Here is a 72089-nt window from a genome sequence, read left to right as displayed (position 1 = left end):
AATATATTTTTACTCAGAAAGAACTAAACATGAGACAGGGGAGATGGTTAGAGTTGATTAAGGACTACGACCGTGAAATTTTGTATCACCCGGGTAAAGCCAATGTGGTGGCTGACGCCCTTAGTAGGAAGGAAAGACTCAAAATGATAATGACATCTTAGGAATTAATTAAAGAATTTGAGAAAATGGAAATTGCCGTAAGGATGACCGGTAAAGGAACAGAAGGACTATTTAAGATTAAGCTAGTGCCGAACTGACTGAAAAGATACGAGTATGTCAGGAAAAGAAGATGAGTGAAGAAAGAGGAACATTGACCGGTGAGGAAGTGAGATGCGAGAAGGACGAGAAAGGGATCATGAGGTATGCGTCCCGAATTTGGATTCCAAATGTGCAAGAGTTAAAGGACGAACTGTTGCACGAAGGGCACAACTCCAGATATTCAATCCACCCAGGAAGTACGAAGATGTACCATGACCTTAAGGAATATTATTGGTGGCCTAACATGAAGAGAGAAGTAGCAAAATGGGTCAGCAAGTGCTTGACATGCCAGAGAGTGAAGGCTGAACACCAGCGACCGAGTGGACTATTACGACCCCTGGAAATTTCGGAATGGAAATGGAAGCATATAGCCATGGATTTTGTGACAGACCTACCAAGGACAAAGACCAATCACGATACCATATGGGTTATCATAGATAGACTGACCAAGTCCGCGTACTTCCAACCAATCAACGAAAGGTACAGCGTAGACAAGCTGGTGGATATCTACTTGAAGGAAATTATAGTAAGACACGGCGTTCCTATTTCCATAGTGTCAGATCGAGACCCAAGTTTTAATTCCTGATTTTAGAGAAGCTTCCAAGAATGTTTAGGCACAAGACTAACATGAGTACCGCTTACCACCCTCAGACTGATGGGCAAAGCGAAAGGACTATTCAGACCCTAGAAGATATGCTACGAGTGTGTGCCATCGACTTTAAAGGAAATTGGAATGACCACTTACCCCTGATCGAATTTGCTTACAATAATAGCTATCACGATAGCTTATGAATGCCTCCGTATGAAGCTCTTTACGAAAGGAGACGTCGCTCTCCCCTATGTTGGGATGAAGTTGAGAACACAAGATAATAGGACCCGAGTTAGTCCAGTAAACCAGAGAAATGGTGGAACTCATCAGAAAGAGACTGGTAGCAGCTCAAAACAGACAAAAGAAGTACGCCGACTAGACCAGAAAAGATAGAGAGTATGAAGTAGGGGATTCAGTGTTGTTGAAGGTATCTCCGTGGAAAGGAGTGATGAGATTTGGAAAGAAAGGGAAGCTGAGTCCCAGATTCATAAGACCCTTTAAAATTTTGAGGAGAATAGGACCTCTAGCTTACGAGCTCGCCTTGCCTCCTAATCTACAACAAGTGCACAACTGTTCCACGTGTCCATGTTAAGGAAGTACCATGCAGATGCGCGACATGTAATAGAATACGAGCAGGTAGATTTACAACCAGACCTGACCTACATTGAGCAACCAGTAAGGATAATGGACCAAAAAGAACAAGTGCTGAGGAACAAGACTGTGAAGCTGGTTAGAATCTTGTGGAGGAATCAAAATGTCGAAGAGTCAACTTGGGAACTTGAAGACGCAATGAAGAATAAATATCCCCACTTATTTTCTAATTGATTCCGGGACGGAATCCTTGTTAGAGGGGAAGATTGTAATAACTCGAATTTTTGAGACCTTGTAAAAACGTTTAATGAATAGTAACCCTGACTGACGGGGAAAACTTTTTAGCCCACACTATGTTGTGCATGAGAAAATGAGTTTCGAAGTTGATATTATCATTATACGTACCAAATGAGTGTATGTAAACGCTATTAGTTTTTGAAGAAAACGAACTTTGAAAAACGACCATACTTACGAAGCATCGAGGATTACGGGAATCACAATATAATTATGAATTTAAAACCCTACGGATTTATATCCAAGTATGATAATTCAAAACATAAGGATTAAATACGAAAGGATTTACGTCGCGAACCGTTTATGAGAAATTATTACAAAAACGTTTAAGCGACCGAGCGAGCGCGTAAATGATTAAATAAACATAACGCACTAACTAACCATGGTAGAAAAGTAACCATGGTTACTTTATCAAATAGTGATCTAAGGTATATGATGATCAACCAAGGGCTAGCAAATAGTAAGCTAAAGAGCTAAGTTAAGTAGCTTAGCTTGTAAACTACAAAGGCCAGCTAGTTTTTATCTAAGATTTGCCAACATAAATTAAATCCTAGGATATAAACTAGAAAATAAAAATCAATACAAGATATCACTTGCATTATTCCAAGAAACTCCCAAGAAGCAACACAAAAACACTCCCCCTCTCTCCCAACCTTCTTCATTCGGCGCTAACACAAAAAAAAAAAAATCAAATTCAAAACTTCAAGCTCTAGCCATGGATAAATCCTCCCATTAATTCCCAAGTTTCATACCACCTAAACTAAGGTAATATAAATCTTTGAGCTCTTTTATTCAAGGTTTGATGGGTGAAATAAATTCAAGAAAGATGATAGTGAATAGTATGAATAGTAACTTTTATTTTGTTTCTTGATTTTAATGGTTGTTTTAGGTTTCAAAAATTATACTAAGCACTGCCAAGACTTCACCATCATCAAGAACACATCCCAAGATCTCAAGAGAGGTATAAATCTTTGACCCAACCTTATGTAAGATTTAAGTTCAAGATTATTTTAGAACATAGTTGTAAACTTAGTTTTGGTGGAAGTATTGTTGTAATCTTGATATTTAGCTAAGTAGATTTAAGGTTGATGGTTGTTGCCTCAAGAACGTGATATTCTTGAGAGGAGTTAGTGTGATGATGATGATATGTTGATTGTTGGTGGTAGTATAAAGATTTAAGGCATAAACGAAACTCCGATCGTAACCGTAATCTCGCTAAAACGAACAAAACATAACTTTAAGTTTCTGCAGAAAGCCCCGAAGAGGTAAACTGTAGTTTCTTGAAAAATAACCCTTGATAATGATAGAAAATTTTATAAGGATCGTTTAGGCACTTGAATCGCGTGATTCTGATTTACGGATCAAAAGTTATGGTCGTTTTACTAAAAGTGATTTACGCGACAAAAACTGCTACGAATTATGAACTTTGAAAATAAAAAGGATCGACTTAATAATATTCATAAATCATGAAATTTTTACAGAGAGTATTAATTTGAGTTTCTTAACTGCCATAAAAATTTCAAGTGAAAGTAATTATTTTTCAATTTTATAAAAATACCGGAACCGAGACCGCGCGATTAGAAAACCGTAGAATCTATAAGCGGAGCTGACGATGAAAATGAAAACGGACTTAAGGTACTTCTGGAAAGAAAGCGACCGTAACATAAATAAGTATGTAAGGTAATAATAAGGATAAAATATGTTGAGAGGATGCATAATAAGTAGCACATGAGTGCGAGTCGCCGTAAATTAGAACATGACCTAACAAAACGAATTTTTGTTTATGATTATAGATTTCTGAGCGGAACCTAGAGCATCCTTCACCTCGAGATACCCATGCAAGTTTACGAAACCAACTCCATTTACTGTTGTGTTATGAAAGAACTGTTTTATTATCATTGCATAAATATCATGCTTGTCATGATACTTAGTAATTGAGTTTTCGCATAGTGTAGCGATGTTGTACGATAAGCATATATCGTAAAATGTGTAACTCCGCTATAAGCGTGACGTATAATTATAAGACCGAGAGTCGGTCGAGATTTCAAAATAAAAACCCAGGAATCATGCCAGTGATATTATAGGACAATTAAAAGTCCATAGTAGTACGTTTTAAGAGATTCAACGTCCACTTACAAAATATTAAACACCTTGAACTTTTATTAAAACGATTTCCAAAGATCGTATTCCCTCAACTATACTTTATCATTCGAATAATAGATATTTATTTACTATTCATTTATTATAGGAGAAGTATTCTCTGGTGAATATTTATTTCAGACTCGATTAAAGATTATTAGATTACTTAAACATAAATTAGTTGAGTTATATTATTTTAAATATTCTTTTAAAGTATAATTATTCGAGATTTAATTATTTAACGATTAATATTTAATTATTATTTATTTATTAAATGATTTATTTATGATTTAAAAATCATAAACCTGATTTAAAATACTTTCTGATTTTCGGAAAATCATTCGAATAATTTCAGAACGTCAAAGAATATTATCTTGACTTATTTTAATTATTTTGATTATAGTTTCAAAAGAAACTCCCCCTTATATAACAAATACGTTGACAACGGTCAACTCACATTCTTAGTACTTCCTCCGAAAATTCTCGGAAGTACATATATATACGTACAATTCAAAGTGTACCTATCAACAAGCAATATGCTTGGGGAACAATATAAGTTCCAGATATATGATGGGATTCTTACAAGGAGGGGTAGACTCCAGTACTTCGTGGACTGGGGAGACTACCAATTTACTACCACATGAGAAGGTATCTTATATACTGATAAACATGTAGAGTATGCGTACCTGGGAGGGATGGACACAAAACCGTGTCTTGAGAGGGATAGACGCGAAGTGTGTACCTGAGAGGGATGGACACAGAAAAGGCCCGAATGTGGCCAGGGTGATAACCAATAATAAAAAGGCAATCGTCCATCTATATATAGAATAGGTTACTATTTCCGTAGTATGACTGATCATCGTATGTGGTGGCTCCAGTGAATGTCCTATTCTTTCAATTGGAATTGTGATGTAATACCGTACCCAAGCCTAGGTGCTGGGTTTACCATTAAGGTATTCGCATGATAATAATCCATTAAAGAATTGTTTTCATAAGAAGGTGTGTATCACCAAGGAAAACTATTTTTGAATAAAACATAATTATCATATATGATGTTTTACTTGAGTTTATTATTCAGTCATTTCATACTGTACATTATTATGCTGGGCATTATAGCTCACACTTGTTTTCTTAAATTGACACAACACAACAGTGAATCAAGTTGCCTACCATGAGACACACAGCCCGTAAACGGGTAGGAAACGGCCAGCTGTTCTGTAGGTTGTTTGGTGTTGTACCATGAAAGCCTTCGTATTCGCTTCTGGTTCTCCCATTGTAATAAGAGCTTCTTCTTCAACTTTCTCCTCGACAAGAACTTCTTCAAAAACTTCCTTAGCTACCACAACTTCTTCCTCAGCTTGATCCAGTTTTCTCTTACGAGACCGAGAACGCGTATGCATAAAAGCTCGCTAGAGTACCTGAAACATGACAATGAAATAAGTAAGTAACAATGTCCGAGTCAATGAACTTTAACGACTACTGATGACAAACACATAAACTAAAAATTAACACCGAGTCCCCGGCAAAGGCCCCAAAAACTTGTTAGGATAAAAATACGCGATAATATTCACACAAGTATACGCTATCTCAAGTAATATAGAATTATTTCTAGTTCTTTCCCACAGAGACTGGTTTAGGTTAATTTCAATTAATATACTTATGCAACAATGGTATGGTTATTATTCAATGTTAGACGATTAATAAATGGAGATGGTTTATAACTACGATTAACTAAGAGATTATACTAAAGAACATTAACTAAGAGATTAAAAGGAATTGATTACTATATGACACAAATATTGGATTCCAACTTCATTACTACATCATTCAATAGCCTTTTTGTTCTTAACCTTAACATGCAATGGTGATGATACTAATCAGATAACACGAAACTAGTAAACTCCAACTTTCGTTGTACGAATACCCTACTACCAGACATCCAAAAAAGAGATAGAAGCTGAATAAACACCAATTATATTGAGACCCTATATGTCTATAGAATTTGACAACATAACGGTTTAATGCACAAGTTATCTAGCATGATTATATAGGGCAAGTAAGATGGTTAAAATTACCTACAAATCATGCATATCAAATACATGAACCTATGCTAGCATGACAAGTTCTAAACCCCTAAATTCACTTTCGCTTCAATAGAGATTAACACGCTATCTTATAAGTTCACGACGCTTATAAGACGAATAAGCACAACCATACTAGGATATCATACAATCACCACACACTAAGGTATCGAAACAAATTAACTAAAGAAATCCATAAGTAAATTCGCTAGAACCCCACGATAATGATTAGCCCATAATCGGACTCATCATCAACGTGGGTTCCGATGAAAACATGGTATAATAAACGTAGTCTTTATACTGGATAACTAATTAAAATATAACAAGAGTATAGGTTCACAAATAAGAAAACTAGCATCCAAGATTATAACTTAAAATAAAGAATCACAAGAATAAACTAGATCCTCTTCGTCTTGGTTGAATTGTGCTATACGGTCTTCTTACGCCTTCTCCTTAAGCTCTGGTACGTCTCGTTATCAAAAATGATCTTAAGTTATCATTATATAGCAGCCCTTGCAGATTAGAAGTCCACAAAATCAGAATTGTAGTAGAAACATGATTCCTGGAAATCGACCCGGCGCGGGCGCACGCTTCACCAGCGTGGGCGCGCTGTCTTCCTGTACTCTGGCGCGGGCGCGCGCTATCACAGCACGGGTGCGCTGACCTTCTGGAAAATCTTTATTTTCTTGTTCTCTTGGCTGGTTTGAGTTGGCAATCCACGAGCAAACTTCCTAAACACCATCCTAACACTAATTTGGCACCAAAATAATGCTAAATCTCCTGATTCCTTTATTTATGCCTCAAATGCAAAAACACATCAAATACACAAATAACTTGAGTATAAAACATCAATTCATGCCTTTAAAGAGAATTCTAAGCAGACATACATGCCAATTAATAGACACCGACTTATATCTAGTTTAGACCCGGACTTCCAATACCCGGAATCGGCTTGTATCCGAATAAAACTATACCGGACCCAAATCTGGACCCTACGAAAATAAAATAATCCGAGACTTGAGTAAAGAGGTACCCGGTATCACCCGTATAATTTTACACCCCTAATTGTAGATGAAAGGTTTGCTTATAACTGGTGAAGTCATTTTGATATGTGTGAGAAAAACTCAAAAACTGATTAGGGTATCAAAGTTTAAACGAGAGAGAAGAAGTAAGAGAGTGAAAAGATTTTGATTAGAGATAAAGTGATAATCAAAAATTGATTTTGTTTAACTTTGTACTCTATTACACACAAACGGTTCACATTAGTGGGACACGTGGCAAGATGTTATTGCACATAAAAATAATCATGGAACTGATAATAAGGAGCAGTAAATACGTGCATAGTTACACAAGGTAATGTGCTGTAATTACTCAAATGTTTTCCTGAACACACGCCACCAACTATGCACTTTTAATCATTTACATAAAATCATCCACTAAAATACATCTTAGTAATTTAATTAAAATACTAATTTTAATATTTTCTGAATAAATTCAAAAATCATCAGTGTTTAATAGTCAATTAGAGTTTGACCATTATCAGTATTTAATCAACTACGACCACAGTTTATCAGTAAACACATATGTTTGACTCATATCAGTACTTAACTACACCATCAAAGTTTATCATGCAACTACTGTCAGAGTTTAAATATCAGGATTTAAGACTCTAGTTACTTTTTCAAGTAATAATTACCATAAATACATGGCATCTGTATTTAACACAGTTACCAGATTTTAATAAATAATGTTACATATAAAGAGATACCAAACTCTGAACCCATTTGCCTGTTACAGAACACAACTTATTCATCAGTAGTCCTGAGATCATTCCCAATTCATTCACCAATCTTGTAAATATGGCTTCACAAAATGGTTTGGTAAGATATCTGCTAATTATTGTTCTGTAGGCACAAAGTACAATTCCACTGTACATTCCATTACACTTTCCCTTATGAAATGGTACCTTATGCTGATGAGTTTTATCATAGAATGCTATACTGGATTTCAGGTCATTGTAATAGCACTTTGATTATCACGATATATAGGAATTTTAGAATATTCTAATCTATAATGTTAAAACTGATTCTTCATCCAAAAATTTGAGCACAATATCTTCCTGCATCACATACTCAGCTTCTTCAATTGAAGTGGAAATTGACTTTTATTTCTTTCTAAATCAAGAAACCAATCTATCACCAAGAAATTGGCAGCTTCCTGAAGTGTTTTTTCTAGTCTATTTTACATCCTGCAAAATCAACGTCTGAATATCCAATTAGCTTAAAATCTGAATAACTAGGATATCATAATCCAAGATTTTTGGTGCCTTTGAGATATTTAAAAACATCCTTTTTCACATCTAATATATGTGGTTCCCTTGGATCAATTTGGAATCTTGCACACAGACAGGTATTATACATGATATCAGGTCTACTAGCAATCAAATATAGGAGTGAGCCAATCATACCTCTGTAGTTAGTTATATCTACTGATGAACCAATATTTAAATCTAACTTGGTTGCAGTGGCCATGGGGGTTGTTACAGTTGAACTGTCTTGCATTCCAAATCTTTTAAGTAAATTCGTGGTATATTTTGCTTGATTCATGAAGATCCCTTTTTCAGTGTTCGTGATATGTAATCCCATAAAATAACTTATTTCTCCCATTATGCTCATTTGATATCTAGACTGCATTAGCTTGACAAACCTCTCACATAGTTTATCATTAGTAGAACCAAAAATAATATCATCAATATTTATCTGAACTAACAATAATTCCTTATCATGGTACTTATAAAATAGAGTTTTATCAATTGTACCTATTTTGAAACCATTTTTCAGTAAGAATTGTGCAAATATTTCATACCAGGCTCTTGAAGCTTGCTTTAGTCTATAGAGTGCCTTATCTAACTTGTAGACATGGTTTGAATATTTTGGATCAATGAAACCTGGAGGCTGTTCAACATAAACTTCCTCATCAAGTTCACAATTTAGAAATACACTCTTCACATCCATTTAGAACACCTTGAATTTCATGTGAGCAACAAAGGACATAAAAAGTATGATGGCCTCAAGCCTTGCAACTTGAGCAAAAGTTTTATCATCAGCAATGCCTTCTTGCTGTAAATAGCCCTTTGCAACCAGCCTTGATTTATTCTTTGTGATAATGCCCTCGCTTTCAGTCTTGTTTCTGAACACCCACTTTGTACCACTTACTGATCTATTCTTTGGTCTTGGTACCAATGCACAGACTTTGTTCCTTTCAAATTCATTGATCTCTTCTTGCATTGCTCTGATCCAATCAGCATCTTGAAGAGCTTCTTCCACTTTCTTAGGTTCAGTTTAAGATATAAAAGAATGGTAGAGACATTCATTTTGAGTGACTTTCTATCAGGATTTCCAATGATTAAGTTAGGTGTGTGTGACTTGGTCCATTTTCTTGTAGAAGGAAGTTGAATTCTTAAAATAGCCCCTTCCCCTTGATCCATAAAGTCTCTAATATCACTTTGGTTTGTACCATCATTATTTCCAGCATCTCCCCCTGAATCAGTGCTTCCAGTATTATTAGTCTTTGTTTCATTAGTATTTGAGGAATCGGAGTCTGATGAATTATCTACTGATGTTTCTTGATTTGAATCACTTGAACTTGACTCTTGATGTGAATCATGTTGCTCCTCCTCAACATGTGCTTCAGTATTTGTAAAGTTTCCACTCACATGTGGCTCATCAAAGTTTAAAATGATATTAGGATTTGCAGTTTCAGAGTTTGTCAGATCATCAGGATTTAACTGTTCAGCATATGGTACTTCATTTTCAAATCTCAATTTTTCATGATCATCTACATCTTCTAGACCTGTAATCTTCTTGTCATCAAAAGATACATGGATAGATTCCTTGACTACTCGCATTCTCATATTATAAACTCTGAAAGTTTTTGTTGACAGTGGATATCCAAAAAAATGCCTCTATCATCTTTTAGATCAAATTTCATAAGCTGTTTAGGATGAGTTTTGAGAACAAAACATTTGTAGCCAAAGATGTGAAAGTACTTCAAATTTGGCTTCTTTCCCTTCACCAATTAAAATGGTATTTTTCCATGCTTGTTTATCAGTATTGTATTTTCTGTGAAGAATGCAGTTTGTACAGCCTAAGCCCAGAAGTAAGTTGACAATTTTACTTCTTCAAGCATGGTCCTTGCAGCTTTTATAAGAGTTCTGTTCTTTCTTTCAACAACTCCATTTTATTGTGGTGTTCCAAAAGGATCAATATTAAGTAAGTGATATGGTTCAAGAATTAAGGATTCAGTCTTACTCTTGAAAGATGATTTCCTTAATTTGGCATTCTGGCATGAGTCACATAAGCCATCAGGAGTAAACACTACATTTGTAACGCCCCCAAATCCGGGGTCAGAGGATTTGGTCGTCACGAAGAAACCTCAATCCAAAATAACCTATTTAATACATAAATAAATGCCAGCGGAAGATATTTGACATAAATGACCCCAATTAATACAAGATCTTTTAAGGTTACAGTTCTAGAAACAAGAATTCCAAATTCCATCAATAATTTTTTTCATTTTCTTTTAAAACTCTTTTCAATAAATTCCAACTCAAAACTAAACCCACTAGTATAACTTCGAAATGAAGTATACTAGGCCCAAATAAAATACACAACTATAATATAATATAATATAAACAACTTTATATAAAAGATCTTACACTAATTCGCAAACCCTGGACCAACCACCTTCCAAGAGCTTCTTCTTGCTTCCTCGAATTACGCGGCTAAACAACAAGCTAATCCTCACTGGAGGTTAAATTTAAAAACAGGCAAGTATTAGCGAAAGAAATGCTCAGCAAGATCATTATGACATATATAGGGTCATTTTGATATAAAACCGACATCTGCATTAGAGCAGAACATTTAAAATCATAGTTGCTGAATCATAAAATTTTAGTTGAGGAATCCCAGATTTAATTCCTTAATTGTATTCAAAACCAATTTGATATTTTTGAGCGAGATGCTTCAGCAATACTTTGAATCTTGACGAGAATAAAACTCGTAAAACAGTGTTTACGGAAATATCGTAAACCACAATAACATGAAACAATGATTATGGATTGAATCATAAACTTTATTCAAAACCGAACTCTTCAAATTAATACTTATTTTGCTGTCATATCAAATTAGATATCAATACGAACTTTGATGCTCACAACATTCTATACTGAAGTCAACATCATTCATCTATACTAATACCACCTTGATATTTAACAACAACGTAAGTATCAGCATAAATCAAAATTTGAATCCAAACTGCACTTTACCATTATTCCAAAACAGAAACAGTTGATAAATCATTTATTCTATGAATAAAAAAAATGATATGATAATTTAGATTAGGATCATCCTCCGACGGACGTACTATCACATGTTGATCAGCCCGTGTGATAGCACAAGGTCATGATTCATAGAAACGTGACCCCAAAAATATGAGTACTCAAACAAAAAGGCAATATACCTGCCTGTGGCAAAAGTTGTGTCATAATATTTCATATGGCACTTAGAAATAGCCCTCCGCTGGACCGTCCGTCCCGGTCACTTACGCAATTATGATACAATCTTAAAACCTTTTATTGAAATGGGGTCATGATACTTGACACCCGAAATAATTTTATTCCCCCAATTCTTGGGTAGGAATATTCGCAACCAAATCATTTTTCTCAAAATCCAAAACATTTAAAAATTCGATAATTGGATAAGTAAAATCACTTGACTATTCTAAACATAATAGCAAATGAGTATTTGCATAATAAGCATTTAACTCAGCGATATGTAGAATATTTAGCTATTCTGAACTTGAAAATAGGAAAAGCAATACTTGCATAAGAAGATTTAAAATAAATATCACTTGAACAATAAGTGATTATAGGGATACTTGCCTTTGGGTTTTAGCAGGTAGTCACACTCGCAAAGACGCATCTATTATGACATTCTGCCTCAAAACATCATCGTCTTTATTCAACTAATCATTTGGTCTGCTGCTCATGCAGTGCTGCAACCCAAGATTCCATACTATTCAACTCTACTCTTCACCCACTCCATCTGGTCCTGATCGACTTGAGAGATCCGCATCTATAATTAAAATATAGAACTTTAATCGTCTAAACGATAATCACTCGACGAACTGCGCGTCAAAAGCCTATCGTCTACCCATACGATAGCCAACACATAAATATAACAGACAATCACAGGACTCTTGATCCACATACACACATAATTCATATAACACGTAATCACATAACTCACGTATCACATAATTCATATAACACAGGATTCGGTACGTTTAAAACTGAAATTGGGTCAAAATACGATTTATCGATCAATAATCGACTTAAAATGACTTGTAAAACAAGTACCTTTTCGAAACAAAATGATTTAGGTCTCAAAAGTATTTTTAATGAAAGCGGAATATTTTTCTGAGTCTGTACGCTTTCGTTTCGTATTAAACAGACGAACGGTTGATTTATTATGAATTTTTGAACATTTTTTGGAATTAAAACGGGTCTCCGAATCATTTTATAACTAAATAATAGTGCTCGAACACCCGAAAATAATTTTATAAGAATTATTGAGCCTGGAAAATAATTTAAAATAATATTTTAAAGCTTCGAAACTATTTTTCGGAATTTTTAAATCATAAGAAATAATTAACTCGAATTCAATAATCAATTAAAATTCATTAACTAAATAATTTGGATTTATTTTCGAATAATAATAAAAATAATAATCTTCAGAACTAAAAATAATATTTTCTTGGAAATCGGACAGCACCTCCTCTATTTCTCGGACTGCCAGTCGATATCATATCGACACAACCAACAACAATCAACACAATACTTTATATTTACGCGTATAAACACTCCAGAAATGAATAACACGGCCACCTGAACCAAAACTCGGACCAAAAGTGACTTCTCCAACAATTTCTAAAAATTATGAAATAAATATATAAACACTAACATGCTATAATATACACAAGTATGAAGGCGGAATTTCAGAATCGTTACCCAAAATAAATTTTAATCACCCCGAAGAGAATATCTGATGTCCGGAAAATATCTCCAAAAAAATCCGAAATTAATAGCCATAGAAATATATACGCTGAGATGCCATGTGGAGTAATCACCACCATCATACTCCTTTTGTACGTCCCGAGAATAAATTAAAACGGAAATATAACGGAAATATGCCCCGCAAATTATCTCCTCAAAACCTCGCAATATATATACCTATGCGTAGGTATCGAAGCGCTGATCGTTTATATATATAATAATTAAAATTTGGATATACGGTTGAGAAGATATGAATTTTTGAAAGTTAAAAGTAAATAAATAATACGAGAGAAAGAGAGACAGAGAGAAGGGAGAAAGAAGCTGGGGAAGGAAAGGAAATAAGGGGACGGGGTAAAGGGGGGTTAGGTGGCAGGGGGTGGGGGCTGTTTGACACGTTTTGTTTTGTTTTTTTTTCTTTTATCCACTGTACTACTTGCAGTACTTATCAACATACAAGCCTAATTTTGTCCCGAAATTTAGAATTTAACGAGCAGATTTACGGGTACAATTAACTCGAAAATTACCAAATAAGTTTTAAAATTCTCGTAATAATTAAAAACTAATAAAATAAAATTTTCATAATTTTTAAAGCATTTTTGACTTGCGCGTTATACCCGCATTTTACAATTAATGAACCGAGCTACACTTGAAACAAATTCAGAAAATTACGAAAATAGTCTTAAAATGTTACAAATATCCCGAAGTTTATAAAAACATAAATTTTAAAATTTTAAAACAATTTTTGAAACATAATTTATACCCGCTTTTATCAATTAAACGAATCAACGCGCAGGTGAAATTAATCCCAAAAATTCCCAAAATAATTTTAAAATTCTCAGAATATTCCAAACTTAAATAAATATGAGTTTCATAATTTTTGAAGGATTCTAGAATTAAATACAGATTTTATAAATAAATGAAATCAGAAAATCATACAGGGCTAAATAATTGATGAAATATTGATTTCTAAATTTTATAAAATCCCAAAAATAATTATTGTAATTATAAAGTCATAAAAATAATTTTGAAGATAATTTAAATATTTATGAAATTAAATTTTCAATAAAATCACTTTTAAAGACAAAAGCAAAACGATCCTACTCAGTAATTAATAATACAAATAATCCTCAATCACAATTTAGTTCCACACACTTAATATTACTTACAATACATAGCAAATATAATATCCATTCAATCCCTAATATTACTAAACGAACTCAATTTACTGATATCAATAAAATGATCGGTTTTCAAATAAACTTTTGAAAATAATACATTTAAGTAAATATTTTTAGAAATTAACAAGGATCGATATAACACTCAACAATTAGCACATTACCATTTAATTAACACAAACTCGTCAAATAGGAATAAAATATCCATCATTTTATTCCTTCTAAATCAGAAAATCACATAAACATATTGAAATATTACTAATAATAATTCTAATAATACGGGATATCACAACATTGGGCAATCCTCTAACAAGATCTTTCTTCACAAGTTCATTGATGTTGTTGAAGTTGAGATGAGAAAGTCTTTTATGTCAATTCCATCTGTTTTCCACAGTTTATCTATTTAGTAGAAAAATTTCAGAACCATCTGTATTTGTGAAGACCCTGGCTTCATATAAATTACCGTGTCTATAACCAGTCATTGCAACATTGCCATCTGAATTACTGATAATTTCATAATGTTCTTCATAAAAGGTCACGTGGTAACCTCTATCACAGATTTGACTCACACTGATCAGATTATGCTTGAGTCCTGCAACTAGAGCTAAATCTTCAATGATGACATTTCAAAGTTTGATTTTTTCTAAGTTTCCATCTCCTTAAGAAACACTTGGGCCAACCTTATCTTTAAACTCTGATAGCAGGGATTATTTCCAGTCATGTGTCATAAACATCCACTGTCCAAAACTAGTGAATTTTTCCTATTACCCTGCAATCAGATAAATAATTAATTAGTATTTTTAGGGACCCAGACTTGTTTGGATCCTTTGGTCTTTTTTAAGTTTATTAACATTTGCAAAAGAAGACTTTACATCAGTGTTTATGATAACATTCTTAATACCCGAGTTTACACATGCAGAAAAAACTTTTGTGTTATTTAAAGAGGGTTTCAGTTCATAATAATCATAGTACAAACTGTGATACTCTTTACATGTGTAAATAGAATGTCAAACACTACCACAATGAAAACATGGATTTTATGGTTTATATCTAACTGTTCTATTCCTAAACTCTGATTTAGGAGGAACAATGTTTATTCCTTTATTCTTCCTGCAAGCAACAACAAGATGATTAGTACTACCACAGTTTAAACAAACCTTTCTAGGTGCATTAGGAATGGTTTATATTTGTTTTCCTTGTTAACACCTTCTTTTCCATCTATATTCTTTCCAGACTGTTTTTCCTTGTTTTTCATTTTGACTTCTTTCAGCTTTTGCTTAAGCTATTTCTGGTCATTAAACCAACATTTACTGATTTAGTATGAACTTGTTCACACTTATCAGTTCTTAAGTTTGACTTAGATGCTGATGTTGATCCTTATTCATTAACTGACTTAACAACATCAACACTTAAATTAAACTTAATTGGTCTTAACTAAGACTTGTTCAGCTTTACCTTTTATCAGTATTTATTGGTTTAATTTTCTTAGTTTCTTTTTCATTTAAATCATCAGAATTAGATTTATTAGCATAACCTAATCCAGATCCCCAACAACCATTTTCTATTAACCATGAGTTATTTTTCCTGAATTAGTCCAAAGCTTATAATTCTCTTTCTTTAGCTAATTATTTTTCAAGGCCTGTATGCTTTTTCAACAATTTTTCTTTAACATATAAAGCATCATCTCAGTATTTTTGAGTTTCTAACATAAAAATCAACTCAGCTTCTAGGTGATCATTTCTTTTCTTTAAGTCAGAGTATCATTTTTTATCCTAGCATTTTCTAGTGTTGATCCATATAACTAACACACGGTATTTTAAGAAATAACATTAATTCACAGATATCATTAGTATCAAAAGCAAGAGTAGTTTGAGGTACCTTCATCTCAGTAGTCTCAACCTCACTATCAGCATTTACCATGAGGGCATAGTTGACACCCTCATCAGATTCTGATATATCATCCCAATTTATCTTCTTTGTAATCAAGGCTTGTTTCTTCTCAGCTCTTGGCTTCTTGCAGTCATCCGCAAAGTGTCCAACTCCATCACAATTATAAAAATTTATTTTTGACTTGTCGATTTTCATAGTCTTTGAATCCTTCTCATCAGAATTTCTTCTATAGTTCCTCCTATCAGAGTTTGAGGAACTTAAGCCTTTCCTGTAAAATCTTTTTGCTTTCTTGAAGTCTTTGTAGGTCATCTTCCTGAAGCTTTTTACCAATAGAGAAGCCATGTATATAATTTCTTCATTATTACCATGATCACTTTCAATGTCTAAGATATTATCAGAGTTTGAGTCATCATCAGAGTTTGATGACTCAGTACCAGACTTTGCAATGTATAATCTTCTCGATAATGATAACACATCCAGTGTAAACCCTAAGTCTGTGTTTATATAGTACACAGTTACAAGATAACTTCTAATTGATATGGAATACAATTCTGTCTCCTAAAATATATCAATCAGATATCTTCTACAAGTCTTCCAGTCTTCTAACTCTTTCCATACATATCTTCTTTTGTTTCAGTCTCGATCTTCTACTGTAAATCAGCTTCCTTCCTTATATGAAAGTCTTCCCGCACTTAAGTTCTGATATGACCTTAAGTTCTGATATTAAGTTCTGACTTCCAGTAAGTCCTGATTTCAGTAAGTCCTGATATGTCCTGTTTGTTAAGATCTGAAAACTAAACATGAATCATATTAGACACGACATCTCAAATATATCTAACAAGGTCTTAGAAAAGAATGGAGCTATCTATGTGATGTGGTAACTAAGGTATTTTCTGGTAAAGTGAGTAATTTTGATTTTGTTAACATTTCCAAGCTTAACGTACTTTATATGCTAGTTACTGATAAGTACTTTAACTTCAGTGACATGATCATGTTTGAGTTAGGTTATAAGTTAGGGGAACTTAATAAGAGAGGTAAAAGTGTCTATTATGCTAGATTCTTTATGATGCTTGCTAACCACCTTATTGAGAATATTGTTGTTGAGAACCCAACCAACAAACTGAATTGTTGGGTTCAAGAAAGGAGAATCATTGCAGATCTCAACAGAGCAAGTCACCACAAAGAGATGCCCCTCTTCTACTTCCCAAGTATGGAGGGCCCTCAGGTAAGTGAAGTAAGCACCACTGTCTCTACTCTTCCAATCTCACAAACTTCTTTGCCTTCAAGTGTAGCTATGGAATCTGTGTCAATGACCCAACAGATGCCTACTCAAGCTACCAAAACAACAATTTCAAAATCCAAAGCTAAGAAAGCCCCCTCTGGTTTCTCTCAAAAGAAACCAGTTGTAAAATCTATCAAACACAAAGAGGGGAGTGTGAAGGAAGGTGAGTTAGGTGAGGGACAGGGTGAAAATTAAAGAAACCCTAAGGATAAGGTTGGTGAGATTAGTGTACCCAAGCCTAGCCACACCACAGTTTCCCAACAAACTGTGGTTGTTAATAAGAAAATGAGCTCAATTCTAGTTTTATCCTCCCAAAAGAATGTTACTATTGAAACAAGCTCCCAACCAGGAGCACAGGCCAAGAGGGTTAGGGACATAAGTTCACCACAGACTTATGCCAGAAAGAAAAGATCTAAAACCCTTGGGATGCACAGGGAACACACACAGTGCAAACTGGAGCTAAAGACTCAGTCACTGCACCATCTCAAAATCAGCTTGATGTGACTCCAATAAATGTGGAGTCACAACCAAAATCATTGATAATTGAAGCACCTAAAACATCAAATTCACCCCCACTCTCATTGGATGTAGACATGATTCATACATCACTTCCAAATTCTACATCTTTAACTTTATTGGAGAAGCCAAAAATCCAAGCAAGTGAGCATCATCTTTTAGATGATTTATTGGCTCACTTGCCAATTCTTTCTGAGTCTATTGAGACATTTATGCCCAAATTTTCATCAATCTGCACAGAGTCTACAATAGTCTCCACTCCAAACTCATTCATTTCTTCTATCCCGGTGGATATTATTCATCCGTCGAGTAGTGATTATATCCCGACAGATGTGCCTAACAGTAGTCATCCGTCGGCTAGCCTAACTACTATCCAAATGGATATTCCTCATCCGTCGGTACTCTCTGCAGAACTTCAAATCCCAACAATTGTCACAAGTGCAGATGATCTAGTAGTAGTGCAACCACTCTTAGGACTGAGGGCAGAGAGTGAATTGAGTGAGAGGCTGGGTTGCTCCCCGACAAAAGGAGAGGAAATGAGTGAACCAATACTGGCAATTTCTTCAGGTCTAGCAAAAGTGAGTGAGGGGAGTCCCACCTTAGATGGTGAAGGTGAGGGTGGGAAGCCAAGGGGAGCCCTTGATGCAAGAAAAGAGAGATCATGAGAGAAATGCAGGTACAAGAGTGATAAGGGTGGACATCATTGCTAGTGAGTCAATGATGCAGAAAGGGAGAGACTATTTCAGTAAGAATATCAAGTTGTTATAGATTCTATCTCCCTGGATGCTGAGACATTTACTCATCCTGTTACAGCTTATCAAACTCTAGCTGGACAGGGCAATGAGGAGGCTGAAAAGATGTTTAACCTAGTGCATACAAATGCTTCTCTACAAAGGGCAAATGATGCAATCACTGCTATTCCATCAACAACTAACAGTGATTTTGAACTGGCTGATGACTCTTTTGGGGATGCTGGTGGAGATGATAAGGAAGACAGCATGAGCATAGGGGGAGATGCAGACATTTCTTCCTGGATGTTAACCAAAGAATGTTCATATTCACATCTCCAATCCACATTGTTTAAGATCATTCATGACACCCAAATAGCCATTTAAGCATCCATAAATGCCAGCAAAAAAAGGTTACTAACAACATATCTTGAAGCTCTACAGCTACACAAGATTCAAGCTCTCCAACACAGTCAAAGTGTGGATGAAATAAAGCAAGAGGTTTCTGAGGTAAAACAGGATTTCATAGCAAGGTTGGATGCTAGACTTTCTGGAACCACCATGACTGAGATATCTCATAAATTGAGGAAAGAAGCTGATTTAAATAGAAAGTTTGAGGTTATGGACTCTACATTATCTGATGTGGAGAAGTCAATGACCAAAATACTTTCTAATCAGGAAGCTCAGACTGCTCTGCTACAATAGTTGATGGCTGCTCGACTCCCTTCCACTCAACAACTTGATGCTAACAAAAAAGGGGAGAAAGGTTAATCAAGTGAGGGGGAGAAATAGCTCAACATTCAAGTCAACAAAGTAATTGTGCCAGCAATTGCTTTCACTAAGCCACCAGCTTTGGATAGTATTGATCTCATCAATCTAGCAACAGCAAAACTAGAATCAAATGACAAACTGACAAAGATTGATGTAGTAGCAGCTGAGAAGGAACTAGATAAAAAATGGAAGAAAATTGATGTTGATATTCACAAGAAATTTGGTCATCTACAGAAGCCAGACAAGATTTTTCATCACCATTCTCAAGTCAAACATATCTCAGTACATGAAATGAGTCTAGGCAACTTGGAAACTTGGAAAAGGCCAAACTTCATACATCAAATCTCCAAAAGCTGATCTGATTCTGAAGCCTAAAAGAAAGTACTCTAAGTTCTCAGACAAAAATCATGTGGATCTTTTATTTGAGACACCTAGGCCAGATAAAAAGAAGTTGCTGACAAGGTCAATTACATTTTCCAAAGATTCATCTGATTCAGTTCAAAAGAAGAGAATTGCCAATATCTACAGGAATGGAAGAGAGATCTGTGTGGTGGCTGGACACCCTCTGTTTGTAGAAGCTAAAAAGGAAGAAAAACAAAGGATCAAACAAGAAAAGAAGTAGGTTGCTCTAAATGCTAAGAAGCTCAAACAAAAGAAGGAGCAAGCTGCTATCTTGGCCAAACTTCAAGCTGTCAAATCTACAACTAAGATTTCTGAAAAACCACATGTATTAACTGAAGCTCAGAATCAACAAATGCAAAATGAACCTCCACAGAAAAGAAGATTCAGATACAAGCTTCATTCTAAGAGAAAATTGGACTTTAGTGATGAGGAAATGGAAGACTACATTCTCAAACAGCCTACATCTACAACTCAACCATCCAAGCCACCAGTAGTACAGGAAGAATTCAAGGTAGATCCTACAAAGAACTTTCATGGTGAGCCCATAGTTCCAAAGGATTAACCAATAGACTGGGAAACTTTGCCAATTCCTGAACTCAACTTACCTATATTTAACAAGCCAAGGAAAACAAAGACTAGAGCAATCAAGAAAGTGAAGCTTGTGACTCTTAGATCCAAGACCCTAACCAAATCTCAACCTACATTCAACAAGGGAGATCTTTTATACATCTGTGACATTAAGGAGTTTTCTGAAATAAACCTTTACTTGGATGAATTGGAAGAAGTAAGAGGGATTGATGCTCACAGACATCTTCCTGAAAGGCTGGTGTTCAACTACAAGGGAGGGAGAGAAATCACATGGCCACTTCACAGGATTCTTCAAGAAAACCAATTTGTTCTGATAAAAGTCTTCCCATCCTTCAAAAAGAACTTTGGGTTCAATGTAACTGCAAGAAAACTGGTTTTAAAGAAGATAGAAGATCTAAGGAGTAATAAATCCAAGAATGCACTTCCAAGGACTCTTATAATCCCCTTCACCAGAAAGAAAGTGCCTTTGAGGCCTTACTGGCTGATGGAATTCATGGATAACAAGGGAGTTAGAAGATTCTTCAGACTGGATGACCAATTGAGTATCTCTAGCAATGAGACTCTTTTGGAAATGCAAGAAATGATGGATCTATCTGAAGCTGGTGAACTTGAATTCCACAGACAACTCCAGAATCAAATAGAAGAAAATAACAGGAAGCTTGGGAAGAAATCCAGACAATCAAGGAAATAGAATCATCTGCTCAGGCTAGAGGAGCACCTTGAAAATTATTGTGAGAACTCTTTTTACACTTTAATTTGTTCAATTTTCAATAAAATTGCAGCACTTATCAGTTTTATCTACTACTTTTAATCTGTATTTTTAGGGTGTTTTGTTATCATCGGGTTTCTCTTAATTTATGGCTACAATTCCCGTAGACATAAATTGGGGGAGATTGTTAGGAATATATTGTGAACTTGATGATAAGTTAAACAAAACACCTTAGTAGATTTAACTTTGAATTTTTTAGCACTCGACGGATGATCTAATATAGTCCTGACGGATGAAATTTATAGTCCCAACGGATGACAAATTGACATCCATCGAGTGAGTAGCTTATGTAACAAATAAGAACTATAGCACATTTCTGCAAACAACATGTATTAGTCAAGTAGATTGCTTAGGGTTCTGTAAGTCATGTTGACTACTAGATTGATATGCTGATTAATTGTAAATATGAGATGTCTTGTAATTATGTATAAGTGAAATAGAGTCAAGTGACAAATAGACTCCCTACGGATGATCTACAAGACTCCCGACGGATGATAAACAAAACTCCCGACGGATGATAAGCATAGTCCCGACGGATGATCAAATTCAAATAGCTGTTGACAGTGACAACACAGTCACATGCATTTGGTGTTTACAAAAGGAATGTGGCAGCCTGTTTAGTAGGAATTTGAGGACAAAGAAGCATTACAATTTCCATGCAATTGTGAAGATATTCAAAGATGCTGGAATAGAGTAATGAAGTAGCATGGAGTTAGACTAGATATGTTTTATTTTATTATCTTGTCTTATTATCATGTAAACTTGGTGACATATAAACCAAGTGTAGCAAATAGAACAATTAACAAAACAAACTTATTTTCAGAGAAACATATCAAGCTATATTCAGTAAGCATTTCTCTGTAGTTTAGTTGTTCAAACTTGTAAGCAGCTGTGAGTTATTCAAAGCTTCACAGGGTTCTCATTTGATATATATATATATATATCTGGTGGATACTTTCAAATCCACCAAAAAGTTTTAAAAGCTTGTATTTTTATTACTTAGTGTTTTGATTTCTTTTACTCTTTTATTCCGCAACATTGCTAATCAAACACTGTTATATTTATCAAAGTTAGAACAATTTCAAAATCTGAAAAAGTAGCTAGAATTACATTCAACCCCCCTTCTATAATTCTTGTTATATTGTTAGGGAATAACACTTAGTAATCGAGCTCGAGTTCGAACAAGAAAATATGTTCGTTAAGCTTATCGAGTTGATCCGAATTTTACAAGTGGTCGACTCAAACTCGACTCGAGATTGACTCGAGATCGACTCGACTCATTAAAATTGACTCGATAAGCAATATTCATTAAAAAAAATCTAAATATATACATGAGCATACTCTATTCTAAATCTTAAGTGGTAGTCTAATGGAGTTTCATCCTCGAGACTTCAAATATTTTCTTCTAATACAACATTATCCAGAACTTCTATATGCTCAAATGAAAAGACCAAAAAAATGTTAAAAAATTAATGACCAACTAGAACTCAACTCGAACACGACTCGACTCGAAAAGTTCATAAACAACTCGAACTCGACTCGGTTGTTAATGAACTCGAGCTCGAACACTGAAATCTGATCGTTAAACTTTTCGAACTCGACTCGGCTCGTTAAGAAAAAACTCGAACTCGAAATCGTTAAGGAAAAAATTGACTCGATTCTGTTCATTTACAGTCCTACCTGAAAATGTTAGGGAAGCTCTTCATATTCCAACCCATGACTCTTCATGTGGATGATGAGGAGATGAGACAGTTTCTTACTCAAATTGAGTATGACAAAAAGTCGAAGAATTTAGGCCAATTGAAAAGGCATGGGTTCAAAAAGGAGTGGAATTTCTACTTTGATTCTATCACAATGAAATTCAATAACAAATGTATAACTTTTGATGTTCTACCCATGATGTCACAACAAATTGAGTATTTTTGATCCATTCTAGAAATTATGATTTCGGTAGAATTTTGTTATGTTTCATAGGTGATAAATTAAGAGTTAATCCTAATAATGTATATTATGCTAGATTTTGTCACCTCATTTTTAATTAGTGTTTTCCAAATGTTTAATGAGATCATATCAGTTTTTAAATTAACAAAAAAAGCTTTCTCTGATCTCATTAACAAGGATAAGGAAAAAGATGATCTTCCTACCTTATGACTTCCAATTTCTGCTAGGAACTTGCTCATTGCAAGGCTTCTTGAGACCTATGATCTGTAAAATTTACAAAGAGCTAAACTACAAAAAATAAATGATGGGAACCCCCTTGTAGTTAACCTCAGTTCTGCCACACAACCACAACCACAAAGACAATCCACCTCAGGTATCTCCCAACAGGCACCTGTTATAAAAAGAAAGAGGTGAGCAAAGTCTGATGCTTCCCAAGCATCAGGACTTGGGGCTTCTCAAAAACCACCGGCCTAAAAAACTGATGTAGGACAGAGTACAAGTAAAACACAAGTCTTGCATTCTTCTAAAATTTCAGAAATTGCTAAGAGAAGACTTGTGATTGATAAGTCAGAATTAGATGATAAGGACAATGCTCCCTTATCTTCCAAATTCTAAAAATTAAATACTGATTCTACTCAATCATCAGTTGTACTACCAACTGCTGAGTGAAGGTTTTTAGCACCTAAACGAAGCGAAAACGTAAATTTAATCTTAAAAAAAAACCGAAACCCTCCGCATGATCCATGCAAAAAAATAATATTTAATTCGTAGTTCAGTATGTTTACCTTAAGAAGCTTTACGTTAATGGAAAGATGGAGGTCTTTAATAGCGATCCAAGAACGATGAACGGAGATCCTTAGCAGCTGCTCCTCAAGTGTGAAGCACTCCACCGGTATCCACCAAGAAAACGATGTAATGAAGGAGGAGGAGATGGAGAGAATTAGGGTTTTTTTAATCTTTTTGGTTGAGGCAAAAATAGGGTTTATAATAGTATATTTATAGGCAAAATTTTCAGCTGAAAATTTTCCCATAAAATATTATTATTATTAACCCTTTATTATTCTCACTAATAATTAAAATACATTTTAATTATTAATCCTTTTTCTAAACTCTTTAGAAATAATTCTCTCACTTGATTTAATTTCCAAAAATTAAATTCTTAATTAATAATATTAAGAACCTTTTCTTAATTAATTTATAATCAATTAAATCTCATGTAATCCATTATTAAATTTTCCAATTAATTATTTATTTCATAAATAAATAATTATCAGCCATTATTAATTAATTCCTCCACCATTAAATCATTCTCTTTTATGGTGTGACCATGTAGGTTCAATATTAAGCCGGTAGTAGAAATAAATAATAATAAAACTATTTATCATTATTTATATAAATTCTCTAATTCATTAAATATGATTAATTAATTAATCATATTTATTCTACATCGTGAGGGATACTTCTCAGCATATCGCGACTATCCGGATAATACGAATTCACTGCTGAGAATACCAATAACCTATTCAGTGAGTAGTTACCGTACAATTAATTCCTTCTACCCTGCAATGTCACGATTAAATACAAGGCATGGAACTTGTGTCAAGCCTATCTTATTAATCACTTGCTTTCCCATTCACTATGCTTAGTTCTATTTAATGTAAATTAGAAACTCCTTTCTAATTTCATTCACTCTGGCCAGAGATTCCTGAATTAACATAAGTGGATCAGCATTGAACATTCTCTTCCTACACTGGAAGGGGTAGATCCTTTATTGATCATACACTATCTTCGTGTACAAATTCCTATACCCAGTAGAGCCCTTATAATTATCCCTTGAGAGTAAGAACTAAACCAAAGCATAGTTCAGTGTACACAAGATGACTATGATGACCTCAAGTCTAAGGATACTTGTACAACTATCACTATGTGAACAACTGCTGACACGTGAGTGAACTCCATCAGTTGTTCAGCTGTGTGAGTCATGTTCAGTGAACTTATTCTATAATAAGCACCTACATACTAGCTATAGTGTCACCACACAAATGTCTATGAGAACAGACATCCTTCATAATGAAGCAAGCATAGTATGTACCGATCTTTGCGGATTATTAATTACCAGTTAGTAATCCTACGACCAGGAACTATTTAAGTTTAGAGTTATCATCTTTTAGGTCTCATTATTATGATCTCATCACAATCCATAAAAAGCTTTACTCTAAATTATGGTATATCTTATTTAAACATTTAAATAGATAGAGCCCGTAATAAAAACAAAACAAGCCTTTATTAGTATCAATGAAATCAAAACAAATTACATAAAAGTTATTCCTAAATCCTCATACATGATTGGACTTAGGACATATCTCTTTCAATCTCCCACTTGTACTAAAGCCAATCACTCTGGTATCTAATATCCATCTTGTCTTTATGACGATCAAAGTGACTCTGAGAAAGTGGCTTTGTGAGTGGGTCTGCTACGTTGTATGTGTGTCAACTCTCTCGACGTTGACATCTCCTCTTTCAACAATTTGAATTGCACCACCATTCAGAGTAAACACGTACCCGACATGGATTTGCTATCATTTTCTGATTGAAAACTAGAGTCAGTATAACCCTCTATTTTTAACTCAGATTCACCACCAAAAACAAGAAAAATGTCCTGAGTCCTTCGCAAGTACTTAAGGATGTTTTTCACTGCTTTCCAGTGGTCTTCACCTGGATTGGACTGATATCTGCTCGTCACACTAATTAAATAAGCAACATCAGGCCTTGTACACAACATCGCGTACATGATAGATCCTATTGCTGAAGCATAAGGAATCTTACTCATACGCTCTCTTTCCTCAGGTGTCTTAGGAGACATTTTTTTGGAAAGGGACACTCCATGGCTCATCGGTATGAGACCTCTTTTGGAGTTTTCCATGTTAAACCTTTTAAGCACTTATGGATGTATGTACCATGGGTAAGACCTATCATTCTTCTGGATCTATCTCTATAGATCTTCATACCGAGAATGTAGGATGCTTCTCCCAAGTCCTTCATGGTGAAGTTCTTTGATAGCCATACTTTGACTGATTGTAGCATCGGTATATCATTTCCTATAAGAAGTATGTCATCCACATACAATACAAAAAATGTTACCGCGCTCCCACTACCCTTCTTGTAGACACATGGTTCATCTATGTTTTTTATAAAACCAAACTCTTTAATTGTCTCATCAAAACGGATGTTCCATCTACGAGAAGCTTGCCTTAAACCATATATGGTTCGCAGCAGCTTACACAGTAGGTGTTCATTTCCCTTGGAAAGAAAACCCTCTGGCTGTGTCATATACACTTCCTCCTCAAGTTCCCCATTGAGGAAGGCCGTTTTCACTTCCATTTGCCATATCTCATAGTCGTAGTAAGCAGCAATCGCAAGCAAAATCCGAATTGATTTTAACAGGGCTACAGGCGAAAAAGTTTCATCAAAGTCAATCCCTTGCCTTTGTTTGAATCCTTTTGCCACGAGCCTGGCCTTATAGGTCTTCACCTGGCCATCTGCTCCAATCTTTCTTTTATATACCCACTTGCACCCAATAGGCTTAACACCTTCAGGCGCCTCAACCAGAGTCCATACTTGGTTGGTATACATAGATTCCATTTCGGATTTCATGGCACTATATCATTTCTCTGAGTCAACACTACTCATAGCCTCATTATAGGTCACAGGGTTGTCATCATCAATGATTGACAACTCATTGTCATTCTCAATGACAAGGCCATAATACCTCTCAGGTTGGCGAGACACTCTCCCTGTCCTACGAATGGGCTGTTCCACAGAAGGTTGTTCAGTCTGAACAGATGTTTCCACTTGATCCATAGTAGTTTGTGCTTCTTGAACTTCATCAAGTTCAATTTTGCTCCCACTGTTTCCTTCAAGGATAAACTCCTTTTCCAAGAAGGTAGCATGTCTGGAGACAAACACCCGATGATCGGTGTAAAAGTAATACCCCAAAGTCTCTTTAGGATATCCCATAAAATTACATTTTACGGATCGAGATTCCAGCTTATCTGGGTCAACTTTCTCGACATAAGCTGGACATCCCCAAATCTTAACGTGTTTAAGACTCGGTTTCCTTTTTTTTCATATCTCATATGGTGTTTGAGGAACAGATTTGGAAGGCACCTTATTCAGTAAATATGCTGAGGTTTCCAATGCATAACCCCATAGGAATACTGGAAGATTCGCATAGCTCATCATGGACCGAACCATGTCTAACAAAGTTCGATTTCTCCTTTCAGATACCCCATTTAACTGTGGAGTATATGGAGGAGTCCACTGGGAGACTATACCATTTTCTTTGAGATAATCTAGAAACTCTCCATTCAAGTATTCACCGCCTCGATCTGATCGAAGAGTTATAATACTGTGTTTGGTTTGTTTCTCCACTTCATGTTTATATTCTTTGAACTTTTCAAAGGCTTCAGACTTGTGTTTCATCAAATACACATATCCGAATCTAGATCTATTATCTATGAAAGTAATGAAGTACGAAAATCCACCCATGGCTTGCGTAGACATTGGTCCACATACATCTGTGTGTACCAATACTAGCAATCTGCAGCCCTCTCTCCATGTCCATTAAATGGAGATTTGGTCATTTTACCCAATAGACAAGACTCGCATGTAGGATATGATTCAAAATCAAAGGGGTCAAGTAACCCTTCCTTATGCAATGTCCGTAGTCTATTTTCACTAATATGACCTAGCCTATAGTGCCATAAATAGGTCAGATTTTCATCATCTCGTTTTCTTTTATTAGTTTGTTCAATCTGAAGTAAATCATGCTCTACGTCACATACATACAGACCATTATTTAAAATGCCACGTCCAAAAATAACATTATCTCTAAGGATAAAACATTCATTATTCTTAATAATAAATGAAAAACCATCCACATCCAACATAGGAATAGAAACAATATTCCTCACAATAGAGGGAACGTAATAACAATTATTCAAAATAATAGTCTTGCCCGTAGGCATATGTAAACTAAATGATCCTACAGATATGGTCGCAACCCTTGCTCCATTGCCCATACGTAGAATCACCTCATCTTTTTCAAGAGTCCTACCTCCCTTTAGTCCTTGCAACGAATTGCAAATATTAGAACCACAGGCGGTGTCTAATACCTAAGTAGAAATTTGACCTAGTGACATATTAACTTCGATCATGAACATGCCTGAATCAGAAGCGGTAGTCTTACTACCCTTCTTCTTCTTCAATTCTGCAAGGTAAACCTTACAGTTCCTCTTCCAGTGCCCCAACTTGTTACAGTGAAAACAAACAGCTAAATTAGGACCAGTCAACTTGTGAGCATCTAGTATGCTCCGGAGTGATAGTGTAGAAGACATGACGAATACAGTAAATCTGTAAATGATAAACACATAACAACACTTAGCATATATTCAATTTCATTTCAAAACACTATATGAATCGGGTCTTTATTCATAAGTGTCTCGCACTAGTTTATCTAATTTTTTTCAACCCCCTAAGTGAAAATTAAGCATTCATAATGCTAGTGGGAATAGGGATCCTACATTCCATCACACAACCTCGGCTGTGGCACGAAACGTCATGTGATGTTCAATAGGCAAACAACTCTTGTCAATTACATCTTATGTTATTCCCTAATATAAGTTTAGCCTCTTGAATAATTGAGTCACGGCTGTGGCACGACAAACTCAATATTCTAAGTCAAATCTAACCCAACATTTCATACAATTAAATCAATCTCCAACGGCCCACGGCTGTAGCACGTACCGACCTTTAAATTCTAATTCAATGTACACATCTCTATGTAATAGACAAGTATTTCTTATTTCGAAATCAAAGCCCTCGGCTGTAGCACGAAACGATAATGATTTAAAAATAAGAACCACTTTCTACCATGTTGGAAGGCTATGACCGACACAAGCCCGTTGTGTCATTGGCCAATTACTACTTGATATTATTTAATTTTAGAGGGATTATATTATGTTACAATCATAATCATATTATAAATAGATTCTTCATTTTAAATTAAATATTTCAAATCAATAATCGATAATCAGATGATTCCCGATCGGGTGGAGCATTGTCAAGAGGCGTCACTTAATAACCCTTTCTTACAGATAAAAATCTGTTGTTGACAGAATCATCCTTTCTCTCAATATTGAAAATTCATATTCAATTACGTGTTTCATAAACACAAGAATCTCATGATCGTATTCATAATATTTATTGTTAAGGCAAGAAACAATACATATTCTAGATTTTCTAGAGCACGCCTTATATTGATTTAAGTTCACCTAAATCTATCATCGCATGGTAAACATAGGCATATATCTCATATATAAAATTAAACAAACAAGTAAATGTAAAGTACAATAAAGTAAATGTGTTTGGTTATGGCCCCATCCTATGTGATCTTTATCAAGCTCATGATAAAGATCAAGGTCAATCTAATATGGTGATGAAAATAAATACAACTACTTATTACATAAGTCTTCTTCTTTGTTTAGACTTCTTGTATGCCTCGTCTTCTTCTTTGTATCACCTCCATTGGATAGCCTTCTTGAGTCTTCAATTACATTACATGATTGAAAGTAAAACTAATCTAATGAACTTTCAAGAATTACTCGAGTTACATTCGAGATTTATGATTACAAAGATTGACGACATGCAAGTCGTATTTAAAACCAAAACCAAAACCATTACACTAAGGTCGAAAGCCCATAACCATCCACCATGCTCATACAACACATAAAAGCATGTTAAAACACATAATATGATCTTAACATATCATATTGTCCATGATCTAATCATAAAAAGAATATGACAAAATTCAGAAAAATCAGAATCAAATCAGAAAAACAAGAATCACTGTTTACGGGCAGTAAACGACATCAAACGCCTTACAGACGAGTCGTTGATATCTTTAGCTATCAGTTTTGTTCAGACGCTCGTTTACCTATGGAATAGGGTATTCGTTTGCGTAAATCGGACACCAGACCCTGATTTCACCAAATCTGCAGCAGCCAATTCAGAATCCGTATCTAATATGATTCTCATAATTAGAACAAACATAAATCATGTATATATCAGTATATATACAGATACATAATCATTTTATGATTATACAACTCACATGAATATCATATATTCAAAACCATACATATATAAGTATATTATATCAACATCAAATCATGGCGAATCACGTACATGCTCATATATCGAAAACAGTTAAACACATAAATGAATTAAAAACTTTTCGCAAGTAGCTCTGATGCCATTGAAGGGTTTTTAGAACATAAACGCAGCGAAAACGTAAATTTAATCTTAAAAAAAACTGAAACCCTCCGCAGGATCCATGCGAAAAAATAATATTTAATTCGTAGTTCAGTATGTTTACCTTAAGAAGCTTTACATTAATGGAAAGATGGAGGTCTTTAATAGCGATCCAAGAACGATGAACGGATATCCTTAGCAGCTGCTCCTCAAGTGTGAAGCACTCCACCGGTATCCACCAAGAAAACGATGTAATGAAGGAGGAGGAGATTGAGAGTATTAGGGTTTTTATAATCTTTTTGGTTGAGGCAAAAATAGGGTTTATAATAGTATATTTATAGGCAAAATTTTCAGCTAAAAATTTTCCCATAAAATATTATTATTATTAACCCTTTATTATTGTCACTAATAATTAAAACACATTTTAATTATTAATCCTTTTTCTAAACTCTTTAGAAATAATTCTCTCACTTGATTTAATTTCCAAAAATTAAATTCTTAATTAATAATATTAAGAACCTTTTCTTAATTAATTTATAATCAATTAAATCTCATGTAATCAATTATTAAATTTTCCAATTAATTATTTATTTCATAAATAAATAATTATCAGCCATTATTAATTAATTCCTCCACCATTAAATCATTCTCTTTTATGGTGTGACCCTGTAGGTTCAATATTAAGCCGGTAGTAGAAATAAATAATAATAAAACTATTTATCATTATTTATATAAATTCTCTAATTCATTAAATATGATTAATTAATTAATCATATTTATTCTACATCATGAGGGATACTTCTCAGCATATCGCGACTATCCGGATAATACGAATTCACTGCTGAGAATACCAATAACCTATTCAGTGAGTAGTTACCGTACAATTAATTTCTTCTACCCTGCAATGTCACGATTAAATACAAGGCATGGAACTTGTGTCAAGCCTATCTTATTTAATCACTTGCTTTCCCATTCACTATGCTTAGTTCTATTTAATGTAAATTAGAAACTCCTTTCTAATTTCATTCACTCTGGCCAGAGATTCCTGAACTAACATAAGTTGATCAGCATTGAACATATTCTTCCTACACTGGAAGGGGTAGATCCTTTATTGATCATACACTATCTTCGTGTACAAATTCTGATACCCAGTAGAGCCCTTATAATTGTTCCTTGAGACTAAGAACTAAATCAAAGCATAGTTCAGTGTACACAAGATGACTATGATGACCTCAAGTCTAAGGATACTTGTACAACTATCACTATGTGAACAACTGCTGACCGTGAGTGAACTCCATCAGTTGTTTAGCTGTGTGAGTCATGTTCAGTGAACTTATTCTATAATAAGCACCTACATACTAGCTATAGTGTCACCACACAAATGTCTATGAGAACAGACATCCTTCATAATGAAGCAAACATAGTATGTATCGATCTTCGCGGATTATTAATTACCAGTTAGTATTCCTACGACCAGGAACTATTTAAGTTTAGAGTTATCATCTTTTAGGTCTCATTATTATGATCTCATCACAATCCATAAAAAGCTTTACTTTAAACTGTGGTATATCTTATTGAAACATTTAAATAGATAGAACCTGAAATAAAAATAAAACAAGCCTTTATTAATATCAATGAAATCAAAACAGATTACATAAAAGTTATTCCTAAACCCTCATACATGATTGGACTTAGGACATATCTCTTTCACTGAGGGCATATCAAATGCTGATGAAGTAAATGTTGATTCTTCAAGCTCCGGACCAAAGAAAAGAAAGCTGGTCAAATCTTATTTTGACAAGCATGCATTAAAGATTAAAAAGGAGATATCAGAAGAAAGCGAAACTGTAGCCACACAAACTAGCTCAAGGAGTAATAAAGATGGTCATACTAGAGCCACTCCTGTCTCAATTTCTGACTCACCATTAAAAGTTGATTCTAGGGTGAGATTTTTTTTGCTATTTCTGAATACGTGCAGAGGATCATGGTTGATATTACTCAAAGAGCTGCTCAAGAAATAGATAATGAAATAGATCTGTTAGCTAGATTTTTTATTGAGCATGAGCCATTTTATCATCACTTTATCATCACTTTCATCTTTTAATTGATATGCTGTATTTTTAGGGTTACCAAAAGCTGTAATCAATGATTGACTTTGTTTTTTCGAGAATCCGGGTGATATGCATTCTGCACTTTGATTTGTATATGCGGAAGCAAATGTTACTTGACATGGCTCTGATGTGATGATAAAATCGATAAAGATGCTCTTTATTATTCAGTCATATAACCTGATAATAATATGTATTTGAGGGTATGCATATATAGCTTAACAATATATAAATTTATAATAAATATCCAATATATAATATATATTTACTATATTTTTCTAATATGTTAAGTTAAAAGCTCTACTAAAACCTCATGGTATTAGAAACTGGTCTTACCATAATCATATCTCATATTATTAACATCCCCCTTACTCGAAAACCCATTTACTCGGGTTTGATGAGTGGATCACTAGGTTTTTCGTCCCATTTTGGGTCTAGAGTCCGATCAATTATTAGGTGGGGATCTCGTCCCTTTTTGGGTCTATTATAGTACACAGTTTTCAATTACCCGGTGGGGATATCGTCCAATTTTTGGGCCCCCTAAGTGAAAATTAAGCATTCATAATGCTAGTGGGAATAGGGATCCTACATTCCATCACACAACCTCGGCTGTGGCACGAAACATCATGTGATGTTCAATAGGCAAACAACTCTTGTCAATTACATCTTATGTTATTCCCTAATATAAGTTTAGCCTCTTGAATAATTGAGTCACGGTTGTGGCACGACAAACTCAATATTTTAAGTCAAGTCTAACCCAACATTTCGTACAATTAAATCAATCCCAACGGCCCACGGCTGTAGCACGTACCGACCTTTAAATTCTAATTCAATGTACACATCTCTATGTAATAGACAAGTATTTCTTATTTCGAAATCAAAGCCCTCGGCTGTAGCACGAAACGACAATGATTTAAAAATAAGAACCACTTTCTACCATGTTGGAAGGCTATGACCGACACAAGCCCGTTGTGTCATTAGCCAATTACTACTTGATATTATTTAATTTTAGAGGGATTATATTACGTTACAATCATAATCATATTATAAATAGATTCTTCATTTTAAATTAAATATTTCAAATCAATAATCGATAATCAGATGATTCCCAGATCGGGTGGAGCATTGTCAAGAGGCGTCACTTAATAACCCTTTCTTACAGATAGAAATCTATTGTTGACAGAATCATCCTTTCTCTCAATACTGAAAATTCATATTCAATTACGTGTTTCATAAACACAAGAATCTCATGATCGTATTCATAATATTTATTGTTAAGGCAAGAAACGATACATATTCTAGATTTTCTAGAGCACGCCTTATATTGATTTAAGTTCACCTTATCTATCATCGCATGGTAAACATAGGCATATATCTCATATATAAAATTAAATAAACATGTAAATGTAAAGTGCAATAAAGTAAATGTGTTTGGTTATGGCCCCATCCTATGTGATCTTTATCAAGCTCATGATAAAGATCAAGGTCAATCTAATACGGTGATGAAAATAAATACAACTACTTATTACATAAGTCTTCTTCTTTGTTTAGACTTCTTGTATGCCTCGTCTTCTTCTTTGTATCACCTCCATTGGATAGCCTTCTTGAGTCTTCAATTACATTACATGATTGAAAGTAAAACTAATCTAATGAACTTCCAAGAATTACTCGAGTTACATTCGAGATTTATGATTACAAAGATTGACGACATGCAAGTCGTATTTAAAACCAAAACCATTACACTAAGGTCGAAAGCCCATAACCATACACCATGCTCATACAACACATAAAAGCATGTTAAAACACATAATATGATCTTAACATATCATATTATCCATGATTTAATCATAAAAAGAATATGACAAAAATCAGAAAAATCAGAATCAAATCAGAAAAACAAGAATCACTGTTTACGGGCAGTAAACGACGTCAAACGCCTTACAGACGAGTCGTTGATATCTTTAGCTATCAGTTTTGTTCAGACGCTCGTTTACCTATGGAATAGGGTATTCGTTTGCGTAAATCGGACACCAGACCCTGATTTCACCAAATCTGCAGCAGCCAATTCAGAATCCGTATCTAATATGATTCTCATAATTAGAACAAACATAAATCATGTATATATCAGTATATATACAGATACATAATCATCTTATGATTATACAACTCACATGAATATCATATATTCAAAACCATACATATATAAGCATATTATATCAACATCAAATCATGGCGAATCACGTACATGCTCATATATCGAAAACAGTTAAACACATAAACGAATTAAAAACTTTTCGCAAGTAGCTCTGATGCCATTGAAGGGTTTTTAGCACATAAACGCAGCGAAAACGTAAGTTTAATCTTAAAAAAAAACCGAAACCCTCCGCAGGATCCATGCGAAAAAATAATATTTAATTCGTAGTTCAGTATGTTTACCTTAAGAAGCTTTACATTAATGGAAAGATGGAGGTCTTTAATAGCGATCCAAGAACGATGAACGGAGATCCTTAGCAGCTGCTTCTCAAGTGTGAAGCACTCCACCGGTATCCACCAAGAAAACGATGTAATGAAGGAGGAGGAGATGGAGAGAATTAGGGTTTTTTTAATCTTTTTGGTTGAGGCAAAAATAGGGTTTATAATAGTATATTTATAGGCAAAATTTTCAGCTGAAAATTTTTCCATAAAATATTATTATTATTAACCCTTTATTATTGTCACTAATAATTAAAACACATTTTAATTATTAATCATTTTTCTAAACTCTTTAGAAATAATTCTCTCACTTGATTTAATTTCCAAAAATTAAATTTTTAATTAATAATATTAAGAACCTTTTCTTAATTAATTTATAATCAATTAAATCTCATGTAATCAATTATTAAATTTACCAATTAATTATTTATTTCATAAATAAATAATTATCAGCCATTATTAATTAATTCCTCCACCATTAAATCATTCTCTTTTATGGTGTGACCCTGTAGGTTCAATATTAAGCCGGTAGTAGAAATAAATAATAATAAAACTATTTATCATTATTTATATAAATTCTCTAATTCATTAAATATGATTAATTAATTACTCATATTTATTCTACATCGTGAGGGATACTTCTCAGCATATCGTGACTATCCGGATAATACGAATTCACTGCTGAGAATACCAATAACCTATTCAGTGAGTAGTTACCGTACAATTAATTCCTTCTACCCTGCAATGTCACGATTAAATACAAGGCATGGAACTTGTGTCAAGTCTATCATATTTAATCACTTGCTTTTCCATTCACTATGCTTAGTTCTATTTAATGTAAATTAGAAACTCCTTTCTAATTTCATTCACTCTGGCCAGAGATTCCTGAACTAACATAAGTGGATCAGCACTGAACATTCTCTTCCTACACTGGAAGGGGTAAATCCTTTATTGATCATACACTATCTTCGTGTACAAATTCCAATACCCAGTAGAGCCCTTATAATTGTCCCTTGAGACTAAGAACTAAACCAAAGCATAGTTCAGTACACAAGATGACTATGATGACCTCAAGTCTAAGGATACTTGTACAACTATCACTATGTGAACAACTGCTGACACGTGAGTGAACTCCATCAGTTGTTCAGCTGTGTGAGTCATGTTCAGTGAACTTATTCTATAATAAGCACCTATATACTAGCTATAGTGTCACCACACAAATGTCTATGAGAACAGACATCCTTCATAATGAAGCAAACATAGTATGTACCGATCTTTGCGGATTATTAATTACCAGTTAGTAATCCTACGACCAGGAACTATTTAAGTTTAGAGTTATCATCTTTTAGGTCTCATTATTATGATCTCATCACAATCCATAAAAAGCTTTACACTAAACTGTGGTATATCTTATTTAAACATTTAAATAGATAGAACCCGAAATAAAAATAAAACAAGCATTTATTAATATCAATGAAATCAAAACAGATTACATAAAAGTTATTCCTAAACCCTCATACATGATTGGACTTAGGACATATCTCTTTCACTGAGGGCATATCAAATGTTGATGAAGTAAATGTTGATTCTTCAAGCTCTGGACCAAAGAAAAGAAAGCTGGTCAAATCTTATTTTGACAAGCATGCATTAAAGATTAAAAAGGAGATATCAGAAGAAAGCGAAGCTGTAGCCACACAAACTAGCTCAAGGAGTAATAAAGATGGTCATACTACAGCCACTCCTGTCTCAATTTCTAACTCACCATTAAAAGTTGATTCTAGGGTGAGATTTTTTTTTCTATTTCTGAATACGTGCAGAGGATCATGGTTGATATTACTCAAAGAGCTGCTCAAGAAATAGATAATGAAATAGATCTGTTAGCTAGATTTTTTATTGAGCATGAGCCATTTTATCATCACTTTCATCTTTTAATTGATATGCTGTATTTTTAGGGTTACCAAAAGCTGTAATCAATGATTGACTTTGTTTTTTCGAGAATCCGGGTGATATGCATTCTGCACTTTGATTTGTATATGCGGAAGCAAATGTTACTTGACATGGCTCTGATGTGATGATAAAATCGATAAAGATGCTCTTTATTATTCAGTCATATAACCTGATAATAATATGTATTTGAGGGTATGCATATATAGCTTAACAATATATAAATTTATAATAAATATCCAATATATAATATATATTTACTATATTTTTCTAATATGTTAAGTTAAAAGCTCTACTAAAACCTCATGGTATTAGAAACTGGTCTTACCATAATCATATCTCATATTATTAACATCCCCCTTACTCGAAAATCCATTTACTCGGGTTTGATGAGTGGATCACTAGGTTTTTCGTCCCTTTTTGGGTCTAGAGTCCGATCAATTATTAGGTGGGGATCTCGTCCCTTTTTGGGTCTATCATAGTACACAGTTTTCAATTACCCGGTGGGGATCTCGTCCAATTTTTGGGCCCACCAAGGTATAATAATAATATTTTCAATAATTATTGAGAATATTAGGATAACAGGGAGTAGAACCCGAGTTCTTTTTCCGCCATCCTGAGCTCTGATACCATGTTAAGTTAGTGGTACTCCTAAAACCATTCTCCTAAAAATCTCATGGTGTTAGGAATTGGGTTTACGAGAATCATATGTCATATTATTAACAGATTTGGAGAGGGAATGAAAAAGGAGAGAGAAAAAGAGAATGAAGATAAGGATTAAGATAAACAGAGAGAATGGAAAGGAGGACTGATGAGTGGGAGGGTGAGAAAAAAAATCCTAAAAAGGTCGGTGATTGTGGCGTGGAGCAAAGAGAATTAGCTTTGAAGAAGTTAGTCGATGCAAACAAGACATGGGCGATAATGACTTTCGTTATCTTTTATCTCTTATACAGAGTTTTGTGCTTTGTATTAAACCTCACACAGAGGTTGGTGTAACATTTCTCTCTCTATATTGCTCACGAGATAACATATCTTGTGGGTATATTGGACTCTAATATATGTTTGGGATATTTTGGACTAAGTTTATTTTTATTTGGATTATATAGGACCATCACCATACATTATCTTATGTATATCACGTATCTATGAAAAGTATCGATCACATTAATCATTTTTTGAAATTTAACTATCAAAGAGTATATGAAATCTTATTTATATTCCATTATTTTAAACTTTCTCACAACACAAATTATTATCTTTCTAAAATATTTTTTAACTAAAATAAATTTTTTAAAATAAATGATATTCATATTTATTGTCAAGAAAAATTTGAATTTATACTAAAGAAACATAATTAAATATAACCTATTAAATATAACATATTTAAAAGAAATTCAAAGTCAATAATACTCCCTCCGGCCCTTATTTATTGTCAAATTTGACTTTTCAATGGTGAACTTGGCCAACTTGTGACCAAACGTTTACTATTTTATAAAACACAATTTTTTATACGTGATTTTAAAAAACCCATTTTTAAGCTCTGTTTCTATCAATTTTTGAATTTCTTCTCAAAAAGTAAAAAAATAATTATAATTAGGGAAACACCGTCTTAAAAATGCGTGTATAGTATAAACGCAATTAAATATTGCGGGGCTCCTGATGGCAACGCATGAGATGAATGCGTTTGTCCAATGTGCTCACCCGCCCATCTCCTCGCCCAAACAGAAAGCAAGTTAGTTTTAATCGTTAACAAACACATATTTTTTACATTTTCTTGTCTGAGAGCAAATCCAACAGTGTTTTAATTAATTTCTTATAAAAATTATAAAATATTAACTCTTAGTAACTTAAAATATGATTTTGAATTTAAACTCTAACAATGATTCTTATTTTTCTGCCTTATTATTATATTAATAAATTTAAAAGTATATGGACAAAAAGTGGAATAGAGATTGAGAAATAAAAAAAAAAGAGAAATGAAATTTTTATTGCTAAAAATGTTATAAGGGAGTACTAAAAGTTTCTTAAAAATAAAAAATGATGAGCCTCATGTCTTAGTGATTTAAGGAAGTATTAAGATACCGTTGTAGTGCCATTTTTTTGTCAAAATCCTTATAATTGAATTTAAGAGAGATTATGTAAGAGAGCGGTTGGACTTTGTAAGGGCCATTTTTATGAATAGTGATATTTTAGATCATTTTCTTTAAAAATGTAAGATTAAGGCCCTTTTTAAAAAAAAATGGGAGACATGATAATTAAAAAGGGAAGGAGTTAAATTTCCCCGTGCTGCAGTTCTGGAGATGTTGGTATATTGAGACAGGTTTTGACTGTTCGAATGTACCGGTGGGGTGACTTCAGCTAGGGAGGCAGATCGAGGTTTATGCTTTTTGAAGGTAAATACAGGTTTAAGTACTCGATCACTGGATGAACAAATATATTAAAAGATAGAACACAAATTTCCAAATATTAGGGTTGTGTATGTCAAACTTGATTGGTATTTAGAAGCTGATAAGCTCACAATTCATTGTTGACAGTAAAAGTTCTTTACTTTTTTGCCTGCATATCGCCGTGTTCTATGTTGTGTGTCATGCAATTTTGTGTTGTGTTGTTTAATTGAGGTGATTAATTGAATTTTGAATACCTTTTTCAAAAACCTATATCGTTATGGAAATATTTTATTCCACATACGGCTCAAGTCCATTTAAGAGGTTCCTAAAATTTACTAAAATGTTTAGTGTACTAGAGAGTAGAGAACTCACTGTCTAGGTTTATGTGCATAATGTGCCAAAAATCACTTAACTGTAATATAAAAATTCTAGTATCACACGATTGTATACGTTTGTAATTTTTTATAAGATACCTGCACAAGAAATCTTGTGAATTGAAATTCGGTTTCTTATTATATGCAGGACCTTGTAGACAGAGTAACAAATTTGCTTATTTCTGAACAAGGTAAACTGCTGATAGTACTTAACATTCTATACCTATTTTTGTTATTTAACTTCCGTCATTCACAAGCACGGGTAGAAATACCTTTACATTCCACTCACACTAGTTATTATATGCGTAAATGTGGGGTTGCAGTATCAGGTGATCTTCTCTAAAAGCAAAGTTTACTACAGAGTTATGAAGTCAAGCTGCTATGATCCTCTCAACAGTATCTCCCACCTCTGTTAGTAGCTTTATATTAAAACATCATAACTTTATGGTTTTTCTCATTTATATATTAATATTTATTATTTTGTCTTTTGGCTGTATAACTTAAGTTGAATTTTTGATTGTGCACTTGTTCGTTCTAAATTTAAAAATAGCATTTCTTACCTTTTGTTCTGCGTCAGCGGGTGCTTTAAGGAGTGCCTTATCAGACATTGTTAGAACGGAAGAAGTTTCAAAGTTTGTTCATGAAGTGCACGGGTGATATTATGGTAGTTATTTGGAATAAGTAGATACTATTTTCAATGATTTACCTGAGTCCAAAGATACACTGCAGCTTTCTATAATAATTACTGGTGGTTCTTTTTTTTAATTATTATATTTCTTATGTCTTTCTCTTTAAAAGATCCGTTCATTTGTTCTATTTTTTGATTCAGAAATATGGTGGCAGAAATGTATGAGTCAGCACTAGCACGACAGACTAGAGGTCTATGTGGTTCTCCATCACCAGCTGTTCATATGACTGATATGATTGAGGTTACAATTATACTTTTCTCACAGGTTGTATTCAGACTTTGTGCGTGTGCATGTATTCTTGGTTGTTACTTTCTTTTTTTAAGGCTAGTTGTTGATTGGCTATCCATTTGGTAGTTCCCTCTAATTATTTTATCTTTTGATGATGATGTATGTCTTAGCTCTTACATAATTGCTAGCTATTACTGCAAGTATTATTTACTGCAACTCCTGTAAATGGAGGTTATGGAGAACTTACTCACTGCCATTGGACAAGCTTTCTATATCAAGTCTTTTTGGTATGGAGACATGGACAGAATGTTGAATCACCTTTTGAGATTGTATCAATCTTTAAAACCGAATGAACAATAAAAGGAGATTCATTTATAATCCACCATTGGTCGAAGTTATTAGTTCTTTAGAACTGATGTACAAATCATTCTTTGAGGTTGTAGTGTTTCTGGGGTCATGCAGCCATTTTTCTTTCGCTGGATAGATGATTTTTTAGTACTTCCAAATAATTATATACAATTCAAGTGAATACTTCCAAGTAACAAATGTGCTGCATAAGCAGAAAGCAGGGAAGGCAGAACATTTAATGCCGTGTACATTGCTGAATTCTCTGATTTGTTTATTTTAATGTAACATAAGCTTAAACTTCCGTAATTGGTTTATTTAACCTGTTACGTGGATTTTTGTTTATCATAATTGCTTAAGTGTGTCGTCATTTGTGCTATTTAAAATTTATCTATCAACTTAATCTTTTTCATCTTGCACAACTATCACCTTTTTAATCTACTCTAATTTAATCATTAGTTTTTTCCAAATTTTCTCTTAATAGTGTAAAAACCCAAATTGCCGTGTGCTGCAACATAAGGTCTGTATGTGAGGCCTTTGTGCCGTTCCACCTTACTTTAACTGTGAAGTTTGTTGAATGATAAATCAGGCTGATCTGTATGTATGTCTCAATATACTCTTTTACCTGGAAATGGTTTTAACATGTTTACTGGGCTATATAAAATGTAAATTACTCCTACGGTTCTAATTTAATGTTCATGGCCATTGGTTTTGTATAGCATCTTATTTTGACCTCATTTTTCCACAGTGCTGCCATTGTTACCTGACATATTTTTTGTTCTGTGTTTCTTTTTCTGAAATCTATCAGAAAATATAACCCTTCCTAATTGACCTTTTATACCTTTATTGAAACTTGCTGATAATGGGGTGTTCTGTTTCACTTTTTAGACAACTTTGTATCTTCTCACCTTGACCTGCCAAAATAAATGTAGAAAAATATCAACAAATATGGGATAGTTAGCAATTTAGTTTATCTTTATGTATTTGTACTATTTGAATCAAGTTTCGGCAGCACCCAAATTTTCTTTTTCATTATTAGCACATATTTTTTTAGATAAGTGTTATTTCTTTTTTCTTTTAAGCTCTCTTTTTCAAAATCGAAAATTGCTATATGCAACACCAGCTGCATTTTTTAGTTGTGCTTTATTAATACAATTTTTTTGACACTTTATAGAAATCTGAATTGTAGTAATTTGTTTTTAGCGGTGGAGAAAGCTCATTCGAAAGTCTGCAATATGTATGGCTAAATAATTTTTTGTTGGTGTAACATACCTCACATGGTAGATTATTTAGATACTTAGCCTTATTTAATCTTTTTGCAACTTTTCATGCATACCCGGATTTTTCCTGGTGTTTCAATGTTTTTCGGAAGCAAGTTTTGGGTTGGTATGAAGAATTTATTACATCCCAACAAGGCTGGAGCTTTCTGAAATCCAAGTGGAGCAGTAAGTGACGATTATTATATAATTAAATATCTCGTTGTCGTGAAACCTGACTGCACTAGTTAAGCTGGATCTTTGACTAGATTCTCAAGCTCATTTCTCATCAATTCTAACTAATTTTAGTTGAGCTCCAAACAAACAAAGTCCTGTAAAACTGATTGTTACAAATCTTTATCTACAGAGCAAACAATGCTGTGAATTTAAATACAAAATTCCAAATACAAGGTAGAGATCTATATCCAATTGATTGTGAAGGTTATGAAGTTCAGGTAAGCTTTTAACAGATTGGTGTACACAAATTAAGACGAGGAATTTTAATTGGGCAAATTATCTTACAGTATTGTGAAGCAGTAAACTCAATGTTGCTGTACTAAAACTGTTTTTCTCTCTCAAGTTGCTTCATTGTGCATTCATTTAAAATTCTTAAAATTTACCTATTAATACATTCCTGTAGTCAATTAGATTTGCATGCATTAATTTTATATGTACTATATGCATACACGCTCATGGATGCTATCATAATTTTATCTCATCCTCCAGTTAAAGTTGGCGAAATTTTGAGTTAACTGAGTGATCTTCTTAGCCTGCTTGGTCTTGCAAAGCAGAGAAGATAGATGGTATGTTTTCAATTACTTTTGTTATATTTTTTATTACTGCATTGTTGACAGTTAATTTGTTTACTTTTTTGCATACCCTGCATGCAATTTGTGTTTTGTTGTTTTAATGAGGTGAATAATTGAGTAGGTTAGTTGAATACCCTATTTTTAAAACCTATATTTCTTTGAAAATTTTCTATTCTACAAACGTCTCAAGTCCATTTAAGAGGTTCCTAAAATTTAGTAAGTGTTGAGTGTACCAGAATCAACTTACTATCTAGGTTTATATGCATAATGTGCCAAAAATAACTTAACTTTAACATTAAAATTCTAGTATCACACAATTGTCTACATTTGTAATATTGTTGACGACTGAGTCATCTGGCCATGAAGTAACAAAAGTGCTGTATACACAGAATATTTAATGCCGTGGATATCGCTGAATTCTCTGATTTGTTTATTTTAACGTAACCTAAGCTAAAATTTCTGTAGTTGGTTTATTTAACTTGTTATGTTATGGATTTTTCTCTGTCATAATTGCTCAAGTGTTTTGTCATTTGTGCTAATTAAATTTTAATTATCAACATAACTTTTTTCCTCTTGCACATGGATTATCTTCTTAATCTACTCTATTTTAATCATTAACTTTTTTAAAATTTATTCTACAGTGCAAAAATCCTATGGCCGTGCGCTGCAACATAAAGATTTACTCTTGACAGTGCAAAAATCCAGATGGCCGTGTGCTGCAACATAAAGTCTGGGTGCGAGGCCTTCGTGCATTCCACCTCACTCTAACTGTGAAGTTTGTGGAGTAAATCACGCAGATCTGTATGTATTTGTCGATATATCCTTTTACATGGAAATGGTCTTAAAATGTTTAATAGGCTATATAAATGTGCATTACTTTATGTTTAATGGGCTATACAAGACATATTAACTACTTGTAGATACAGTCAAGCTCCAATAATTCTCTCAACAGTACCTACTACCTCTGTTAGTATCTGTATATTAAAAAAATTCATAACTTTATGGTTTTAATTTATATATTCTTATTCTTTTGTCTTTGGCTGTATATAATGAAATTGAATTTTTTCTTGTGCACTTGTTCGTTCTAAATTTAAAAATGGCATTTCTCACTTTTTGTTCAGCGTCATCTGGTGTCTCAACGAGTGCCTCATCAGAGACTGTTAGAACGGAAGAAGTTGTAAAAATTGTTCATGACGTGCATAGGTGATATTTTGGTTGTTAATTGGAATAAGTAGATACTACTATCAATGATTTAGCTGAGAATCAAAGATAAAGTATAGCTTTCCAAGAATTTACTTGTGGCCTTTTCTTTAATTATTATATTTCTTATTTCTTTCTCTTAGAATGATCTGTTCATTCACTTGTTCTATCTTTTTGTTCAGGAATATGGTAGCAGAAATGTATGAGACAGCACTAGCCGGACAGACTAGATGTCCATGTGGTTCCTTATCGCCTGCTGCTTATAGTACTGATATGGTCGAGGTTAAAATAAAAATTCATCTTTCACAGGCGTATTGTGACTTTGTCCGTTTGTATGTTTTCTTGTTTGTTAATTTCTTTTGTTGAGGCTAGTTGTTGATTGGATATCGATTTGGTAGTTCCCTCTGTCCCTCCAATTAATTAACATTTGGTAATTGGTATGATGATGTATGTCTTAGCACTTAATTTTGTAACTTACTCACTGCCACTGGAGTCTGGACAGGCTTTCTATATGAAGTCTGTTTTGTATGGAGATGTGGATAGAATGTTGAATCACCTTTGAGTTTGCATTCATCACATAAAAACCGAATGAACAGTCTCTTGCTAAAGGAGAATCTTTTATAATCCACCATTAATCGAAGTTATTAGAACATCAGTACGGATATACCAATCATTCTTTTGAGGTTGTACTGTTACTGGGGTCAATTTGCGATTTTTCTTTGGTTGGGTATTTGATTGTTTAGTACTTCCAATTGATTATATACAATTCAAGTGAATACTTCCAAGTAACAAAAGTATTGCATACGCAGAAAGCAGGGAAGCGGAGGACAGAACATTTAATGCCGTGTACATTGCTGAATTATCTGATTTGTTTATTTTTAATGTAACCTAAGCTTAAATTTCCTTAATTGGTTTATTTAACCTGTTACGTTGTGGATTTTTGTCTGTCTTATCTGCTTAAGTGTTTTGTCATTTGTTCTATATAAAATATATCCATATCAAAATAATTTTTTTTTTCCACTTCCCTCTAATTTAATCATTAACTTTGTCAAAATTTCTCTTGACAGTGCAAATATCCAGATTTCCGTGTGCTGCAACATGAAGTCTGCGTGCGAGGGCTTCGTGCGAATCCCCCTCACTTTAACTGTGAAGTTTGTCAAATAAATTGCACAGATCTGTATGTTTTTCTCGATATAGTCTTTTACCTGTAATAGTCTTAACATGTTTAATGGGCTATCCATGATTCTAATTTTAAGTTGCTGGCCATTGTATTTTGTGTAGCATCTTATTTACTCATATTTCACAGTGCTTCCATAGTTACCCTGGCTGCAACTTGCATGTTTCTTCCTTCTGAAATTTATCAGAAGATATCTTATAGAATCTTTAAAGCCTTCCTAATTGACTTCTCACTGACCTTGATTTTTAAAATTGTAAGCATTGCAACAGTTACAAACCATGAAGACGTAGCGCCAAACCATGTATATTAATTTATGCATATTTAGTGGTCATATTGTTTTTTGTAATGAGTTCTGCAATGCTGTCTTAATGTACACATAATGGGTCCAACAAATTTCTGCTGCTTACAGTCACTTGGGTTTCGTTATATGAAAAGCAGGCCAACCGATATTAACTACTTGTAGATAAAATGTAAGAGGTTTATATAACACTGCTTAGGTATCAAAAGAACAATTTATATACATGAACAATTATGATTATATGTGTGTAACAATCTTTAATCAATTGAATACTGACCTTTGAACAAAAAATGAATTTGAAGCCAGCTAGCTTTGTTAGCTATCAAAAAGATCTTTCCTGCTCAGATAGCTACAAGTCTTTCAAAACATTTAAAATTCATATATGTTCAAAAATCATTTATTAATGTTAAGAACTTGGAGTTCCAATGGTCCATAATAAAATTATTGTGACCTAAACATGGTTTTGTGAAAGCTGTTTCTTGATTTTTGTGAAACATTCAGTTCGAGTTTGAAAGCTTGCGCTTGCGCTTACTATTTCATTCTTATTCTCAGGCAAGAAGGTGAAAATAGAAGAATATCAGCTGTTAGGCGCAAATAGTCAGGATAGTGGTGCACTTGTAAGTCCTCCTTCCTTATGGGACAGCAGACCAACTGTAATTTGCAACACCTATTTCTTACACTATAATACCCTTCAGAAATACTTCATTTTCACCTCCAATGCTGACCTAATTTGCGTTTTATATCTCCCTTATGTTATATTTTGCTAATTAGTACCGTGATATGCACCGTTATGATAATAGCTAGCAGTTACATAATTAAGAGGTAAGACATGCATCAGCATACCAAATGTAAATTTATTAGAGGGAGCTACCAAATCGATGGCAGAGAAAATGAAGGTGGATTCTGGTGTTGGTGGAGTTGAGGGTTCTTCGCTGGGTGAGGTAATAGATCATGGTACTAATGGAGTTGTACCTGATGTTGATTGCCCAAGTGATTCCAATGAGTATGGCCTTGATGGGGATTTGTGCGTTGAGGCTGAAGCCTGCACTTTTCCACCTCTGATATTGCCTCCTTCTACGGGAAATGTAGGTGATCCGGATGAGTGTGTTGCAGACCTTCTTTCTGTATACAGTTTCCTAAGTTCGTTTAGTGTTTCTTTCGGGATTGGATTATTGGATTATCACTCACCTTTTCTGTAAGGCATATGCGCCTAATTATTTCAAAAAATACCATTATTATTATTAAAATTTATTTTGATATCGTATAAAAATTAATGGATTTAACAATATTTCTAATATCCTAAAAAATTGATATACCTAATATAAAATATCATTGAGCTCGATTTTGAACAAGTATAAGAAGGTAAAGGCAGGGAAAATGAGGGTGGATTCTGGTGTTGGTGGAGTGGAGGGTTCTTCGTTGGGTGAGGTAGTGGATCATTGTACTAATGGAGTTGTACCTGATGTCGATTGCTAAGTGATTCCAATAAATATGGCCTTGATGGGGATTTGTGCGTTGAGACTGAAGACTATATTTTTCCACCTCCGGAATTGCATCCTTCTGCTAGGAAAATAGGTGTCTCCGATGAGTGTGTTGCGGACCTTCTTTCTGTATACAGTTTCTTAAGTTCGTTTTGTGTTTCTTTGTTTTTGAGTCCTTTTGGGGTCTGCGTGCGAGGCCTTCGTGCAATTTCACCTCACTTTAACTGTGAAGTTTGTCGAATAAATCGCGCAGATCTGTATGTATTTCTCGATATATTCTTTTACCTGTCTCAACATGTTTAATGGGCTATATAAAATGTGCATTACTGCTATGATTCTAATTTTAAGTTGCTGGCCATTGGATTTTGTGTAGCATCTTACTATGAACTTATTTTTCACAGTGCTGCTATAGTTATACCTGACAAATTCTTTGTTCTGTAACTTGTATGTTTCTTCTTTCTGAAATCCATCAGAAGATATCCTTCCAAATTGAAATCTCATTGACCTTGATTTCTAAAATTTTACAAGTTTGAACAGTGTGTATGTCTTCTGTTTTTTGGAATGAAAAAATTAATATTGCTTATAATGGGGTGATATGTTTCACATTTCTTTGTATCTTCGACCTGCCAAAATTATTGTAAAAAATATCAACAAAAATGAGAAAGTTAGTAATTTAGTTTATATTCGTGTTTCAGATTTTTTCAAAATCTAAAATTGCTATATGCATGCCTATCGTGGTATTCTATGTAGTGTCCTGCAACTCTGTGTTTTGTTGTTTTAATGAGGTGAATTAAGTAGGTTAGTTGAATACCCTATTTTGAAACCTATATTTTTTTTGAATTTTTTTTATTCCACAAACGTCTCAAGTCCATTTAAGAGGTTCCTAAACTGCTGATAGGGACTTCGAAGTTCTATCTGACTTGACGGTTGATCTCCGTTGCCTAGTAAGTTATGATTTTTTGATTATTTTCATAATATGTTATGTATACTGAAGCTGCATATATATAAATGTCCCCCGGGCAATATTTGACTAGAAACAGATTGGTAATGCGACTAAAAAAGCTCACTTTAAAGCTCTGCGGATCTGACAAAAGCTCTAATCTGAAAAAAGACATTTGAATTAACACAGATCTTAACTTAAGATTGTAAAAATTTATAATACCATTTTCTGGATGACTTTGTACCTGGTATACCAAATTTCAAGGTGTGTATTCATTTCAGATGTTAAAGGATTGATTGTCTGAGTAATTTTTCTTTTTTGAATTAGCAAAATGGCTTCAGTTGCTTTTTATATAGCATGATGATCTTTGGAGTAAATATAAGTTTCTTTGAACCCTCTTAACCGTAAAGGTAAAATTTTCTTATGATGAACACCATGATCTTTGGAGTAAATATAAGTTTTTTTGAACCCTCTTAACAGTAAAGGTAAAATTTTCTTATGATGAACACCTTTATATTGTAGGAGGGAATTAATGATGACTACATCCTCAATATTGGGGTAAATAGTATACAATGCTTATGATAACAAATCATTCTTGTTTTAGGTGTTTCTCTTCATGTTTTGGTTGGGTATAGTGCAGATTGTCTGGTCTGAACTGTGATTCTTAAGGAATCTGAACAGGATTTTGTGACTATATAAGTATATATAGATGGCTGGATGCTAGGGTTCTGATACAACACAAGACAGATCTAGGATCCAGCCAAATCATTTCTTTCTTTCGTAACTTGCATTACATTCATAGTAATAAACTTTAAACAATATGTCCCTACATAATCAAAATAGCAAATCATTTTGTTTTTGCAAACTCCACAATTTGAGAAGATTATTAATTATGAAGTTTTTATATATACTGGAAATATATACATATCATCAATGTGTTAATGGCAGATAAGCGGTGCTAGAATGAAGACAGCGAGCAAGCAAGCGATTCTGTGGTTAACAACTAAGTTTTTACTGTTTTGTTTCAGAATTGCAATACCCCATTTGTTTGAAAAAGTATTCATGGGAGGACATTATAACAGACTCCTATTTTAATCAAGTAATACGCATGGTATAGTACTATACTTTTCACAATGTGCAGATCATGGACCAGCACATCCCAGAGAGTACAGTGTGACTTAAGCTCCTCATCTAGGACTACTAATAACAGTGCTTCTTTAGAAGATTCAGTGATTATTAGTGATTCTGAATGAGAGAACAACCAAGCAATTCCTGCTAGGACAATATTTGAGCAATTGTGCCTCTTTGATATCGTATCATCAGCAGTGTTTACATTTGAAAGTAGTCTTCCGCAAACTTTAAGCTTTCACTACTTTTTTATGTTTAATAGTGTGTACTAACAAGTCTTAAGAGTATGCCAGCAAAATATATGAAAGTTGTATTAGGTCGTAAGGTTATCTAAATATGAACCAAATTTAGGCAATTTCCGGTCAGGTATAGAAAGAACTATATATAGACATATATTCAAGTGCAACAGAGTCTCAAATGGACTCAATTAAGTAAAGGCAAGATAGGTTGAAGATTCAGGAAGGTCATTTGAAAAATGGGATGACAGTCATATACGCATTCTCAGCAATTTGAAATTATCAGATTGTAAATAGGATAACAGGAATCTTAAAGCTTTCAACAATATTCTCAGGCTGGTCTGTGGGCCAAAGTTGCAGGTTTTGCATTTATTTGTAAGGAAATTATCAATAGTAACCTTTTAATTTTGATTTTTCTCTGTGGTACCACCGAATCTTTTTTTCTTACGGGTGGTATCACTATGTATTTGTCTGTTAATTAAAAATAGCATTTTGTGAAGTATATGTTAAGCAGGCGTTTAAAATAGTAAGAAATGACATATAACCCAACTGAAATTCAAATTTCCCGGACTTTTGGCGACATTAGCATCCACATGTGCAAACAAAAAGAAGTATAACAGTTGGTTAAGTCTTACAAAAAGCTCTGCACCAAGTAAATCTATAGTTGTTGCTGAGATTGAGATTTCGGGGCACTGTGAGCTGTTGGCCTGGGAACTTTGAGTTGATGTTGTTGCCTTTACTTGTTTTGTTGCATTAGATTGATTCATGACTCTTGGGTTTTTAATCACAGAAGTCTTCCCACTTATTTGCATCTCCTTCATTTGTTTCTTAGAGCAAGTCCAATGCAAAATACAAAATAGTTATAGTTATTGCTATAATTTGGCATTAAAAAGTGTCATTTTGTGCTAAAATAAAACTTCAACTGTAATGCTAGATTTATTTTGAAAACAAATATTTCCTTATTTACCTAAATTTTATCATTTTTCCCTAAATTTCATTTAAAGTGCAACAATATGCATCTCATTTGTAAAAGTATGATGATATGGCTAGATACATAAATACATCGTTGATTTCAAATTTATAAGCAATGATACATATATACATATTTTCATCCAAGTATATAACTCCTTTGGAGTTGAAATTTTTGATATTTGATTTCAAATTATAGAAATGGCATCATCTGTCATGCTCTTAATTAACCCCCTTGCAGGTCCTTGAATTTTGTCCAAAGCATTCACACTGCTTGCACTTCACAGTCTTGGACCTTTTCCACATCAGTTCCTCTCCCTCTTCTCTCCTTCTATTCCTACAAGGCACAATGCAAACAAGAACATAGTATTATAACACACATTTTGTTTATCTGAGATTATAGTCCAATCTTTTCTAACAGACTCCTTTACTATATTGTAAAGTTTCCATAAGAAAAATGACCAATTGCCCTCGTCTTCAACACTAACAATAACATATGCTATAGGAAATATCTCATTATTTGCATCTAAAGCCACAGTTGATAACAATATACCTCCATAATTTCCCTTCAAGTGAGTCCCATCAATACTTATTAAAGGTTTACACCCCTAGAAAACCATTCCACATGGCTCCAAAAGATACAAAAAATGTAGAAAATAATAGGTCCCTTGAAATGATTTCAGATTCAACAAAAGAACAAAAAGCCCTTGAGTCTGGATTAGTTTCAGCAACTACCATAGCATATGCTGGTAAATTAGTATAAGACTCATCATGACCTCCAAATAGGAAATAAGAGCTCATTTATAGCCTTTCCTGGAATGTCAGGATTGGCTCTAATATCCTCCATCAACTTGGCTCCGGCCTACTAAACATTGCAGATTGGGTTGTAAGTCTCCAGACCCCTACAAGTATGCTTGTTTAGTTCAATCTTCTTGATGGCATGGAGTCTCTAGTTACACACCTCTGCAGAACAAGTGCATCTATACCTCTTTTTATCAGCAGCAAGAACTCTGATAGCAAAGACTTCTTGTATGCAATAGTCCTTCAGCACACCCTTGAAATGATTTTTATCCATAAATATCATCCAAGGCCTTAACTCAATCTTACCAAACTCTTTACTGTCATATATCTCTCCATTTTATATAACCTCTGATAGTATTCATCATCATCATACTCATTTATAAATTCATGCCACTGCCCAGACTTCCATATCTCTTTGACCTTGACAACTGAGGCATCATGAGCTTCATCATCAGGGACATACTCATAGCCCCTCTCCCATCCTACATCATCTTCTGAACTAAGATTGGGGTCATCATCATCAAAATCCACCTTCCTTTTGACATTATTCCTTTTACTTGATTCCCTCTCTACCTCAGTTTGTGTCTTCCCTGTTTCTTCCTCCCCTCCTTCATTCCCTACCTCTTCATTAACTGTCACTATTTTCTGAGAACATCAATACAACAATCCCTTTCTTTCGACAGTGGTCTTGGGTATTTTTTTATTAAACAAAGTTTGATCTTGAATAGATAATGTAATAATTGTAGTACTATTTTGAGAATTGTTTGGAATAGGAGAGAACCTATGACTCCTTCTGAAAGTCAATGATTTGAAAGCAATGTTTGGTGATATAGGCGGTAGGAGGGTAATATTGGATGATCTTGTTCTGGGTGGTCTTTTAAGTGTTTTTTCCCTTCCTTTTAGCAGGATCGGGCTAAAAAACTTGGTCATCATTCAACTCAAGTTCAATGGTAGCATTATCTTCATTGTCCAGATTAACACCCTCTTCTACTACATTATCCCTGCATCATCCTCTTTTTTTTTCTGCAGACCTTCAAGACTAACTTGTATAGGTTGTTAGGTTTCATCTGTGTCCCAACCCATATCAATATCAATTCTTTCTCAGACATCCTCTCAAACATTAAAATTAGATCTTTAACAGCTATGATGTATTGATGATCCATCTTATAGATGTATGAGAAGCAAGGATAGTGATAATCTAGTTTCATACTCAAGTTCTTTGCTTCATCTTTATAGTCAATAATAAGGTCCAACATATTACACTTATCGACATCTACCTTAAAATCAATATCTTTACTCCTCTAATGAAATCTCAAGGTCTTAGTACTATCACCCATACTGCATATACGTATGCACTAATCACTCGTTACAAAGAAACACCGAACATATAGTACCAATATGGGATTACTGTGTGTGTATAGTCGATCATATATGTATGCATATCAAACTTCAACTAAGATACATTTGTGTGTATGTGTGAATATACATATAAGATAGATGCACAAACCTGTAATCGACTGATTAAGAACAATGTGGTGATTGAAGACACCGATTGAGTAGCTGAGTTTTGATCTCTAAAACCCTAGAGAATGAGACTTCTTCTTGTTCGTGTCATTTTATTTTCAATTAATCCCTTTTCCCTTTCATTAAACAACCCGTATACAATCCTGACAAAAAAAACAACACGTATACAACCCGTATAGGTCCAGTTACATATTAACTGTACCAGCTTAAATCCTGCGATGCACGAGTTTTCGTTAATATTTAAAAATTTTATGTATCTCGTCATATTCTAATTTTTAAAATATTTTTTGTTAATATATAATCATTATAAATTTTTAATAAAAATAATAGAATAATTTTAGTAGAATAAGTATACTATATCTAGTAGTTTAATAATTTAGCAGTTAAACGAATATATAATACTATTTATTTATTTTCTTTAATAACCAAAATTAGGGAATAACCGTTGAACCAAATCATACCTCATTCCTGTTATTATTGTAACATCCCAAATCCGGGGTCAAGATTTGGTGTCACTAAACAATTTTTACATAATTTGAAATAATATACAAATAACCCCTTAAAACCGGATCATTTACAGGTTATGGTATGAAACAAGAATCTAACCTTCTATAATTCACAACAACTACCATACGAGTGTAAATACCTTTATGCTAATGCCCTTGTCTTATTTTTCTAACATCTTCGTCCTCTCGCAGCGGAGATCTTTCTAACTTCTGTTGTCTAACGAAATCTATTCACTTTTATCCTTATCTGCTTCCGAAAGAAATAAGATTTTACAAAGCAAGAGTGAGCCAAAAAAGCCCAGCAAGTATATAATTTGAGTTTCAAGCATTAATATCAAAGGAAAATTTCCGGACAAAAGCTTTAAAAAAATTTAAACGATTCTATTTATTTGAGGGAGTTGAGCGAATAGACATTGGCTGTTACCAGCCTTTAATTATAAATTCAAAAGTGGCAAGCGATTCCCAGATTCATCTCCTGAATCAGGGTTTTGTTCGGTTTTGGAATCATAAACCTTTTTCGAGAAAGAATGCCGTTAATGGCGATCAACAACAAATTAGACTGGACACTAGTTCACACTTATACCCTGCTGATCAATCAGGATAGAGTGTAGATCTACACCCAACCGTATAGATCCATTCAGGTACCTAAGCACTATCGCCCCAGGGTCCGGTCCATCCCCGGCCCATAGGGTCTCGCTCATCACTGGCCCTCACAGTAACCATCCAGCCCGTGGAGTATTTTGATGTCAAATCATTTTGATTTCAAAACATCCCAACTCAGGGTTCGCAAATAACCCGAAAGAATGGGTATTTGCTCAAGAAAGCAATCGATAATATAGGAACAATAATGAAAGAAACTTGCATAATTAAGAGTAATTGCAGCGAAATATAAAATAGTTAACTATTCTGAACTTAGAATAAGAATGAAGTATTTGCAGTATTTTACGAGAAAAGTAAGGAATACTTGCCTCGATAAGCTTAACCACTATTATCGGTTGACTTTTGGATTGCCTTGAACGTTTGTCTTTATCGTCAGACCACTATCCTATTCTGGCTACGATCTCAACGCTCAGGTCCTTCGGTTGGAACTTTACTAAGCTCAACGACTAACCACTATATCTTTCTTACTCCGAAGTCACTCCTCGGGTCTTCCAACTAGGACCTACAGGGTTGAAATACCCTAATTCAGATAATCGCCTCGCTTAACATAACCTCACTATCACTTCTACCCATACGATTTCATAACCTAACTCATATTTATATGTATTATTGAAATACACATAGCAATTATGGTTCACATCTTCGAAACTCGGTTCGGTGTTTGTTTTCGGAAAGTATGTATACTCGTTGGTTTGAAAATAGTAAGATAATTGATTATTTATAAAATATCGTGCTACAACACATAATTAGGTTCATATGACATAATTATATATCCTCGTTCGACGTCTCCGATAATTATAACGTACGTTCCCGTATTTTCGGAATTAATTTCCCGAAAATCGGGCAGCATTTCCTTTGTTTATCGACCTACCCGTCGAAATCCAATCGACGTCAATCACAACAACAACGCAACACAATGCAATTCACAATTCAATTCACCAATCCCATCCACCGATATGAGTTCACTTTATTAATTATTATTATTCGTTTTCATTTCGAAATTTATTTTACAAACTAATTTTATTTATTTATGATTTAGGACTCAAAATTAATCATCATCGTCCACCGTCGGCTCGCCGAGGCTCATCGCCGACGGCGGTAAAATTCGCGGGTGCCCGAAAAATTTCAGGTTTCCAACGCGTATTCTACCGATTAAATTCATATTTATTCCCGCACAATAAATTTTTCTTTATTTCACGAAACTTCGAATCAATATATTCACTGTAGCAAATAAAATAATTAATTAAATCAGTCAGGACAACACAGAAGCAAGCAACATAATCGAATCCAACAGAACTCAGGCAGGGTCACCAGAAAACACACCGGTGGCCGGAAAATCGCAACACAACAACCATAAACACACGCACACATACAAGACTCACACACGCACACATACACACACACGACTCACACACATATCACCACACACACACACGCCACCAACTTGCCGGAAAACAGGGGAGGGCGGCGACCGGAAAGTGCTAGCAAAACGAATCCCACCGAACCATACATATACACACGTAAACGTACACATATATATATATATATATATTAATTCAGTAACAACCGAAATCAATTGAAGCCAGTAACCGGAATTAAACGATGGCACTCACCGGAAAATGAAAGAAACGGAAACAGCGGCAAGGAAATAAGAGAACAGGGGAGAGAGAGAGTCAAGAGAGAAAGAAAGAAAAGAAAGAGGAGGTTGAGAGAAATCGAGAGAGACGAGAGAGACTCGGAGAGATTGATCGAAAGGAAGAGAAAGGAGAGGCGGTGGAGGTGATACCGAACAGGGGGGAATCTAGGTTTATATTTATTTTTTTCTTTTTATTTGTTTTCTTTATTTTATTTTACTCCCGTTATTATCCCTTTTCGTACCACAATTTAAGAATTGAACGATTATTTAATGGGTAAAATAATTCGAAAATATACGAAAATGATTTATTTAAAAATAGCGCAATAACTAGGAGTTAATAAAATTAAATTTGCAAGATTTTTAAATCATTTTTATAACGTGCATTGGACATGTATTTTTTCAATTTAACGAATACACGTGCGGTTAAATAAAAGCCAGAAAATTTCCGAAATAATTTTAAAACTCTTGAAATATTCCAAACTTAATAAAATAAAATTTTCATGATTTTTGAAGCATTCTAGAATTAAATACTGATTTTACAATTAAATGAAATCAGAAAATCATTTAAAGATAAATAATCAATAAAATGTTGATTTCTAAATTTTATAAACTCCTAAAAATTATAAATAAAATTATAAAGCAACCAAAATAATTTTAGAGATGATTTTATCATTTATAAGAATAAATATTCAATAAAGTCATTGTAAAAATAAAATAATACCATACAGTTCAATAATTAATTACATATATAAGGTTCGTATTCAACAATTACCTGAAATTAACAATAAGGTAATACACAGCTAATATACTCATCACATATTTTATTTATTTAATAATTCGATAATTACATTTGCATAACAGATCTGAAAATAGGTTACTTAGCCGCTAAGTAACTATATAACGATACAATTTAATATCAGATGTGGATAATTATCGAAACAGAGCTTCTTATAAAATACTGTATACTAAAATAAGATAATAATCCTTCACCTTTCGAGAGTATGGGTTTTATCGATCTATAAAATGATTAGCGTATCAAAACTTTCAAGCCGGGACCCGTACAGGTCAAACCTTACCCCGGATCGAAAAAGTCAAAATACGGAAAGTATTCAGAATTGTCAGATTAGGTTAGAAAGGAGTTTTCGGAAGAGTTTCGGGTTGTAAAAACGCAAAAACGGTTGAAGTGGGACGATTTCCGATTCTACAAAGTAATTTTATAATTACGTAAAAATAATCATTAATAATTCTATAAATTCTTATAAAATCATATAATAATCCAAAAATTACCAGAAAAATACCAAAATTATCTATGTTTAATTCTGGATAATTAGAAATTAAAACATCCTAATTTTATCAGATATCAACACCCAAAGTTTAATATTAATCATAAAGTAATTCACCAAAATTTACATAATAATCACATAATAATTATTTATTAATAAAAATAATTACATAATATTTCTTGGACGTTACAATTATAGTATAATATATATTTTTAATTATTTTAAAGAAAAATACACACTAAATACGGTATTAGTAACATTTACTTAACGTTGATTGGACGAAAAGCCTAATTATTTCACTGATTACATTCACAATGGTACCACCTGTAAGACAAAATGGTTCGGTGGTACCACTCAGAAAAGCCAATAACAAAAGGGTACTATTGATAATTTTCCTTATTTGTATTGCCCCAGATGCAAAAAACTTTACTTTAGACAAGATTGGTAAGAACCTTTGGATGTATAGCACATGCATGAGGGTAACTTTTGTGACTTAACCCAAGACCTCTACGTATAGTGGTATCTCCCTCGATTCCTATACGAGATGTCGAGGGTTCAAACATTGTCAAAGACGAGGGTTGGTGTGTGAGTGCATTTAAATAGCGGAAAAAAACTTCTTCAACTTATTGAATTGAACGTGAGAATTTGTTTGGTTTTAGTTGTTTAAATTCTCTTTATGTTTTTAGTCCAATATATTTGAAAATCAAAATTTCAACTTTGCTTGTAGTATATGTGTTCAAGCAACTGATATCTATTGGGATAGTGATGTACCAGGTGTATGAATCGAGTTGCTTTTATCCGCAATCAAGGAAACAAACACAAGATGTGGTATAATCTTAAATAATGTTTCTTTTGAATCGAGAATAAATAGAGGAAATTTTACAATAAATAAAAAGATTTTACTACCATAAAGCAACTAATTAAATATGTATATGTGACAAGTTTAATTATAGATTAACTATAGTGGATGGGATCGGAAATAATATGGAAGGTACGTTAGAGATTTTTTTATTGCAGTTAACCTCTCTGGAATCATATATTGATGCAGAGCCATAACGGTGATGGGACGCGCAATAACTAAGATCAGAATTTTGGCATTCAGTGATGCCTTGTTTGTTGGAACATATTGGAATTTCAGTTTGGGTATTGAGGAAATCTTGCATGGATCTCCGACACATATAGGTTCTGATTTCTTTATCAGTACAACTTTGTTTTCCCCGTTATATATATGTATCATTATTCTTTAAACAAGATCATTCAAGGGTATACAGATTGTATTGGAAATAGATTGTGCATGCTATGTTTTCTAGCAGAAAATACATGTCAAAAATCAGAAGTCACTAATCAACCTAATGTTTATGAACTCCGGGCTTAGAGGCTAAAGCTGTAAATGCAGATCAAAGAGGAAGGGAAATAAAATGAGATCAAACAGAAGGGTCCTGTTCCCTGACAATCATGTGTCAGGAAACTGTTAACCAACACATGATTTTCTGGCCGTTGGATGAACAATCCAACGACCATGATTTAAAGAAAAATCCCCTGTCCGCGTAAAATAACCGTGGAACGCTGCTTCTCCGCGTAAAATAAGTGCGGAACGAGAAATTACACTTTTACCCTTAATTACCTTCCACGGATATTATACGCGGATGATCTGGGAAACTGAATTAACGGGTTGAAACGACCCATTTAGCAGTTCCAACCCTAAATTATATACAGAGCCGATTTGAAGGCGATCCACAGCCGATTTTAAGGCGATCAACATCGATTTAGTTCTTCTTCACGCTTCCTTCGATTTCCCAGTCTCTAAGGTTCGTTCTACATACCAATTTCAGTGGTTTTTCAAATTCTAGGGTTCTACATATAATTGTATGTATGAATCTGATTTTGTATATATTCGACTGTGTTTAATTGTAAATATTCGACTATGATTGTGTATATATTCGACTGGTTTTTTAAATTTTGAATTTTGATCGTGGATTTTGAATTTTTATCGTGTGGCATATTCCCTGAGTTGTGAATTTTGATCATGTTTTTGGATTATAGTGTGTATTATTTCATACCATCTCAAAGTGCACCTGAGTTGTGAATTGTTTGATGTTCCAAAAGGCAAAATCAGGTTGTCTTGTTTAAGTGTATATATGATCGTTGATTTTGAATTTTGATCATGTTTAAGTGTATATATGATCGTGTATATATAAGACAGCCTATGAATTCCCTGGCTGAGGATTCATTTTTTTGATTGACCATCACTATCTTTTTTATTTTTATTGTACTCTTGTGTTTAGGTGTATTGATGTTGCGAGTTGGATAATTGTGAGTGGATGTTACGAGTATAGAGTTTTTGCATTGCGGTATTGAATTTGTAGAATCAGTGTATGATATTCTTTGAGATTTCTAGAATTAGAGTGTTTGCATTGCAGTTTCGAATTTGTATTTATAGTTGTGCTTATATGCTTGGAATAACATATACATGGACTGTTTTCATGTTTATTGAATTATTTTCATGTTTATTTTTTCAGGATGGATAACATATTGCCAGTTCCAGTTAGTCATGACATTATCTTTGATAACGAGTATCATGTGAGTTTGGATGTTTGGGAGGGATATGAGCGGTGGCCTTTAGAGTGTTATTGTGGGAATAGGAACATGCGTAGGTGGGTTTTGTCTGATGCACCGAAGGACTTGTTGCATAGTATTGGTTTTGGTGTGTTAACAAATTCGGGTGTGGTTTTGCAGAATAATGCGAGGCTTGTCACCGAGACCAACACCTTCTTCATGAGACAGGGGAAATGACAGTGACCTTGGAGGATGTTGGTTATATCTTGGGTTTACCGGTTGCTGGACATCCATTAGTTGGCGACGGTCTGGATAGTGGCTTGAGGTATTTTGCGAGACATTGGTTTGAGTCGTTGGATGAAGAGGAGGTGAAGGTGGCATAGTCCAGAACCGCATAAAGTACAAATGGTTGTATCAGAGATATGAGAAGGATGATCCGGGTCCTGATCCGAGGAGGATTTCTATCCACACACAGGCATACTTGCTCATGGTTGTTGGTTCAGTTCTGTTTCCTACCAGTAGTAGGAATGGTGCACCCTGAAAGGAATATGTCCTAAGTCCAATCATGTATTAGGATTTAGGAATAACTTTTATGTAATATGTTTTGATTTCATTGATATTAATAAAAGACTTGTTTTGTTTTTATTACGGGCTCTATCTATTTAAGTGTTTAAATAAGATATACCATAGTTTAGAGTAAAGCTTTTATGGATTATGATGAGATCATAATAGTGAGACCTAAAAGATGATAACTCTAAACTTAAATAGTTCCTGGTCATAGGATTACTAACTGGTAATTAATAATCCGCAAAGATCGGTACATACTATGCTTGCTTCATTATGAAGGATATCTGTTCTCATAGATATTTGTGTGGTGATACTATAGCTAGTATGTAGGTGCTTATTATAGAATAAGTTCACTAAACATGACTCGCACAGCTGAACAACTGATGGAGTTCACTCACGTGTCAGCAGTTGTTCATATAGTGATAGTTGTACAAGTATCCTTAGACTTGAGGTCATCATAGTCATCTTGTGTACACTGAACTATGCTTTGGTTTAGTTCTTAGTCTCCAGGGACAATTATTAAGGCTGCACTGGGTATAGGAATTTGTACACGAAGATAGTGTATGATCAATAAAGGATCTACCCCTTCCAGTGAAGGAAGCGAATGTTTAAGGCTGATCCACTTATGCTAGTTCAGGAATCTCTGGCCAGAGTGAATGAAATTAGAAAGGAGTTTCTAATTTGCATAGAACTACGCATAGTAAATGGTGAGCAAGTGATTGAATTAGATAGGCTTGACACGAGATCCATGCCTTGTATTTAATCGGGACATTGTAGGGTAGAAGGAGTTTATTGTACAGTAACTATTCACTGAATAGGTTCTTGGTATTCTAAGCAGTGAATTCATATTATCCGGATAGTCGCGATATGCTGAGAAGTATCCCTCACGATGTAGAATAAATGTGATTAATTAATTAATCATATTTAATAAATTAGAGAATTTATATAAATAATGATAAAATATTTTTATTATTATTTATTTCTACTACCGGCTTAATATTGAACCTACAGGGTCACACCATAAAAAGAGAATGATTTAATGGTGGAGGAATTAATTAATAATGGCTGATAATTATTTATTTCTGAAATAAATAATTAATTGAAAAATTTAATAATTGATTAAATGAGATTTAATTGATTATAAATTAATTAAGAAAAGTTCTTAATATTATTAATTAAGGATTTAATTTTTTGAAAATTAAATCAAGAGAGAGAATTATTTCTAAAGTGTTTAGAAAAAGGATTAATAATTAAAAGGTGTTTTAATTATTAATGAGAATAATAAATGGGATAATAATAATTATATTTATGGGAAAATTTCAGCTGAAAATTTTGCCTATAAATATACTATTATAAACCCTATTTTTATTCTAACCCAAAAACCCCAAAATTTTTATAAAACTCAATTCTCTCCACCTCCTCCTCCTCCTTAACGTCGTTTTCTTGGTGGATACCGGTGGAGTGCTTCACGTTTGAGGAGCAGCTGCTAAGGATCTCCGATCGTTACTTTTGGATCGCATATTAAAGGTTAGTAATCGATCCCTATGTTTTTACCACGATTTATATGCTTTTATTTAGATTTTATATGTGTAAAAGTGTTTTATCATGCCTCCGCTGCGATTAAAATCCATCAATGGTATCAGAGCATAGGTTGTATGCATATAGACCTGTGGTAAAAATTTCAGAATTTTATGTGCATGTATGAATTAATAATGATTTTTACAAGTTATATCATGGATTAATTTTGTCTGATGAGAAATTGTTTCTCAGAATAATTTTGAAAGTTGATCTGGGTTCTTCAAGTGTTGTAGATCGTCTGGGTATTTTTTTCATAATTTTATGATGTATAGATTTTTTATTATGAATTTTTGAAGTTCTTACAATTAAATTCGTAATTTAATAAGTATAAATAAATGTATATATATTATATATATGTTTGTATTGTATGATGTTGAATGCTATCTGTTGATGGCACAGACAAAGAAAAGCAAAGGTACAGGGTACAGTACGGCGGCACGGTGACCGAAAAAAAGAAAAAAAAACGGCGACTGCTGAAAAAGGGCGGAGGACCGCGCGTCGACCACGCGCGTGTGGGGCTCACGCGCTGGCGTGCCACGCGCGGCGCGTGGTAGACACGCGCTGGTGACGTCATGCTGACGTCATCAGATGACGTCATGCTGACGTCAGCGTAGGGTTTTGGGCGCGTGAAGCGCGTGGGCGCGCGTGGGCGGAGTTCTGACACGCGCCTGACAGCGCGTGTGCGCGTGGCCGCGCGTGGGGGATCTTGTTTCGGCGCGTGAGGGCGCGTGGCAGCTCAGAATTGGGTGATTTTGGTGCCGTTAGATTCGTCTTTTCGAGACACTTCTAATGGTATATTATATGATATTTTATGAAATTGTTTCGAACTGTTTATAGCTGACAGAAGTGTTTTTAAGCTATTTTTGACCGTTTTAATTGCTTTTAAATGCTTCATGTGATACATGGATATGTATATTGCTTAGACTAATGTGCTAGATGATATAACATGCCTACCTTGATGTTTATTCATGTTTATATATGTGATATATGCTTATTTTATCATGCGATGATAGATTTAGGTGAACTTAAATGAACATAAGGCGTTTGTTAGACAACCTAGTATAGTGAAATTGTTTCATAACCTTAATAATAATATTATGAATACAATCATGAGATTCTTGTGTTTATGAAACACGTAATTGAATATGAATTTTCGTTATGAGAGAAAGGATGATTCTGTCAACAACAGATTTCTATCTGTAAGAAAGGGTTATTAAGTGACGCCTCTTGACAATGCTCCACCCGATCTGGGAATCATCTGATTATTGATTATTGATTTGAAATATTTAATTTAAAAGGAAGAATCTCTTTATAATATGATTATGATTGTAACGTAATATAATCCCTCTAAAATTAAATAATATCAAGTAGAAATTGGCCAATGACACAACGGGCTTGTGTCGGTCATATCCTTCCAACATGATAGAAAGTAGTTCTTATTTTTGAATCATTATCGGTTCGTGCTACAGCCGAGGGCTTTGATTTCGAAATAAGAAATACTTGTCTATTACATAGAGATGTGTACATTGAATAAGAATCTAAAGGTCGGTACGTGCGACAGCCGTGGGCCTTTGGGGACTGATTCAATTGTACGGAATGTTGGGTTAGACTTGACTTAGAATATTGAGTTTGTCGTGCCACAGCCGTGACTCAATTATTCAAGAGGCTAAAGTTTGATTAGGGAATAACATAAGATGTAATTGACAAGAGTTGTCTGCCTATTGAACATTACATGGCGGTTCGTGCTACAGCCGGGGTTGTGTAATGGAATGTAGGATCCCTATTTCCACTAGCATTATGAATGCTTAATTTTTCACGTAGGGGGTTGAATAAATTAGATAAACTAGTGGGAGCCACTTATGAATAAAGACCCGATTCATATAGTATTTTAAAAATGAAATCGAATATTTGCTAAGTGTTGTTATGTGTTTATCATTTACAGATTTACAATATACATTATGTCTTCTGCACTATCACTCAGGAGCATACTGGATGCTCACAAATTGACTGGTCCTAATTATGCTGACTGGCTCCGAAACTTGAGAATTGTTCTCAGGATTGAGAAGCTGGAATACGTGATTGACTCACCTAAGCCTACTGAACCTGCTAGTGATGCATATAATGATGAATTTATTGTGTATCCTAAGTGGGTAGATGATGCAAATGTTGCTCAATGCATCATGCTAGCTTCCATAAACATTGAGCTACAAAAGCAACATGAGCATATGGATGCTCACACTATCCTCATACATCTACAAGAGTTGTATGATGTGGCAGGGAGGACAGCTCGATATGAGATATCGAAGGAGCTGTTCGGTTGTAGGATGTCTGAGGGATCATCTGTGAATGACCATGTACTTAAGATGATCAATTTGATTGAACGTCTTGGACAGCTTGGTTTTGCCATGGATGGGGAGCCGAGCCAAGACTTGGTCTTGCAATCACTTCCGAGTTCATTCTCACAGTTTGTTGTGAACTTTCACATGAATAAGTTGGATGTCAGCCTGCCTGAACTCCACAACATGTTGAAGACTGCGGAATCGAATTTCCCCCCTAAGAAGAGTTCTGTTCTTCTAATTGGTGAAGGTTCCAATCCTAAGAAAAGGAAGAGGAACCCTTCCAAGAAGAAGAAAGTAGGTGAGAAAACACCGGTTCCACCAAAAGCTGAAGACCCCAAGAGCAAAGTTGTTTGCTTTCACTGTAACAAGGTGGGGCACTGGAAGAGGAACTGCAAGGTTTACCTTGCAGAATTGAAGAAGAAGAAGGGTAGTGAGACTACCGCTTCTGATTCAGGTATGTTCATGATAGAAGTGAATATGTCATTAAATCAAATTTCTACTTGGGTATTAGATACCGCCTGTGGTTCTCAAATCTGCAATTTGTTGCAGGGACCAAGGAGAAGTAGAACTCTTGAGGAAGAGGGGGTGATTCTACTAATGGGAAATGGAGCAAAAGTTGCTGCTGAAGATGTAGAATCATTTCATTTACATATGCCTACGGGCAAGACTATTGTTTTAAATAATTATTATTTTGTTCCCTCGATTCTGAGGAATATTATTCCCATGTTAGACTTGGCTGGATTTTCATTTATTATTGAGAATAATGAATGTTCTATTCTTAGAGATAATATTCTTTATGGACGTGGTGCATTAAATAATGGTCTGTATATATGTGACATAATTTACTTCAGATTGAACAAACTAATAAAAGAAAAGTGATGATGAAAATCTCACTTTATAGTGGCACTGCAGTCTCCATTTAGTAGACATGGAGAGAGGACTGCAAATTTGTTAGGAATGGTACACACAGATGTATGTGGACCAATGTCTAAGCAAGCCATGGGTGGATTTTCATACTTCATTACTTTCATAGATGATAGATCTAGATTCGGATATGTGTTTGATGAAACACAAGTCTGAAGCCTTTGAAAATTTCAAAGAGTATAAGTATGAAGTGGAGAAACAACCAAACATAGTATTATAACTCTTCGATCAGATCGAGGTGGTGAATACTTGAATGGAGAGTTTCTGGATTATCTCAAAGTAAATGGTATAGTCTCCCAGTGGACGCCTCCAGATTGGTATCTGAAAGGAAAAATCGAATATTGTTAGACATAGTTTGGTCCATGATGAGCTATGCAAATCTTCCAGTATTCCTATGGGGTTATGCATTGGAAACCTCAGCATATTTACTGAATAAGGTGCCTTCCAAATCTGTTCCTCAAACTCCGTATGAGATATGGAAAGAAAGGAAACCGAATCTTAAACACGTTAAGATTTGGGGATGTCTAGCTTATGTCAAGAAAGTTGACCCAGATAAGCTGGAATATCGATCCGTAAAATGTAGTTTTGTGGGATATCCTAAAGAGACTTTAGGGTATTACTTTTACACCGATCATCGGGTGTTTGTCTCCAGACATGCTACCTTCTTGGAAAAGGAGTTTATCCTTGAAGGAAATAGTGGGAGCAAAATTTGAACTTGATAAAGTTCAAGAAGCACAAACTACTACGGATCAAGTGGAAACACCTGTTCAGACTGAACAACCTTTTGTGGAACATCCCATTCATAGAATAGGGAGAGTGTCTCGCCAACCTGAGAGGTAATATGGCCTTGTCATTAAGAATGACAATGAGTTGTCGATCATTGATGATGACGACCCTGTAACCTATAATGAGGCTATGAGTAATGTTGACTAAGAGAAATGGCATAGTGCCATGAAATCCAGAATGAAATCTATGTATACGGGATACAAAAGAATGATTAGAGCAGATGGCCAGGTGGAGACCTTTAAGGCCAGGCTTTTGGGAAAAGGATTCAAACAAAGGCAATGGATTGACTTTGATGAAACCTTTTACCTGTAGCCCTGTTAAAATCAGTTCGGATTTTGCTTGCGAATGCTGCTTACTACGACTATGAGATCGGGCAAATAGCCAGATGGTGTTCTTTCCAAGAGAAATGAAAACCTAGTGTGTAAGCTGCTGCGAACCATATGTGGTTTAAAGCAAGCTTCTCGTAGATGGAACATCCGTTTTGATGAGACAATCAAAGAGTTTGATTTTATCAAAAACGTAGATGAACCATGTGTCTACAAAAGGGTTAGTGGGAGCGTGGTAACATTTCTTGTATTGTATTGAAATAGAGTTGACACACATAACAACATAGCAGACCCACTCACAAAGCTACTTTATGAAAGTCACTTTGATCATCATAAAGACTAGATGGGTATTAGATACCAGAGTGATTGGCTTTAGTACAAGTGGGAGATTGGAAGGAATATGTCCTAAGTCCAATCATGTATTAGGATTTAGGAATAACTTTTATGTAATCTGTTTTGATTTCATTGATATTAATAAAAGACTTGTTTTGTTTTTATTACGGGCTCTATCTATTTAAGTGTTTAAATAAGATATACCATAGTTTAGAGTAAAGCTTTTATGGATTATGATGAGATCATAATAGTGAGACCTAAAAGATGATAACTCTAAACTTAAATAGTTCCTGGTCATAGGATTACTAACTGGTAATTAATAATCCGCAAAGATCGGTACATACTATGCTTGCTTCATTATGAAGGATGTTTGTTCTCATAGATATTTGTGTGGTGACACTATAGCTAGTATGTAGGTGCTTATTATAGAATAAGTTCACTGAACATGACTCGCACAGCTGAACAACCGATGGAGTTCACTCACATATCAGCAGTTGTTCACATAGTGATAGTTGTACAAGTATCCTTAAACTTGAGGTCATCATAGTCATCTTGTGTACACTGAACTATGCTTTGGTTTAGTTCTTAGTCTCCAGGGACAATTATTAGGGCTCTATTGGGTATAGGAATTTGTACACGAAGATAGTGTATGATCAATAAAGGATCTACCCCTTCCAGTGAAGGAAGCGAATGTTCAAGGCTGATCCACTTATGCTAGTTCAGGAATCTCTGGCCAGAGTGAATGAAATTAGAAAGGAGTTTCTAATTTGCATAGAACTACGCATAGTAAATGGTAAGCAAGTAATTGAATTAGATAGGCTTGACACGAGATCCATGTCTTGTATTTAATCGGGACATTGTAGGGTAGAAGGAGTTTATTGTATGGTAACTATTCACTGAATAGGTTCTTGGTATTCTAAGCAGTGAATTCATATTATCCGGATAGTCGCGATATGCTGAGAAGTATCCCTCACGATGTAGAATAAATGTGATTAATTATTTAATCATATTTAATAAATTAGAGAATTTATATAAATAATGATAAAATAGTTTTATTATTATTTATTTCTACTACCGGCTTAATATTGAACCTACAGGGTCACACCATAAAAAGAGAATGATTTAATGGTGGAGGAATTAATTAATAATAGCTGATAATTATTTATTTATGAAATAAATAATTAATTGGAAAATTTAATAATTGATTAAATGAGATTTAATTGATTATAAATTAATTAAGAAAAGTTTTTAATATTATTAATTAAGGATTTAATTTTTTGGAAATTAAATCAAGAGAGAGAATTATTTCTAAAGTGTTTAGAAAAAGGATTAATAATTAAAAGGTTTTTTTTAATTATTAATGAGAATAATAAATGGGATAATAATAATTATATTTATGGGAAAATTTCAGCTGAAAATTTTGCCTATAAATATACTATTATAAACCCTATTTTTATTCTAAAGTAGCTTTGTGAGTGGGTCTGCTATGTTGTTATGTGTGTCAACTCTAATTCAATACAATATAAGAAATGTTACCGTGCTCCCACTAACCCTTTTGTAGACGCATGGTTCATCTACGTTTTTGATAAAATCAAACTCTTTGATTGTCTCATCAAAACGAATGTTCCATCTTTCGAGAAGCTTGCTTTAAACCACATATGGTTCGAAGTAGCTTACACACTAGGCTTTCATTTCCCTTGGAAAGAAAACCATCTGGCTATATGCCAGATCTCATAGTCATAGTAAGCAGCAATCGCAAGCAAAATCCGAACTGATTTTAACAGGGCCACAGGTAAAAAGTTTCATCAAAGTCAATCCATTGCCTTTGTTTGAATCCTTTTGCCACAAGCCTAGCCTTATAGGTCTCCACCTGGCCATCTGCTATAATCTATCTTTTGTATACCGTATACATAGATTCCATTCTGGATTTCATGGCACTTTGCCATTTCTCTGAGTCAACACTACTCATAGCCTCATTATAGGTCACAGGGTCGTCATCATCAATGATCGACAACTCATTGTCATTCTCAATGACAAGGCCATATTACCTCTCAGGTTGGCGAGACACTCTCCCTGATCTATGAATGGGCTGTTCCATAAAAGGTTGTTCAGTCAGAACAGGTGTTTCCACTTGATCCGTAGTAGTTTGTGCTTCTTGAACTTCATCAAGTTCAATTTTGCTCCCACTGTTTCCTTCAAGGATAAACTCCTTTTCCAAGAAGGTAGCATGTCTGGAGACAAACACCCGATGATCGGTGTAAAAGTAATACCCTAAAGTCTCTTTAGGATATCCCATAAAACCACATTTTACGGATCGATATTCCAGCTTATCTGGGTCAACTTTCTTGACATAAGCTGGATATCCCCAAATCTTAACGTGTTTAAGACTCGGTTTCCTTTCTTTCCATATCTCATACGAAGTTTGAGGAACAGATTTTGGAAGGCACCTTATTCAGTAAATATGCTGAGGTTTCCAATGCATAACCCCATAGGAATACTGGAAGATTTGCATAGCTCATCATGGACCGAACTATGTCTAACAAAGTTCGATTTCTCCTTTCAGATACCAATCTGGAAGAGTCCACTGGGAGACTATACCATTTACTTTGAGATAATCTAGAAACACTCCATTAAAGTATTCACCACCTCGATCTGATCGAAGAGTTATAATACTATGTTTGGTTGTTTCTCCACTTCATACTTATATTCTTTGAACCTTTCAAAGGCCTCAGACTTGTGTTTCATCAAACACATATCCGAATCCAGATCTATCATCTATGAAAGTAATGAAGTATGAAAATTCACCCATGGCTTGCGTAGATATTGGTCCACATACATCTGTGTGTACCATTCCTAGCAAATCTGCAGCCCTCTCTCCATGTCCACTAAATGGAGACTTCTGTGCCACTATAAAGTGAGATTTTCATCATCCCTTTTCTTTTATTAGTTTGTTTAATCTGAAGTAAATTATGTCACATTTATACAGACCATTATTTAAAGTACCACGTCCATAAAGAATATTATCTCTAAGAATAGAACATTCATTATTCTCAATAATAAATGAAAATCCGGCCAAGTCTAACATGGGAATAATATTCCTCACAATTGAGGGAACAAAATAACAATTATTTCAAACAATAGTCTTGCCCGTGGGCATATGTAAATGAAATGATTCTACATCTTCAGCAGCAACTCTTGCTCCATTTCCCATCAGTAGAATCACCTCCTCTTCTTCAAGAGTCCTACTTCTCCTTGGTCCCTGCAACAATTGCAGATATGAGAACCACAGGCGGTATCTAATACCCAAGTAGAAATTTGATTTAATGACATATTCACTTCTATCATGAACATACCTGAATCAGAAGCGGTAGTCTCACTACCCTTCTTCTTCAATTCTGCAAGGTAAACCTTGCAGTTCCTCTTCCAGTGCCCCACCTTGTTACAGTGAAAGCAAACAACTTTGCTCTTGGGGTCTTCAGCTTTTGGTGGAACCGGCTTTTCTTCACCTACTTTCTTCTTCTTGGAAGAGTTCCTCTTCCTTTTCTTAGGATTGGAACCTTCACCAATTAGAAGAACAGAACTCTTCTTAGGGGAAAAATTTGATTCCGCAGTCTTCAACATGTTGTGGAGTTCAGGCAGGCTGACATCCAACTTATTCATGTGAAAGTTCACAACAAACTGCGAGAACGAACTCGGAAGCGATTGCAAGACTAAGTCTTGGCTCAGCTCCCCATCCATGGCAAAACCAAGTTGTCCAAGACGTTCAATCAAATTGATCATCTTAAGTAAATGGTCATTCACAGATGATCCCTCAGACATCCTACACCCGAACAGCTCCTTCGATATCTCATATCGAGCTGTCCTCCCTGCCACATCATACAACTCTTGTAGATGCATGAGGATAGTGTGAGCATCCATATGCTCATGTTGCTTCTGTAGCTCAATATTCATGGAAGCTAGCATGATGCATTGAGCAACATTTGCATCATCTATCCACTTACGATACACAATATGTTCATCATTATGCGCATCGCTAGCAGGTTCAGTAGGCTTAGGTGAGTCAATCACGTATTCCAGCTTCTCAATCCTGAGAACAATTCTCAAGTTTCGAAGCCAGTCAGCATAATTAGGACCAGTCAATTTGTGAGCATCTAGTATGCTCCTGAGTGATAGTGCAGAAGACATAATGTATATTATAAATCTGTAAATGATAAACACATAACAACACTTAGCAAATATTCGATTTCATTTTAAAACACTATATGAATCGGGTCTTTATTCATAAGTGGCTCCCACTAGTTTTCCTAATTTATTCAACCCCCTACGTGAAAAATTAAGCATTCATAATGCTAGTGGGAATAGGGATCCTACATTCCATTACACGACCCCGGCTGTAGCACGAACCGCCATATAATGTTCAATAGGCAGACAACTCTTGTCAATTACATCTCATGTTATTCCCTAATCAAACTTTAGCCTCTTGAATAATTGAGTCTCGGCTGTAGCACGACAAACTCAATATTCTAAGTCAAGTCTAACCCAACATTCTGTACAGTTGAATCAGTCCCCAAAGGCCCACGGCTGTAGCACGTACCGACCTTTAGATTCTTATTCAATGTACACATCTCTATGTAATAGACAAGTATTTCTTATTTCGAAATCAAAGCCCTCGGCTGTAGCACGAACCGACAATGATTCAAAAATAAGAACTACTTTTCTATCATGTTGGAAGGATATGACCGACACAAGCCCGTTGTGTCATTGGCCAATTACTACTTGATATTATTTAATTTTAGAGGGATTATATTACGTTACAATCATAATCATATTATAAAAAATTCTTCCTTTTAAATTAAATATTTCAAATCAATTATCAATAATCAGATGATTCCCAGATCGGGTGGAGCATTGTCAAGAGGCGTCACTTAATAACCCTTTCTTACAGATAGAAATCTGTTGTTGACAGAATCATCTTTTCTCTCATATCGAAAAATCATATTCAATTACGTGTTTCACAAACACAATAATCTCATGATTGTATTCATAATATTGTTATTAAGGTTATGAAACAATTTCACTATACTAGGTTGTCTAACAAACGCCTTATGTTCATTTAAGTTCACCTAAATCTATCACCGCATGATAAACTAAGCATATATCACATATATCAACATGAATAAACATCAAGGTAGGCATGTTACATCATCTAGCACATTAGAACAAGCAATATACATCTCTATGTATCACATGAAGCATTTAAAAGCAAATAAAAACAGTCAAAAACAGCTTTAAAACACTTCATGGAAATATAAACAGTTCAAAACTTTTATATAAACTAAAATTGATCACTCCATTAGATCCGTCTCGGAAAAACGAATCCAACAGTATATTGCAAGCCTAAAACGGAGTTACGAAACTCCCAGAAAATCAATTTTAAAATCAACAGACGGGCTGTAACGCATTACAGGAACGCGTTACAAGCCCTGTAACGCATTCCGGTGATGTGTTACAGACCTTTTAAGCCATTAAAGGGTGTAACGCATTCCGTGAATGCGCCACAGGTGTGTAACGCATTCCCGGAATGCGTTACACCCCTATTTTTTTTTTGTTTTTCAGCAGCCGCCGCCGCCTTTTCTCGGAAACTGTGTCGCCGCCTGATCTGACTTTCTCTGTCTCTTTCTCCCGTGCAATCACAGACAGCAAATACAAACCAGCACATCAGATACATATATATACATACATACAATTCATATATATATATAAGATTTATTTAATTACGAATTTTAATTA

At 34.3% G+C, this 72089-nt stretch overlaps 1 long non-coding RNA gene across 1 annotated transcript; it reads right to left on the bottom strand.

The window, feature by feature from the left end:
* Positions 1–50588: 50588 nt before the first annotated feature.
* On the bottom strand, positions 50589–52934 carry LOC141661373 (uncharacterized). The gene is made up of 2 exons (XR_012549921.1): positions 52789–52934; positions 50589–50817 (listed from the first exon to the last, which is right to left on the bottom strand). It is a non-coding gene; the product is annotated as an uncharacterized LOC141661373 (long non-coding RNA).
* Positions 52935–72089: the final 19155 nt, after the last annotated feature.

Source organism: Apium graveolens, chromosome 5, assembly GCF_009905375.1.
Source record: "Apium graveolens cultivar Ventura chromosome 5, ASM990537v1, whole genome shotgun sequence".
Lineage (NCBI taxonomy): Eukaryota > Viridiplantae > Streptophyta > Magnoliopsida > Apiales > Apiaceae > Apium > Apium graveolens.
Note: the sequence above shows the minus strand (reverse complement) of the source record. Positions and strands in the feature narration are given on the sequence as shown.